The sequence below is a fragment of the Canis lupus genome, chromosome 7 (assembly GCF_048164855.1).
Source record: "Canis lupus baileyi chromosome 7, mCanLup2.hap1, whole genome shotgun sequence".
Taxonomy (NCBI): Eukaryota; Metazoa; Chordata; class Mammalia; order Carnivora; family Canidae; genus Canis; species Canis lupus.
Genome location: NC_132844.1, coordinates 7,363,658 through 7,422,613, shown reverse-complemented (window position 1 = coordinate 7,422,613; position 58,956 = coordinate 7,363,658). Strand labels below are relative to the sequence as shown.

At 37.7% G+C, this 58,956-nt stretch overlaps 1 protein-coding gene across 1 annotated transcript; it reads right to left on the bottom strand.

The window, feature by feature from the left end:
* Positions 1-576: 576 nt before the first annotated feature.
* On the bottom strand, positions 577-35,619 carry OSTM1 (osteoclastogenesis associated transmembrane protein 1). The gene is made up of 6 exons (XM_072831867.1): positions 35,157-35,619; positions 29,733-29,847; positions 17,492-17,589; positions 8,669-8,836; positions 6,232-6,397; positions 577-2,642 (listed from the first exon to the last, which is right to left on the bottom strand). Exons 1-6 carry the CDS (start codon positions 35,535-35,537, stop codon positions 2,587-2,589), a joined length of 984 nt encoding a protein of 327 aa, XP_072687968.1. The 5' UTR covers positions 35,538-35,619; the 3' UTR covers positions 577-2,586.
* Positions 35,620-58,956: the final 23,337 nt, after the last annotated feature.

Genomic DNA, 58,956 nt, shown 5'->3' with positions numbered 1-58,956 from the left:
AAAAAAAGTAAATAATCCAAAAGTACATTTTTATTTGCGACAAAATCATTAGGTGGTACTTTTAAAGTAGGCATTTGAACTCAATGCCTGAAAAACTGAAATGTGATGTTCAATTACATCTGAATGTTGTTGTTTTTTCAAAAAAAGATTTATTTATTCATGAGAGACACGCAGAAAGAGAGAGGCAGAGACACAGGCAGAGGGAGAAGCAGGCTCCTCGCAGGGAGCCCTATGTGGGACCAATCCCAGATCCCAGGATCACGCCCTGAGCCAAAGGCAGATGCTCAACCACTGAGCCACCCAGGCATCCTGACATCTGAAGTTTTAAATACATATTTAAAACTCAAATATGGCTTGGGATGCTTGGGTGGTTCAGTCAGTTAAGTATCCGATTCCTGATCTGGGCTCAGGTCATGGTCTTGGGGTTGTGAGATTGTGCCTTGCACTGGGCTCCACACTGAGCATGGAGCCTGCTTAGAATTCTCTTCCTCCCTCTCCCTCTCCTTCTCCCCCTCCCCACCCCACTTGCTCTCTCTCTCTCCAAACAAAACAAAAAAAGCAAATATGGCACTGCAATTTCCTTAAATTACTTTCTTTATTTCAAAGTGTCAAAAAGCTGAAGATGATCTTATGCATACACATATACTATACTATGTGTCTCAGAATTTAAAACTATGCAAAGAATTTTTCAATATGACTAAAAAATGAAGTATTTACACACTTTAGTGTAATGCTTACTACTTATTTTTGAAATCTATTGCTGATGCTACTTCTAAAGAGCAATGACCCGACCAGAAAAATAGTAGAGGTGTTTTTTTTCTTTTCTAAAGTGCTTATTAGCAACCATATCCAAAAGCAATGGTTTTTAGAAATATGTAACATTGAAAGGTGATCAGAGAGTCATTACTTACAGATTCAGATATGCCATTTTGTAACTCTGCATATGTAAACTGCTTTTATCTGCATTAATGAAAGATTGCTTTCAATGGCCCTCAACTATATGCTTCAAATCAAGATAGTGCCATTAGTATCAGCAGCATGAGCAGTGACACTAGAATAAACCCCAGCACATTTTAAATGGATCACAGCAGACTAGAAAAACTGTAACAGCCTTTGGATATGTTACAAATCCAAAGATGAGCCTTCTTGTTTGTTCTGCATATACAGTAAACATTAAAAAAAATTAAAAACACATTCTTGTCTCTTTATAGAGCGTTTCATAGTATACAAAGGGATTAAAATTCTTGTACTATTTAACCTCTCATTTCTATATAGAGCAGGCTTCACATTCTCAACATTTAAAACAAAGCCTATTTCCACCAAGAAAGAAGGAATTAACAAATGAAATACCTACTAAAAACCTGAGGAAAAAAGCTGTGACCAATTCTGAAATGACGCTTTTCTTTAAAAAAAAAAAAAAAAAAAGGTTGATATAAACATTCCAAAATAGAATTTGCTTTCTGATAGTGAAATACCTGACTTCATTTCCATCATATCATGTTTATCTGATCTAAATAATTTAGAAAAAAATAAGCATCTTAACCTAACTGCTTTATGTATCATTCTCTCATTTTAACTCATGCCTTCAACATGAATCATTCAACAGTCTTACAGTGAGTGAGCATCCCCTCAGGTCTCTCCCTATCTATTTTCTGAACCTCAAGTTATTTGCACCCTTCCTATCTCTCCCCTCCAAAAATCTCCACATAACCCAAGAGAATCTTCATTGAAAAAATCACAACTTAAATATATTGTGATAACACTACGTTTGATTTACAATAGTAATAAATTACAAATTGCCAAATAACTTAATGTAATTCACAATGCAAATCCCTGGTAGAAAAAGAATCCATCTTGCCCTGAATATAATACAGCAGTCCAGTGATTTCAAATTACTTATAAAATAAAAGCAAAATAAGGTGCAAAATACTATTTGTAAAAGTTAAGTAAGAAACCAGTTTCCATAAATCTTTCTACAAAGACAAATGTAATGTGCCTTCCTGCTTCTAAAAATTGTTAGGGAGTTTATAATTAGTGGTTTCAAAAATGACATTAAGTAAACTAGGGATTGAATTACATATTATTTGTAATGTATGACATATTAAATACATATGTAACAATAATACTGCAATGGTGAGTAATTTAAATTAATCTTTGGACCTGCTACTTTTTGGCAAGTATATTTCTTTTCCCAAAGTCTTTGCTATAACTGATTAATTTTCAAATGTTAGTTTTCAAAAACTTTGCTACTTATATACTATGTTAATAAGGAGATACCAGAAGTCTCAAATAGTAGAACTATGCTACAAAATAAAATGAAGATTGTTCTTGCATCTTTTGTTATTGTAACAAATACATTTTAACATAGACAACATTGCTAGGCCTGGAAATTTAAAATACCTAAACTCTTAAAAAAAGGGATGGAAAAGGAAAGAAAAATGGAAAATTCTTATTTAAAAATAAATCTGAAGTCCTTGCATTTCTGAGGAAGTTGACTTGTCGAATCAGTTAATCTTCTTTTGAACCAAGCTGTATCTTCCAGCATCCATCCATGGCATATGATGTTAATTCTCTATTTTCTAGATTTCAGTTTGAATTTTCCTGAATGTTTGCAAAGCTGGTACTGGACTTGAGACGTTTGGCTAGAAAAATAAAAAATATTATATTTTAATTTAAATTCTCTAAACATAATTCGTTATTTTTATGTAAACTATAGTATTCATCTATTAATTCCATGTTTGAATAGATTCAATAGATTCAATCTTCTAAGAATTAAAAGCTAAGCCTGTTTTTTTTCTATCAACCTCAAAAAATATAACTTTGCTTGAAGCTGCACATGATTTTGTTAGAAGCGGTACCAAATAAAACAGATATAATTTATTTCATCTTGAACATCATAATCTCAAATATGTAATGTAGGTAAGAGTACTCTACTTAGAAAATGGAAGTGCCATAAAGTACAATAATAAAATTATGTATTTAAAAGTCTAAGTTAGAGGGCAGCCCCGGTGACACAGCGGTGACACAGCGGTGACACAGCGGTTCAACGCCGCCTGCAGCCCGGGGCATGATCCTGGAGACGCTGGGTCAAGTCCCACGTCAGGCTCTCTGTATGATGCCTGCTTCTTCCTCTGCCTGTGTCTCTGCCATTCTCTCTCTCTCTCTCTCTCTCTCTCTCTGTCTCTATGAATAAATAAATAAAATCTTTAAAAAAAATAAAAGTCTAAGTTAGAAATCCAAATCTAGATTTCTCTTAAGATAATTCTGTAATATAAAAAAAAAAAAACTCAAAAAGAAGTTGAAAAAATTTAATGGCTAACAAAGAAAAGTGAGTTGTATTACACACATACACAGACACATAGACAAATATATATGGCTGTTAATAAAATATGTACAATCAATTTTGATTTTGATGCTAATGGGACTGAGTTATAGAGTTAATAAAGAAAATCATGCTATTTCGCTTGGTAATGTTGGTGCTTATAGTTAAACATGAATATTTCTCATATTCCAGAAACGAAAAACAAGTGTGTCATAGTAAAGGTATCTTATATTGGATAATCAGGAATCCCTTTACTTTAGAGGTTTTCAACATGAGAGCAGAGGTTGTGGTTTAGAAGGTCTGCAATGGCACCCAGGCATCTGCTTCTTTATTTTGCATTAAAGCTCGGCAGACAATTCTGATATGTGCTCAAGGATGGAAACAAATGGGGATTTTTGTTAAGTTTTGGGAATGTCAACTTAGAGCCTTTAATTTATATTCAGGTACATTATGAAGATCATACAAAGGAATTTCACAGGACCAGTATTTTAAGAAACATACTCTAGGAAATGCTACCATTAAATATAATGTTCTTTTACTCAATGAATATATATATTTTTAAGATTTTGTTTATTTATTCATGAGAGACACAGAGGCAGAGGCTGAGGGAGGAGCAGATTCCCTGCAGGAGTCTAATGCAGGACTCGATCCCAGGACACCAGCATCATGACCTGAGCCAAAGGCAGACACTCAACCATTGAGCCACCCAGGCATCCCACTCAATGAGTATTTTTGAGCACCTATGATAGGCCCAGTACTTTCTACATGTTGATGATAGAGTAATGACCAAGATAAACAAAATGTTTACCTTGTTCTGATTTCTCAACTCTACAGTTGAGTCAGGAGGAATAAATAAGGTAGAAAATAAATGAAAAAGTCAAAGAAATATCATTAAAGAAAGATAATGGATATAGGAGAATTAAAAGAAGGATGAATTCTTAGGATGGGGGTCATAAAAGGTATCTTTGAGTAAGTAATCTTTGGCCTACGACCTGGATGACAAGAAGCTAGTCAAGGAAGGTGGGGAGGGGCCAGTACAAGAGCTTTGGGGGTGGGCAGTATAAATGAGTCTGGGGGTGTTTGAGAGGAGCAGAAAGATGGCCAGGCTGCTTCCATACAGCAACATGAGCAAAGAGAGGAGTGGGTACAATGAGTTTAGAAAGATAGATGGGGGGCCAGGTCACACATAGCTTAGAAATAAGTTTCAATTTTATTCTAGATGCAACAGGAACACATGAAGGGTTTCAAGTGGGAGAAAAGCATAGTAAGATTTGTGTTTAAAAAGTTACTCTAGCTACTATACAGAGAATGGATTGTAGTGGGTCAGAAAAATGGAAGCAGGGATACCAGTTAAGGGACTCCTGCATTAGGGCGGACAGGAGATGGGGTGGCTTGCGGTAGGGTATTATCAGTGGAGGTAGAGAAATGATAATTTAAGATACATTTTTGGAAAAGTAGGGCTGTCAGTACTTGCTGATGGAGTGGGAAAAGGGTGGGGAAGAGAATATGGGAATGGGAAATAAAAGAAGAAATTAAAGATAACAAGGTTTGTGGCTTATACAAATGAATGGTAGTGATTTAGAAAACAAACAAAAACCCTGATCTGAAGCAGTAAATATCCTCCACAGAGTTAAATTACAAAGTAATTAAGATGCTGAACTCTAAAAGTACACCAAGTCCTGAAAAATAAAATTTCTCAATAGTAAGGTCCCTGCAATACATTGTTATTATTCTAAATAAGTGCTTTTAAGACCAGGTTATTTCCTATTTTACAGAACGCTAGCAATTTGTGAAAAGCTTTACTAAATACACTCATATTAAAGGCTCTTCCCTCTATTACCTAGCTTTTCAAGGTGACATTACAAATCCAGTTCAAACTGATCTGCAAGTAACCTTTTTTTTAGTTAGATATACTAGAAGTGAGGTTAAATAAACTATGAAGAAAGGCTAGCAAGAAATTTATAAGATGGGTGCTTGGGTGGCTCAGTCAGTTAAGCATCTGATTCTTGACTGCAGCTCCTGTCATGATCTCAGGGTTGTGGGATTGAGCCCCACTTCAGGCTCCGTGCTCAGCACCGAGTCTGCTTGAGATTCTCTCTTCCTCTCCCTCTCCTCCTCCCTTGTGTTCTCTCTTTCTTGAATGAATGAATGAAAGAAAGAAAGAAAGAAAGAAAGAAAGAAAGAAAGAAAGAAAGAAATTTATAAGGGAAAGAATTTTTATATCATAGGTTCCTAGACCAGGACTAATATTTAAGAGGAAAAAAACTTTTTTCTACAAAAGACATTCTCTATTTTAAAAATTAAAATTATTAAGGGATAAGCCCATATCTTCCTTCTGTTAATAAATAAGAAACCATGAGACTTAGAAGCCACTCTTCTTCAGCTTTATGAGATCTTCTAGTTAGTGCTTTTTCTGCTTGTCCTATTTGATGGGGAATATGTGTTGAGCACATGCTGTATGTCAAGTAATGACCTTGCAACTACGATTCCAAATTGTTCATGAACAAATTGTCTGTGTGTTCACTATAGTTTCTCCCTGCCTTTTTAGATGTCTTCTAGGTGGCTCTTCCATGGCTTCAATGGACCTAAGAGCTGTCTCCCTCTTCCTCCTATGGCCATTTCAGGTCCAAAAAACCTTTGTTGCTATTCTTCTGTTGTGGCCAACCTTATTCCAAGCTTCCTCAACAAAAACATCTGAAAGACACTATATGTTGACTTTTGATTATCTATAATTGTAAACTTCTTACACATTTCTTCCATTAGTAAGCATAACTGTAAAATTTGAAGCAAAGAGCTATTTTAGCCTAATACATTTTCAGTTTTCAGAATATACATCATTTCTAAAACAGGTTTAAGTTTTTAAAATACAGGTTTTAGCTAAAAAAATAAAGTTATAAAAAGGAACTTACGTAGAATGAGTTTACGTTTCTTTTGCTCCGAATGAAGAAAGCTACTAAGGTAGAAGACAACCGGTAGAAAGAGAATGAACACAGAAACAGCAATGACAGGCACTGTGTCACTGCATGGGACTGAACAATTGAAAGTTCGACTCCAAAGTTTTCGAGTAATGTTCATCTGGAACAATAACAAATAAAATTATTTTATTTCACATTTACTTTGTCTTCAATTTATACAATTATTTTATTAATATCATAACAGGCATCCAGAATTTAGACTAACTATATATCCCTTAAAAAATTTATTGATCGGGGCAGCCTGGGTGGCTCAGTGGTTTAGCACCACCTTCAGCCCAGGGCGTGATCCTGGACCTGGGATCGAGACCCACGTCAGGCTCCCTGCATGGAGCCTGCTTCTCCCTCTGCCCGTGTCTCTGCCTCTCTCTCTCTCCTCTGTGTATTCTCATGAATAAATAAATAAAATCTTTAAAAAAAATAATCTATTGATTGTTGAAGACAATTTCTTCTGCCAGGGAAATGAGCTGGTTCAAGGTTATTATATAAGCTTATATCCATATGGAAATTTCATATCCTAAATTCATAACACCATCCAGAGATTGCCAACTTTTCATAGATCTTAGAGAAGTTATATCAATAGGAATATGGTTAGACCATGCTTCATTTATTAAAAAAGACTGAAAAGGGTAACTCTGTGAGGTGACAGGTGTGTTAACTCGACTATAAGAACCCTTTCATAATGTGTGTATATTGAATTATCACATTGTACACTTTATTATCATTTTATTTGTCAACTATGCTTCAATAAAACTGGGTGGAGGAAAGGCTCATAAAAACAAAAAAAATTTTTTTTCATATGTTACATGTATAATCTCACAGTTTGTTGCAGTATTTTTAGAATAGAAATAAAAAATGTCAACTAAATACAGCTTCTCTTCAAGAGATGATATTGATGAAATGTTTAGTATCTTGTCTAAGATATTATGAAAGATTCATATGGGGACGCCTGGATGGCTCAGTGGTTGAGCATCTGCCTTCATCAAATCCCACATCCAGCTCCCTGCATGGAGGAGCCTGGTTCTCCCTCTGCCTGTGTCTCTACCTCTCTGTGTGTCTCTCATTAATAAATAAATAAAATTTAAAAAAAAGAAAGATTCATATGGCAAACAATTTTTCAAGTACATAATATCTAATGAGTCATGGAAACTTTATTATATAATATCTTATTTAGCAGTACACATTAAAAACAGATACATTTAGAGGCAGCAATACCTCATTTTCATTGAGCTCATGGTTTCTGTCAAACATGCTAAGTGACATAAGGAAACTATCAAATTTAATGTAGAAAAAGGTTCTTGCCTAAATTTTAAGATACAGTTTGCAAGTGGTGCTTTGTATGTTTACTGTAAGTTTTGCTTATTATAAGAAAGATGTTCTAAAACAGGTGGCCAGGTTGATTTCCTGTGTAATCCAACTTCTGTCAGAGAATCAATATTTTTTCTTTATCTTAAAAATTATGAAGTAGACAATTATTCTTCATTGAGAGCTTACTGGAAGCCAGGTACTAATCCAGACATTAGAGCAGTAAAAGCCCAAAATCCCCATAGTGCATCCATTTTAAGTTTGATGATAAGTCCTTTTCGCCATCTTGAATATTATTGATACACTATAGTTCACAGCTGCTATTCACATTCATCATTCTCAAGCATTAGGTTCATCAATTTTGACCATAAGCTTTCCATTTTGAACTAATAATTCCCACTTCTTTGATGCCTCAAAATTCAGGCATCCTAGTCCCATAAAAAGGCATGATTGCCATCTAGTGGTGCCCCATATGAAATCAGCCTATACAATGGAGGAAAAAGCTTGTTCATTGACCAATCAACACATATTACCAAAGGCTTACCATGTGCTAGGCACTGTTCTAAAATACTGAACAGTAAACAAAAAAGGACATGAGGTCCTTGTCCTCGTGGGGCTTATATTTTACTGAGGGGTGACAGACTATAAGTAAACAAATTAAAATTTTCAGATGATAATAGATATAAAGAATAAAAGCAACGGGATAAGAACAGTAATTAAGAAATGGCTTCAGAAACACATGATAGTAAACCAGAGACTTCTTTAATCAGCAACAAGTACACAAAAGACTGAAATGTAAACATGTAACACCTATGCCTCTGAAAATGACACCCATCATCAAACTTAAAAACCAAATGTAACAATTATCAACTCATTTATGAAGTACTTGATTTATATCCATTTTAGTTTGATAGATCAGGATATTCTAAAACTTTACTACTTATAACCAGTTATTTCTAGTTGAAGACAGCATATGCAGATCCAATATACCTCTAAAAAGGATAATGATACTAAAAGCACAATCAACAACACTGCCAAACACATATCATATCAGAAGTAAATTACTTACTGCATCTTCCACATCAATGCATAAGTGTGTTCCAGATTCAGCCTTATTCTCAAGTTCATTCATTTTTTGCATTTCATTGTACAAATTACTCAGAGTTTTGTATGCTTCACGACAGTTTTTGCAAACTTCTGAATAATTCTTTAACTGCAGAAGACTGTGAATGCTCCCCTAAAATGTCAAAGGCACATGTAATACACATAATAAATATTATATCTTTTTAACATAAGCTATTTGCCCTCCTAGAGGACAGGAAACAATATAGTACATTTAAAGTGCTGAGTGGTGATGTTATATAGCATAGTAAATCACTCTGAGCCTCCGTTTTATCATCTATAACATATTGCTACCACTACCTGTATTATAGGCCTCAAGGATTAGATACCTGGTATGAAAAGCACATAGCAAAATCTTTGGCACTTTCTAGTTGCCCTTAAATTTCGAAAACCAGGGGCACCCAGGTGGCAAAGTCAGTTAAGCATCTAACTCTTGGCTTTGGCTCAGGTCATGATCTCAGGGTCAAGGGATCGAGCCCCACAGCAGGATCCACATTCAGTGTACAGTCTGCTTGAGATTCTCTTTCTCTCTCTCCATCCAGCCTGTATTGTCTCTCTCTCTCTCTAAAATAAATAAAATCTTTAAAAAGAAAGAAAGAGGGGCAGCCCAGGTGGCTCAGCGGTTTGACGCTGCCTTCAGCCCAGGATGTGATCCTGGAGACCCGGGATCAAGTTCCACGTCAGGTTCCCTGCATGGAGCCTGCTTCTCCCTCTGCCTGTGTCTCTGCCTCTGTCTCTCATGAATAAATAAATAAAATCATAAATAAAAGGAAAGAAAGAAAGAAAGAAAGAAAGAAAGAAAGAAAGAAAGAAAGAAAGAAAGAGTAGGAAAGAAAAAGAAAAACTACTGCACTATCCACTGATAACAGAACAATATAGCTCAGATGCCTAAATACCAAAAATTTCCTAAATTATCTGGTCATTCATATGTCTATCCTATTTTCACAGAATAAATAAAATAGGCCCTTGCCTGGGCTGACTTTAACAGTGAAATCTGCCTTATTGAAACAGAAGGGACTTGGGGCACCTGGGTGGCTCAGTCGGTTAAGCATTTTCTTTTTGCTCAGGTCATGATCTCAGGGTCCTGGGATTGAACCCTGTTCTCTCCCTGCCTAGCAGAGAGCCTGCCTTTCCCCTCTCTCTGCTGCTCCCCCCTGTGTGTGTTCTTTCGCTGGCTCAAATAAATAAATAAAACTTTTATAAAAAAAAAAAAGAGAGAGACAGAAAGACAGAAGACTTTATTAACGGAGAAGGAAAAGACACTAAAACTACATCCCCACTCAATCCTCTTACCCTAAGGCTTGTAATCCAGACCTCTCTAGTCAACAAAAAGGGACAAAGAATTACATAACCTAAAATGAAGGTAATGGATATAAGATATTGTATTACTGAATCTCAATCTTTTCTACTTCCCGGACTGACACTTGCCTTTTTAAGGACAAGTCTGCTAACCAGTCAGTTCACATTCTTACTTTCTATTCCCCTTATTCTTTACCTTATAGCATAAAAAAATAATATTAACTGAATATTAGAATGAAAGAGGAAAGGAAAACTTAAAGGAATTAAACCGATGTACCCCCATCCCACAAACACACACACAATGCTACCCTCACCATCTGTTTGACAAAGAAACTAAGTCTCCTCAGTCCTGCCACAAGAAATAGCACATGGCCTGTTTTTCACAGAACAATTGTGCATTTAGCTAAATGTGTTCAATCAAAAATTGAGCACAGAACCTTGATGGGGGAATGTAATTTAGCCATTGATATGAAAATTTAAAATGCACATATCTTTTAACAGAGTAATATCAATTCTAGGAAAATACCAGACAGGTAAAGTCATACAAATATTCCAAGTTATTTGAAAAAAAAAAAAAAAAACATGTTTGTAACACTAAAATACTAAACCAAATAAAAATCTTCATCAATATAGGGACTGACTGAATAAATGGTGGCATAACCAAATGGTAAAAAGCTCTGCAGTGTTTAACAGGAATGAGGAATTAGGATTGTGGGAAGAGGATGACACAGCATGTGCCCTTGTGTCCTGACTTCTTTACTGAAGAGATTCAAGAAAAGAAAGATAAATCCAGGCACCTGAATAGCACCTAAATTATAAAGGTGTGACACACAACTCTCATCACAGGAAGGTTGTATACAAGCTACAACACGAGTCCCAGAGGAACCAACCAGAACGACAGTCTCTTGTGAACGTCTATCTTCTGTGCCCACCCGCTGTCCTCTAGAGATGCAATAGGCCAGAATAGTAGCCCTACCTTGCCTGCAGATCCATCCACAAAAAGCAGTCTTTTCAGAGCCACCAGGCAGCCCAGGTTTCCAAAGAAGCCATCTGCAAGCACTTACTACCCAAAATAGATCTGGTCTGGAATTTAAACCTACATCCTTGCTCAGTCACTAAGCTTGGAGCTACTGCCACAGCCAATGTCACCAATTTCATTGCTACCATCGAAAGATCTGGCTGCCATTTGGCTGCCTCCCTTTGACTTCAAACTTTCTAGCTGGGTTCTTCTTTCCCATTTGTCTCTTGGCTCTGGCTCTGGTGGAAGACCCTGAGGGCAGAGTATCCCCTGATGATAAATGAAACTACCTCCTGAAGCCATAAGGACCACCCTGAGCCTATGAGACCCCACCAGGGATGGACTCCACGACAATGGTCCATTTGACCTTCAAAGCCTGCCTGCAGGTACCCACACACTTTTGCCCCACATTTTCCTTATAAAAACCTAGTAGTTTTGGCACTTTGGAGACAGTCTTTGAGAGGCTAGTCTCCCATCTTCCCTGTGTTGGACTCATGTAAATTCCTTTCTTGTTTCACTGCCACTCATTTCTCTGCCTTTGGATTTTGTCAGCAGTGGCCAAACCTGGTCTGTTTGGGACCCTTGGAGCCAGGTGCTCTTGCACCCCTGTGTCCTGGGTACACCACTATCTCTTTAGCTGGCTCCCTTCCCCTCTCAAACACACACACATATACACACCCCACCTTTAAAGCACTGGATATTGGGATCCCTGGATGGCGCAGCGGTTTAGCGCCTGCCTTTGGCCCAGGGCGCGATCCTGGAGACTCGGGATCGAATCCCACATCAGGCTCCCGGTGCATGGAGCCTGCTTCTCCCTCTGCCTATGTCTCTGACTCTCTCTCTCTCTTTCTGTGTGACTATCATAAAAAAAAAAAAAAAAATTAAAGCACTGGATATCCCCAGGACTCAGTCTTTAGGGCCTCTTTATTACCAATTATAGCTTCATTCACTCATATCCGGTTTCACAGCTTTAAATATCATCTGTACCTGATCTGATGATTCTCAAGCTCACACTTCTCCCCTGAGCTCCAATTTCATTTAAAACACCATTTGACATCTCAACTTAATAGCTATTTCATATTAACTTGTTCAAAACAGAATTCTTAATCCCCAATACTTTGCAACCAGTCTTTCCTGTGGCTCCACCATCCTCCTCTCAGCTACTCAGAGCCTAAAGCCTAGGATAATCCTGGTTCTTCTCCTTCCTTCGCTGATCAGCCTTCACTACTCCCAGGAATTACCCAATCTATCAGCAAGTCCTGTTAGACAGACTTCCCAAACACATCCTTAACTGATCTACGTTTCTCCAACATTGCAGCCAGTACCCCAGTCCACACCATCTCTCTCCTGTGACAGCCTCTTAATTAGGTTCCTTCTTTCCATTCTTGCCTAGGTTCAACTGAGTTTCTCCACAGGGCAGCCAGTGCTATTTTAACATGCAATTCATATCACGCCACATTCCTGATTTAAATGGCTTCCCATTGTGTTAAAATTCAATCCGTATTTCTTCCTTTGTTCTGCAAAGCTCTACATGATTTGGCTTCTGCCTATCTCCCCATATCTCATTCACGTATGCCCACTGTGCTCCAGCCAAACAGGCCTCCTTCCTATTTTTTGCACATACCAACCTCACTCCCTTCCCCAAGGTCTTTATCCTTGCTTCTAAGGAAAATATTCTTCCTGTGGCTGATTCTATCTCAACCTTTAGATCATCTCAAAATTCTCCTATTCAGAGAGGTACTCCCTGCCCACTCAATCTAAAGTAGTATACTACACTCCTTTTCCAGGACTCATTACTCTTAAATTACCTTCTTTCTTTGTTATTAATCATACCCCTACTAGGACATAGTTTGTAAGAACAGAAATCTTACCCACCTTGTTTACTGCTCTATCCTCAGTGTCCTAGAACACTGCCTCCTGGCACATAATCAGTGCCCAATAAATATTTGTTGAATGAATAAGTGAGTACATAGGGTACGTAGGGCCTGCCTGAGGGGATTTTTGAAAACCAAGCTATAGAAACCAAACTCTATACGGACAGAGAGAGATTTCTTCCAGCCCTCCCAACCTGGTACAACCACCCTATTACATTGACCACCTAAGCATATAAGAAAGTAAGATGAGCCTAACAATGAACATAAAAAGAAAACAAAATATATAAGGAAAGAAAAGCAAATAAAATGATTCAAAGGGAAAACAGATTAGTAGACATCAGAGTAAATGCCCTAATGAAAAAGAATTCATTCAGTGAATAGGAGAGAGCTTTTAAAAATTAATTACAGCCAATGGTATGAAATAAATGTCCACAAGCCCATACTGATATAAATAAATAAATGTGGAAGAAGCGGCAAATCTTCATTATAGAAAGATTTCTAAATATTTAAGTAAATGCTCACCCCTCCAGGACTTAAAGCTTAATTTCCCCAGCCCCCATTCCTGTTACTTAGTAATTTACTTCCAAAGTATGGAATATGGAAAGAGGAAGCAAAAGGTAACTTTACATTAAAGATATGGGGCAAGTGCTACCCTGTCCAGGTGATCAGGATAACGTCATCAGGAATAAATCATGTTGACAGACTATATCTCTGACAGGATGTGATCAGAAAAGTACTTCACTTCTGTAGTGTTCTTCCCCAAAACCCACAGTCCCAGTGTAACCATAAGAGAAACTGGGGACAAACCCAAATTGAGGAACATTCTATAAAATATTTAACCAGTATTCCTCAAAATTATCAGTCATGAAAACAGGGAAAGACTGAGAAATTGTCAGAGTCTGCAGGAGGCTAAGTGTGGTATAATGGGAAATAGATATTTGGTCTTTCTCCCTGGATCCTGGAACATAGCTCCCAAAACCTTTGGAATACCCAGAGTGAAAGAGTGCCTCTGCATGCTAATGAGATGACTACTGGCCAGGGGTCCCTATATAGCTACAGGATGAAGGCTGGTCACCAGAAAGACCAAAGCACGATCAGGGGGTTGGAACTCTCAGCCCCACCTCTGACCTCTAAGGAGGAAAGAGGAGCTAAAGACTGAATTAGGCACCGTTAACCATGATTGCCTACATAATGAAACCTTCAGGGGTGCCTAGGTGGTTCAGCTGGGCAAGAGTCCGACTCTTGATCTCAGCTCAGGTCATGATTTCAGGATACGGAGATCAGGCCCCATGTTGGGCTCTGCCATCAGCACAGAGTCTGCTTGAGATTCTCACTCTCCCTCTGCCCCTCTCACTTGTGCTCTCCAAAATAAATAAATCTTCAAAAAAATATATTTTTAATAATTGATTATCACATCACAAAGATATCTCAATAAATTCCAAAATATAGGCAGGCTACATTTACTGGTCACAATTTCAATAAAACTTAAGATGTACAAATGCGGGATCCCTGGGTGGCGCGGCGGTTTGGCGCCTGCCTTTGGCCCAGGGCGCGATCCTGGAGACCCGGGATCGAGTCCCACGTCGGGCTCCCAGTGCATGGAGCCTGCTTCTCCCTCTGCCTGTGTCTCCGCCTCTCTCTCTCTGTGACTATCATAAATAAATAAAAATTAAAAAAAAAAAAGATGTACAAATGCAAATAAACAAAAAAATCATGTCACTGCTATTAAAAAATAATCTTCCAAAAAACTCTTAAGTCAAAGAACAAATCAGAATTAAAATTGGAAATTTAAAGACAAATGCAATGTATTCCCTTTATATCAGAATCTATTATTGGAAAGGCCAAAATTATAAACTTTACAATCTGAAAATTATTTTATTGTTGAGCAAGAAAAGCTGGAAATGTTAGGCATTCAGTTCAAAGAACTAGAAAAATGACAAAATGAACTGAAAGATCATAGGAGGAATTAATAAATGCCAAAGAATAAACAAACACATTAAGATTTTTAAAAAACCAGGAACTAGTGAGTAAAACCAAACACAAGTTTTTGAAAGATCAATAAAAACGAATGTACCTTTAACAAGCCTAAAGAAAACTCAAGGGAAGAAAGAACTCACAAAAAATAGCATTTGGAACAAGAAAGGGAATGTAGCTACATATATTATAGAAATCTTTAAGAAGTGACCAGTTACTTATTATCCTGGAATGGATCCTTAGACAGAAAAAGGACATTAGTGGAAAAAGTGGTAAAATCAGAATAAAGTTGGCATTTAGTTAATAGTTCTGTACCAATGTTGCTTTCTTAGTTTTGACAAATATACCATAGTAACATATATAGGTTAACATCTGGGGAAACGGGTCAGCATTATACAGGAATTCTCTGCATTACCTATGCAACTTTTCTGTAAATCTAAAATTATTCCAAAATAAAACATTTTAAAATAAAGTAAACAGTAAAAATCTGTAGTGGGGGCACCAAATGTGATAAAATACGTTGGAATAAACTTCAGAAATGTATAAAACCTATGCAAAATTTAAATAAATCAGTAAGACTGTGCTAGAGGACATTAAAAAAAAAAAAAAAAAAGAGAGAATAATGGTGGCTGCCAGGGGCTAAAGGAGGACATGGGGAATCACTGCTTAAGGGATACAGAGCTTTAGTTTGAAAAACTTCTAGAGATGGATGGTGGTTATTGCACAACAGTGTGAATATACTAATGCCACTGAACTGTACACCCAAAATGGTAGCATGGTAAACTTTATATTCTATTTTACCGCAATAAAAAGAGAATATACCATATTCCTAGATAGGAAAGTTCAGTATCATAAATATGTCAATTATTTCCAAATGATGAATCTAAAATGTAATGCACTTGTAATAAAATCTTAAAATGACTGAATTTTTTTTTTTACTTGGTTCTACAATTCATTTCATGAGGAAAAAAAGAATTGGAGCTATGCCTCATATCTTACATCAAAATAAATTTCAGATAGAGAAAAGATGTTTAAATGCAGAAAATAAAACCATAAAATTACTAAAAGAAATCACAGGAGAAATTTTTAAAAATAATTACAAAGTGGGAAAAACCTGACATGACACCAAGTCTGAAAGCTATCAAAAAATTTTTTGATAAATTTGATAATATAAAAATTAAAAATTTCCTCATAACGAAAAGAAAAGCACAATAAAAATAAACAACAAACTCGGAAAAATATTTGCAACTAATATCTCAGGAAAAATGTTAATTTCCCTAATAAAACATTCATCACAACACTTAAAAGAGTAAACAAAAGGCCTTGGTATACAAAGACTTAGTATACACTGCATACAATAATTACTATTTGGAGTTTTACAACACACATCAGTCCACTAAAGTTCTGAAGTCCTATAGTAAAGCATTTCCCAACCTTATTAGAAAACTAAACCTTTCTTTTTCTTTTTTTTTTTTTTTAATTTATTTCTTTATTCATGATAGACATAGAGAGAGAGAGAGGCAGAGACACAGGAGGAGGAAGCAGACTTCATGCCGGGAGCCCGACGCGGGACTCGATCCTGGGACTCCAGAATCGCACCCTGGGCCAAAGGCAGGCGCTAAACCGCTGAGCCACCCAGGGATCCCCAAACTAAACCTTTCTTATGGGCCATGTGTTAACACCTTGCAGAAGATATCTGGGGAACTGCTTATTTAACAGTTCTTATTATTTGCAGGGAAATTCATAATTCTGTGTCATCACATTGGTTACAGAGAAAATCACATGTATATTATACATGTTTACATCTATTTGTGGGGATTACTTACTTGTTAAGCAAGTTTCAAATCTAGGATTTTATCAGAGTTCCAATCTCACCCTTCATCACCACCATCAATACCAACAGGGTCAGAAGTAAAGAAAGCAAAAACCTATAAGGGTGGGTTTCCTTTCTTTCTTTCTTTCTTTTTATTTTTTTAGATTTTATTTTTTAAGTAATCTCTACACCCAACATAGGGCTTGAATTCACAACCCCGAGATCAAGAGTCACATGCTCTACAGACCCAGGCAGGCACCCCAAGGTGCATTTCTTAAAGGCTACCTTTTACATTATAATTCAATACTCAAGTTACCTCACTAAACAGTGCCTTTTATTTTATTAACAGTGCCTTTTAAAATAGGTAAAATGTTTAAGCAAATATTGAGGCAAAGAATAAGCTGCCTGTAGAATCATATACTGCATTACATAATATAATACCTTATTGCATAAACAAAGTCAAGGTAAGTTACTGTCAGATAGAAAAACATTGTGTTTTAATTAAACAATCACATGACTAAGTTACTGTGTTCATACCCAGTATCTCATTGGATCCTCACTACAAAATACTTGAAGGTAGGCAGGATAGATTTTACTGTTCCTACCTTACAAATAAGAAAAGTACAGTTTTGATGATTTTCCTAAAGGCAGAAATCCAGGTCCACTTACTGTTGTTCTACATTGTGTATATAGATAAACATCAACAATTAATGCTAAAAAATTAGTTGACTCATCTATTACTCATCTATGTACAATGCAGCATTTTAATTTCAAGTATCATATAAAAAATACCTGGAGGTTATGCTCAAAGCAGGTCAAGGTGTGATTAAATAGACTGAGGAAGTACAGTGTGCTATTTGATAATTCTTCACTTTTGTTTGTTAAACAATCTGTCAAAAAACAAAAATGTATATTAATATATCTCCAGCAACAATTATAAACTGTCACTTATCTCTCAAACTATCATCTTCTGTTTCGAACTATAGTAATTCTTTGTTCAAACAAGCATATGTGTTCCACGTAAGAGAATTTTTCAAATACATGAGCTTACTCCCTTTTAGTTTCTAAAAGATATATTTTTTGTATCATAACCATATTCAGAGAAATCTCAAAATAATCACATATTCTCTTCCCTTTATAAAAACATACATTAAATAAAATTTAAATTGATTGTTGATATGCTGCAAAGTCTTAGTCATGAACATCAGCTATCAAATGCTGACTTAAAAAGGGTATTATTCTCAGTGTTGTTTAGGCATCAGACTGTTTATCCTACATTAATTTAACCTAAATTCATATACTTTTTGATCATCTTTTGTGTCAAATTTAGTAGTTCTGTGTCTCTTCCACCTTCACTTCTATTGTAACTTGACAGGATCACCTTTTTCAATTTGTTCTTTCAAATCTATTGAGTTGTGGGACCAAAGAAACAAGCTGGTAAGAATTTTGCCTAAAATACTGATAAAGGGGCTTCAAGTAAAGTCTGGAAACAAAGAGAAGCATTTTACATGTTTTTTAAAAGCTAAAATAAATGATATTCCTCTGCAACTTGGTACTTTTGGTTAACATTAGCTCAAGTTCATTCCTCTTGCTTTCTATGTATCTAGGATATAGGTGCAAGTAGCTGGCTTCATATCCTGAAACTTGTGGTCAGCCATTTCAATCTCACTCTCCTGGAATCCTTGCTCTCTTTACATTCCACATACTCACAAACCCTGGATAATCTAACCCTGAATAATCTCCGTTCACTTTCTCTACTCCCAATTCTGCTTGTAGCATGCTATTATAGAAAATTCTAAGGTCATAATTAAGCAACTCAATTCCAATTCTAATCTCAGGGCCACAAAAAAATCCTTGTAGACACTTTACCAATTATTCCACAAGGGATGTTCCCAATATTTTCTATTCTCTAGTACCTACTCCACCCTACTCTTTCAACCGATGGCCATATATTATACCCACTTAGGGCCATCTAAAATGATCTCTCTCAACTGGAAGTGGAGAGACAGGACAGGAAGCTACTGCAATTATCCAGGAGAAAAGTGGCAATGCAAACAAAGAATTCAATGGATGAGAGATAGACCAATAGGTAACGAAAGAGACTTGAATACAGCCCCCTCAAAATATGCCTCTTTGGCATGTAGATTATTATTTTTTTAAGGTTTATTTATTTCTTTGAGAAAGAGAGCAAATGTGGGCTGGGGGTAGGGGGGACAAAGAGAGGAGGAGAAAGAGTCTCAAGTAGACTCCGCGCTGGACTCTGAGCCAATCTCACAGCCATGAGATCATGACTTGAGCCAAAATCAAAGAGTTGGCTGTTTAACTGACTAAACCACTCAGGTGCTCCTTGCATATTGGCCACTAGGAACCAGAAGCAGGAAAAAAGCTCTAAAAACAGGGAACACATTATATTTTAATAAATAAAATTTACATTTATAAAGGAAATTTCCATTTGCAAAGATGTCTTCTTCTCAGTGAAAGGAAGAAGAGGACTCTTTAACCAATGGAGAAGCTCTAACTTAAATGTGTATAACCAACTTGACTAAACAATCCTGGTTTAGCATACTTTTCCTAGTCACCTTCTGATAACTTGTCTCCTCCACCCAGAAGTCCCAAAGCCCTTTTCTTTTGATTAGCTTAAGATGATGTATAAACCCAAATTCTAACCATCCCTTTGGATTACTCCCATGTCACTCCTATCACTGGGTACTCTACAGTATCCACATGCGTCACACATGTTAATAAGCTTCTGTTTCTGGCCAGTCTAAGTTATAGAGTTCCAGCCAGAGAACCTAAAATGGGTAGAGGAAAGAGGTTTTTTCCTGTCCCCTATAGGAGACACTAGGCTATGAAACACCGTGAGAGATGCACATGCTCTAACTCTTATAATATCAAGAGGCAGGCACTATCATTATCGCCATTCCCTAAATAAGGAACACAGGCTTAGAGCAATTAAGGAAGTTGGCTATGGCCATAAAACTGGTACTGAAAACCTGAAGATCCTATTCGGTCTGATTCCTGAGCCTGCATTTGCAAACACTGAAATAAATAAAATATTCACATCTATATCCTTTTTAAGATTTTATTTTTAAGTAATCCCTACACCCAATGTGGGGCTCAAACTTACCACCCCAAGATCAAGAACCAGGTGCTCTTCACATCTGTATTCTAAACCATTACAGTTCAATTCTGAGAATCACCCAAATACATGACACCGCTCATCCTTCCACTACCTATAGATCTCTTACACTATGCAAGGATTCGGGCAGTTACTACCAACTGACTAGTATTTGTGGCTGAGATGAACTTTAAACCTGGTAAGGAGAGGAGCAACTAGCACATTAAAACTTCTCTGTGCACATTAAAAACAGACATCCTCTCTGGGTTAGATTAATTACAAAAAGGCACTCCTGCCCCCCCAGAAGCTGAACCAGAATTCAGTTCTATTCATCACCATCTGCGCTAGTGCAGGGTGGGTGTGCACCTGGTATGCATGGGGCTCTGCTGATGAACCTATTCCTAGAGTCTCCCTCCCTGAACTCCTATACTCTGCATTCTCCACATCTTTATCTTCTCAAGAATGTAAGTCCCATTCAGAGAAATAAAGTAATACACTGAAGATCATACATCAGGTTAGTAAGGCCCTGAAATACAAAATGCACTTCCAGACTTGCAATTAAATAGTCTCTTTATTGTATCACTTTTTCTTTTTGAAAATGTTGCTCTATCATCTTTCAAAAAGTTCATTCACTAAATTCTCTTTTTAAAAAAGATAAAACAAATGCCTCTTCTTTTTTTTTTTTTAAATAAATGCCTCTTAAGGCTGGTTTAATGTCACCACAAAGTAGCTTTGAATCCTTTTATGCATGAGGCAGTATATAATATATAAAAACAAACACAACTACAAATATGTAGAATATTAGAATATTAGCCTAAAAGATCGAACAGGTTTTCTGTTTTCATAGTTGATATTTTGCAGGGAGTAATGGGAATACAATTTCATCCATAGCAATTGCACATCTATGTTAATGAGCCATGTCACTGCAACTGACACACTATAGGGAATTAATGGGTGTGTGTGTCCCTCTACTGCCTATAAAAGCAGTATAAAGCACGTGAACATAAGAGAGCAGTGGCAATTTCTTCTATACACAGTATGTCATTGGAACGATTTCTTAAAAAAATGATTTCTTTATAAAAAAGTAGTTTATAGGATAATTATGGAAAATAAAAACAAATGAAAAAATAATTTATAAAGGAAGCTTCCTCTGAACAAAAGAACTTAATCTCTTCTACTTTACTGACAGCTATTTCTTTTCATTTAAAATAATTTGAAAATTAAACTAAAAGCTAATATAGACTGGTCATCTTGTTGAGTACCACATTAATGCAGTACCATCAAAATTTTTTCAATGATCATTAGACAGTGGTATTATGAAGCACAAAGGAGTTCATTTATACAATAGGATTTTAAATGTCTTCATTACTAAAGAGCCCTGACTTTCTGATTTAAAATAAAGGAACTCCCGGTAAAATTCCTCTTTTATACTTTTGCAGGAATTGGGAGCATAATATTATAAGCAGTAAGAAACTATATATTTTAGAAATTAGGAAGTTAAGGAATATTAGTAATAATAAAGCTTCCTATAAGCACTAAGTGAAGTGGTCATTATGAATTTTCCACATCTCAGATAATCAATGCAGTCTCATCAAGGACAGATTAGCATAGCTTCTTTCTCAGTGAGGGCTCAAGCATCAGCTCAAGAGGCATTTTTAAAGGTGTGGAGGATTCAAGTTAAGATACATAGACCTAAATTATCATGATGGAAATTATTAGCATCTTTAGATAAAGTATTTGGCATCCATTAGGAGTTTGTATAAAGATTTCTGCTGTTTTACAAAACCAGTTTTATAGAAAACAACAGAGACAATCACCAATTTCTGAGAAACAGGACAAGCTTCAGAAAATAGAGCATAAACTGTGAGAACTTTGTACCTGAAGAATATAATCAAGACTAATGAGTATGAAAACAAAGACACTTTAAATTATAACATACCAATAAGTGAGTTTAATGCTTACTAAATTACAATGTAGATAAAATGAGAAAGAGAGGTTCTGCTTAACCAAACTTTTGGTTAACCATGAAGTTTTATTATTGACTTTTAAGGAATTAAGACATAGTAAGCGAAGGGTGATAGAATATGCCTTTCTAAAAATATGCCTCTTTGCAGGGTGACAAAACATGAGACTCCTAACTCTGGGAAATGAACAAGGGATAGTGGAAGGGGAGGTGGGTGGGAGGATGGGGTGACTGAGGGGGGCACCTGACGGGATGAGCACTGGGTGTTACACTGTATGTTGGCAAATCGAACTCCAATAAAGAAATATACATATTAAAAATAATAATAATAAAAATAAAGTAAAATAAAATATGCCTCTTTGCCTTAAGAATTATTTTGAACTAGAGTTACCTGAAAAACAGCAAGCACAGAGAGCCTTCTGTGAATTGCCTTTATCTACCTAAAGAAAGATCTTCTAAAAGAAACTCAATTATAAATCCCTTACCTGGGAGTTTCATCAACTAGATAAGACTGACTCTTATCACACAGGAAAGGAGACCAATGGAATAGAATCGAAAGTCCAGGAATAAACCTCAGCATATAGAGTCAACTAAGAGCTGAATTCATAGAAAGAGAAGAATGGTGATTGCCAGGAGATGGAGGAAATGGGGAGATGTTAGTCAAAGGATACAAACCTCCAGTTTCAAGATGAGTAAGTTCTAGGAATCTAATGTACAGCATGGTGATTAGAGTTACCAGTACTGTCTTATATACTTACATACTCAAAAGTTGCTAACAGAGTAAATCTTAAACATTCTCCTCACAAAAAAAGAAATGCTAATTATGTAACACATTACCTAACACCATGGTAATCATTCTGTAATATATATCAAATCAATATAATCACTATACACCTTAAACTTATATAATGTTCTATGCCAATTATATTTCAATAAAGTTCAATAAAGAAAAAGCAAAGAACCAAAATATTTTATCATAAAACAATCCATGGTTTCATCAAAGCTTGTGACCCTAATTATTCAATTGTCAGATGCATGGGATAACTCAGAAGCATGTCAATAATAAGGCTGTCCCTATGTCAACAATATACTTTTGATAAGTTTTAAAATTCTGTACAGAAGAAATATTGATTTATTTCCTTTACTATTTAGCAGACAGTCTCCACAGAACGAGTTTCCATATTATTTGTAACGTGAATTGGGAGAGCTGAGCTGTTAACACTTCTTTTAAATCTCCATCAATTTCTAAAACCTTTTTTCCTACCAAGACTAATAAGACTAATAAAGACATAGGAATTCTAAAGATGAAAGAGATGGGAGTGGTATGTGGATGACACACTCTTTTTTTATTGGGTTTCTGGCCTTCCTTTCATCAACTAATAACTGCAGAGAGTAGATGTCAACCCACCACTAGAGCAAGAAAGGAAAGGTGGAGTAGTATTTTATATTCTCCAAATTGCAGTGTATTAATTTTAATAATATTCTTTTAAACAATATTTTAGCTTTTATATTTTTATGTTTGTAACAATCTTTTTAAAAAGAATTTATTTATTTATTTATTTATTTATTTATTTATTTATTTAATTTATTTATTTGAGGTGGGGCAGAGGGGGACAGAGAGGCAAGTAGACTTCATGCTGAGTGTGGAGCCCAACATGGGGCTCAATCTCACGACCCTGAGATCATTTCCTGAGTCGGGCACTCCACCAACTGAGCCACCCAGGTGCCTCCTTAATAGTCTTTAAAAAAAATTTTTTTATTTTTATATTTTAAATAATATTATTTTTAAAATGTAGCCTCTTAAATTCACTTAAAAAGATTTTTACCTATATAATTATAGTTTTGCATTTGCTAGTAGAGAAGATGAAAAAAACTGTCATTTTATATCAAAAGATACATTCTCATAAAATAGATCACATTTTGGTTTAACTCTTCATCAAAAACAAATATAAGTAGTTTTTGTTCATTCTTTGTCATTTTTTCCCTTCTTATTTTATCTTTTAGGTACTAGAATGAATGGATTCCATATTATTCACCATTAAAGATCCTTATTGCTGGCCTCAACCACCAGGGTGTATTTGCAAATTTAATAACTAGACCATCACAAAAAGATAATGTAAACAAATGGGTTAGTGGCTCAAGTTTAATAATTTCACACAAATTCTGAGAAAACTTTGTGTTTAAAACAAAAGGCAAATAATCCAGAAAATTTTTTTGAAAATTTGTATTGTGATTTTCATGTATATACTGTAAAGAAGAAAAAATAATTTTCCTTCTATTCTTCTAAATTCTCAGCTGGTACTCCTATAACAAAAGACAGATAACAGGAGAAAAACAGAAGTTTGTTAACTTGTATCTTTCATATACACATGGCAGACACACAGGAAAAATGAGTACTCAAAGAGATGGCTTAGAATTCAGGCATAAATGCCACCTTCAGCTAAAAACAAAGAAAGAAGAGTATGAGGAAGGCTGGTTATGAAGAAGTGACGAGGAGAAGCATGGTAAATGAATATAACTTTTGTTATGCAGATGTATGTCCCTGCCTTGTCCATTTTTAAGATTCTTTTGGGATTTAGAGTCATCTGTTTCTTGGTACAAAGAAAGAAATACTCTTACAAATGTAGATCTCCTTTAATATATACAAATTTCCCTTATAAAATGGTTACTTCTACTCCATCTTCAGAGTTTCTCCTGTGTCTGATGTTTATCAAATAATCAGCTCAATATCCTCATTCCAAAGAGGCATATTTTGGGGTGGCATATCCTGGTCTACTATAGTCATATTTTGGAGTAGTATTTTCTATTCTCCAAAATTTTAACAACCAGGCAAATTTCTGACCAGACACAATTCCTTTAAAATTATGACTATTGTCTTCCATTTATTAAGAGTAAACAACCCTTGTATTCTTCTACAAATTCCTAAAGGCCAATGATTTAGGGACACCTGGGTGGCTCAGCAGTTGACAGTCTGCCTTTGGCTTAGGGCATGATTCTGGGATCCAGGATCAAGTCCTGCATTGGGATCCCTGCGAGGAGCCTGCGAGGATCAAGCCTGCTGTGTCTCTGCCTCTCTCTCTCTGTCTCACATGAATAAATAAATAAAATCTTAAAAAAATAAATAAAAATAAAGGCCAATGATTTTTAAAACAATGGATAGGTAGGAAATAATTTTAAATGCACAACTAAATGGAAAACTTTATTATCATTCATTAAGAAAATAAGAGTAGGGGTGCCTGGGTGGTGCAGTCAGTTAAGCATTTGACTCAGTTTCGGCTCAGGTCATGATCTCAGGGCCTGAGATCGAGCTCCATGATCAACTCTATTCTCAGCTAGTAGTCTGCTTAAGATTCTCTCTCCCTCTCCCTTTGCACCGCCCCCCTTCAAATGAATAAATAAAACTTAAAAAAAAAAAAAAAGGAAAGGAACAAATAAAGATCCTATGAACTTAGTGTTTAATATATCTGGTTGCTAGAGATGAAATTTCATGAGAACCTAATGCCAGACCATTGCTGAACATTTACATTTCCCTAGAAAATGTGCAACTCCATTAAAAATAATTTTTTTCACATTATCTAGTTTTAATTTTATGTAGTATTAATTGTTCTTTAGAAAAAGAGAGTATTTTACATTTATATTTTTAGTAAAAGACTATGCTTTCCAGAATATCAAGTATGTATATAACATAAATGTTAAACCTTTGTGGGCTAATTAAAATGTATTTATATTTCTTACAATAGAGACTGTGCAATGAATTTGTCAAGTAGTACTTTAAAAAAACTAAATTAGGCATTAACTCATGAACACTATTCAGATGAACAATCTTAAAGCCTTTTGAATTTAGTTCTAGACTCGGGATTTATAGTTCACTTACACTCTCTGAACCCTCATTCTACCTCATAAGGCTTATTGTGAAGCTCAAATGAGACAAGGGTTCAAAATTGAGAAATATTATTTACTTCCACTGCTAACTTATTACTCACCTTCTTTAGCTCCTCATTTTTTCCTTCCTTCCAATTACTTTCCTCACTACTTTGTAAGAGAAGATTATGTTGCTCAAGTAAGAATGCTTTATTAACTTTTGGTAAAAAATTGGGACACCCAAGGGGTTCAGAGGTTGAGCAACTGTCTTCAGCTCAGGGCCTGATCCCAGGATCCTGGGATCAGGTTCTGCATTGGGCTTCCCATGGGGAGCCTGCTTGTCTCTCTGCCTGTGTCTCTACCTCTCTCTGTGTCTCTCATGAATAAATAAATTTAAAATCTTTTAAAAAATTTTTTGATAAAAAACTTAAAGTTACTTGAATAACTCCTTAAAATTTTCAGAAAATGTTCGTACCTTTATTAAATACAGTTAAAAAGAACATTATTAGAAGGGTTCCCTGGTACTTCTGATAGATATTATTCTATTTAAGATGATTATTTTAGAATGTCCAAGAGAAAACAGCTGAGGAATACAAATTTATAGAACTATTTTATTTCCATTTAAAATACAGAATATAAGTTATGATGAAATTTTAAAATATGAATGAAAAATAAATGGAAGATAATTTCTTTTAATGCATAATGCTAAAAAAGAAAATAGCCAATCTCTCTGACTATAACATATAAATACTCTAGATTTGGACATTCTATTAAATTTTATGTATTTTTGAATAGGTATTAAATGCATATGGCATAATATTTAAAGGGTAAAAAGTAAGTTGGATGAAAACTAAGTCCTCTTAGTTTTCTAATTCTTCAAAAGATGTCACACTTCTCTGCACCTTGCTTCTTTCACCTGACCACATATCTTGACCAAATTAATTTTAATTAGGAAGTAAGCATTTCATTTATTCTTCAAAAGATGTTCAATCAAGGAATATTTTTTAAAAGATTTTTTTATTTATTCATCACACACACACACACACACACACACACACACGCAGAGGCAGAGACACAGGCAGAGGGCAAAGTAGGCTCCATGTAGGGAGCCCGACTGAGACTCGATCCCGGGTCTCCAGGATCATGCCCTGGGCTGAAGGCAGCGCTAAACCACTGAGCCACGTGGGCTGCCCAAGGAATATTTTCAAGATAAGATGGCTCACAGAAAAACAAAGTTACCCTAAGAATTTATTCTAAAGAGTTTTATAACTACTATATTAAGTAAATATGCAGCAAAATGTTTTCTTTCTTTTATTAACTAACTGGAAAAGAAAGCTACTTTTGAGTTAGTGAAGTCTTTGTCAGAAAATATCTTTTAAAGATAAGATGCTTTAGGGCACCTGGGTGGCTCAGGAGGCTAAGCGTCTGTCTTTGGCTCAGGTTATGATCCCAGGGTCCTGGGATTGAGCCCCCACATTGGGACTTCTCCCTCTCTCTCTGCCTGTCCTTGCCCCTGTTCATGCTCTTTCTCCTGTCAAATAAATAAATAAAACCTTTAAAAAAAGGAAAGAAAAGATGCTTTACCTCTCAAGCATAAAAATTAAGTCACACCTCACACCAATCAAAAGAAGTGAACCTCAATATATATCCCATTTATTTTAATTAATTTTAAATTATAATTAACATATTTTTTCTATATCAATAGATTTAAGGGTTTAAGAATATTTGAAAATAGCTCTCCTGGGATGCCTGGGTGGCTCAGTGGTTAAGCACCTGCCTTCTGGCCCAGGCCATGATCCTGGAGTCCTGGGATCGAGTCCCACATCGGGCTCCCTGCATAGAGCCTGCTTCTTCCCTCTGTCTATGTCTCTGCCTCTCTCTCTCTGTGTCTCTCATAATAAATAAATAAAATCTTTAAAAATAAATAAATAAATAAATAAATAAATAAATAAATAAAAAATAACTAGCTAGCTAGCTCTCCTATATAGGTTAAGCAAACTGTTCAATCATATTTATACTGGAAACTTTTACACCAAAACGTAAAGCTTTTGTTTAAAAAAAAAAAAAAAAGTAACTGTCAGCCAAGCCTCTGTTCAAATTACCAAAAAATCTGAATTATTTATTTATTTTATAAAGATTTTATTTATTTATTCATTCATGTATTCATTCAGTCCCACATCGCAGGGAGCCCGATGTGGGACTCGAACCTGCGTCTCCAGGGTCACGCCCTGGGTTGAAGGTGGCGCTAAACCACTGAGCCACCGGGCTGCCCAAAAATCTGAATTAATAGAGACAAAATTAAAAGAATCAATATTCAATATACTATGATGTACTGCAAAGAAAAGAAACTTAGCAGGGGTCTTTCTGCCATTTAGTTTTTCTCGTATGATCTAAACAAAAAGACAAGACCTTAGAAAAGTTAAACTCATTAATGACTTACAAGCACATAGATTTTTTAATACTGAGGATTTCTCCTGTCCATACTCTATGTTTTCTTTGCCTCTTGCCTAAACTATCCTAATAACTTCCTCACTGCTCTCTGGATGAAATTCCAATGGGATTTCATTAAAAGAAAAAATGAAGGCTCTTTGTAGTTAAAATGAGTGAAATCTTCTAGTGAGCACTGCATGATGTATAGAATTGTTGAATCACTAAGTTGTACCCCTGAAACTAATAGAACATGTAGATCAACTATACTTCAATAATATTTTTTAATGAAATACAGAAAACAAAACAAAACAAAAAAGCTTGGAAAGTACTAGGTTAAATGTTAAACATTTTTTAACCTGTAGTACTTCTTACTGCCTTTAGTATTCCATGTGCATGGTAAATATTTAAAATACTACAGTATGCAACCAATTCTTAATAAAATGCCTTGATAAACTACTCTATCAGTCAAGGTCCTATTTCCCTTTTCCAATTTTACCTCCCACTGTGCTCCCAGACCCTGAAACACCTACTAGTCTTTTATTCCTCTGTGCCTCTGTCCATGATGCCTCCCTCTCTGCAGTATCCTTCCTCTCATCTCTATTTATTGAAATTACGCCTGGCCATCCATAAAGGTGTAGGATCAAAAAGTACCTCCTCCAGGAAATCATTTCTAATTCTCCCCAGTTTATTTTCTACTTCCCCCAAGGATTCTATGACTTTATTAAAACATTTATTTGTCTGTCTCAGGTTATCCTCCAGATGTAACTTTCTCCCTCACTAAATTATAAAGCAAGGAAAACAAGAACTGCCTAGTACACAGTTGGTGTTCAAAACACATATTGAAATAATGGTTTTAACTTTTCCAAAGAGTGCCTGAAAATGATCTCATTGTAGTATACAAATACATATAAACCTGCAAAACTGGTAGAATGGATGTTACCACCTCCCATCACCACCATTTGACAGATTATAAACATCATAATTATTATTATATTAAACAGTTAACATTTCAACATTAACTATGTGCCAGCTACTCAGCTAAGTTCTTTATACAATTTTTGCCATTTAATCCTAAAAACAAGCATATAAGGTAGGTTCCATTATTATCCCCAATTTATCCCCAAATCAGATAAGGAAACCGAAGGTCCAAGAGGCGAAGTTACAAGCCCAAGGTCTGACTGCTAGTGAGTCAGGGTTAGCAGTGGCAGAGCTTAGAATCAAGGCCAGATCTGTCTGACTGCAAAGTTCATCCTGCCAACTGCTACACTTTTCTGCCTTTCAATATTTGCCCAAGTAATTCCCACTAATAAACCATGATGCTAATTGTAGTTCATTTAAACTTAGTAATAGGGCAGCTCCAGTGGCCCAGTGGTTTAGCGCTGCCTTCAGCCCAGGGCGTGATCCTGGACACCTGGGATCGAGTCCCACATCGAGCTCCCTGTGTGGAGCCTGCTTCTCCCTTTGCCTGTGTCTCTGCCTCTCTCTCTCTCTCTCTCTCTGTCTCTCTCTCTCTTGTCTCTCATGAATAAATAAATCAAATTAAAATAAACAGTAATAAAAAGTATTATCTAGCTTCAAAGATTTCAAAATTCACTAAAATAAAATCTGACATCTATACTATTGAACCACAACTGCAACATGAAAATGAAAGAATTACTTACTTGCACAATTTGCCTTCTGCCACGTGGAATTAAAAAACTCAGACAGAATCACAACTATCTGCATTCTATCTGCCATTAAGAGACTTCTGGCACAACTATGACTCTCTGATGTATTCTGTAACAACAACAAAAACAGAAAAATACAATCTGAGTATTTTTAGGCTTCCTAAATAACTTTAGGGAAAAAAACCTTATAAGAATAACTAAAATATTAGAAGCATTTTTAAACATTTTTTGATGTGATCAAATAATGATGTCATTAATTACACCTGTAATAAAAGCAGCTAATATTTATTGATACCCGGCGCACTGGAAAGGGAAGAAAATCTTTGTGCTTCTTAAATACTTGTTCTATTGCACAATTTCAACCACTTAGGCCCAAATTGTGTGCATCATATTTCTTACTTTTTATACATAGGAAAAAATTCTGGAAAGCTTTCATTAAAATATAGCACTGGTTATCTCTGAATAATAAAGCTATGGTGATTTTCTTTTTTTCTTTTTTTTTTTTGCTTCTTTTACACTGTCTAGATTTTCCTACAATGAACATACACTATTTACATAATTTCTTTAATCTGGTGGGTAAATGATGACAAAATATTTAAGTTTCATCTTCCGGGAAATTTTTGGTTCAAAATCCTTTAAACCACAAGAAAGCGTGACACACCAATTTGTACCCAAATAGTTTGTACCCACATAGAATATGCTTTCCACAGATTATTTTAATAATGAAACTCACACTATGCAAAAAAATAAATCCAAGTTCCTCAGTTATTTGATCCTTACCTATATCTTTTTTCCCATCTGCCCCAAGCAAGAAATTAAGTCATGCTGACCCCTTCAGTGTTTCAAAGTTATTTAACTCCTACTACTTACTTACCAGGCACTATAAGACTCCTGGAGTTTTAAGGATACAGAAAGTGTAAGGAAAGGCCATAAACACTGGGACTTCAAGAACCCCCCACAGGTTAACCACTGAGTCTTGTCAATTCTACCTCCTACATATCTCTGAAATCTATCCATTTCTCCCCATCACAATGGTCCCTACGTAGCCTAACCACTAGTTCTCCTATCACAAGAGTCTCTTAATTCATCTCCCTACACCTACTCTTCCTCTATCCTTCCCATTCCATCCCCTCCACTTTTTCTCATGTAACCTAAATGGTTTTTTAAAGTATAAATCTGATCACATTCTTCTACAGAATTAAACCTCTCAATAACATCTCACTGTTTCAACATAAAAGTCTAAAACCCTTAACATACCCCATGAGGCCCACGTGATTGGGTACCTGCCTACTACTTCAGGCTAGGATCACTAGCTCATAGTACTTTGAGTACTCAAACACACCAGACTCACAATCTTCACACCTGCTCCTTCTTTACATGTATACCTTCTCGTCCCTGCCCCACAATCTCTCAGAATTTAGATATCAGCTTTAACCACTGACCACTCTACCTACCACTAGCCCTAGTCAAGATCAGCTCTCTTGTCATATGATTTGGTAGTAGTATCTGGGGTTTTTTACTTTGCAAGACTTAACTGAATTAAATAATTGCATTGTTAATATGCTTAATGTCCGCTTTCCCTAACAGACTATAAGCTCTGCTCATTTACAGCTATATCCCTAGTAACTACTATTAACTGTACATAATAGGTACTCAATAATTTTCTTGAATGAATGCAGAAGCAGCATTACTTTCTGATCACTAATAAAAGACAGATTATTGTTATTCTAGGTTCTGAGTCTCTCTATATATCCCTAAGATTTTATTTATCAGTCTATACTTAAAAAAAGTATGTTGAACAGTTCCAGATATATACTCCTAATCTCTAACACCTTCATTAAATATATATACATATCTTTGTAGATCTACACCTACCTATCTATATAAATTTTTAAGCCAACCAAGGAGAATGAGATACAGCTAAGCAATTCAGAGTTTGGGGGTGTGGTCAAGGCATCCTAGCAGCTTCTCTGAGGATGCTGAACAGCTCAGTGAAATCACGATCGGTCTATACTAAAAGATTGAAAGTGTGACTCTAAGGAAATCAGTCAGTTATACCACTCAAGTTTCACAAATCACTGTATTCTTTACTTTCTGATAATAAAACTATATGTGGTCCTTGTCTCAGTAACTCCAAGAGGAAGTGACAAGAAAATAGAATTCTCATCAGACAATCTGTTAAATGAATTAGCTTGCTATAGCCAGAGAAATAGCTTGCTAATTTCTACATTTGATTCTTTTTCTCCTTGCTATATTCCCTTCCTCTCCCAATCAATCCATGGACATGGATTTATCCTGAAGAGATGATAAAGGATATCTTATTCAAAATTCAGCTCATAGGTTTTTTTTGATTAGCCCCACCTTGCTCTGTTCTCCTTTAATTCAACAACTCCTTCCCCCTTTTGCTGTAAACTGCTATTGTACAAAACATAACATTCCCATTGATGATTTTTTTCCTTCTTTCTTTTTCTCAAAATAGGTTTATTTCCCCAACTACACTGATAGTTTGAAGCTTGGGCCTTATCCTCCTTTTCCTTTTGTATTGTTTTACTAGCCCAATATTTAAGAATAGCATGTGCTTGCTGATTAAACTGATTTAAAGGAAAGACTGAGCCTCCGTGAGTCAAAGAAAGTACACTACTCCCTAGAAATAACCTCCCCAACACACACACAAACAAATGATTCCTTCAAGGTCACTTCTAAGAAACTCAGAACACTTTTTTTCCATCCATTACACATGATGATTCAATTCCCAAGCCAATCCAAAAAACTCTATTAAATCCATGAAGTATCTCCTAACTGTAGAAATCATGCTTTTGAGCTAGCAAAGCTAGCTCTCCCTTCCTTCCTCCCTCCCTCTTTTATTAACCCCCTCACAGGACCTACCACCACATGACCTGAAAAGCACTAAAATCACCAAAAATGGAAGGCAGACATACCACTTCCTAGATTCTAGCTCCTTTCTCTACTGAAGAAAGGAAGCAAAAGAGGTCAAGGTCTAGGATGAACTGGAGTGGAAATCCAGATTGAGCAAAGGGTTTTTCTGGGTTTGTTTGTGTTTTTGTTTTTGTTTTTTTTTTAAAAACTCTTTACTTTCTTCCTTTCACACAAGGGTGAGGTGAGCCTGGTGCCCAGATCATTGGTAGAATCTGATAGGCACAAATGAAAGGAAGTTTCTGCCCCTACCCCCAACTCTCTTGGGCAGTGAGGAATTCATGTGGAAATTCAAACACAGACTGGGTGATGACTATAATACTAGAGTTTGGGGTAATCTTTTAACCTCTTCCTAATTCCACAGTATCTACACAAATGAGGAACGCATTTGCTCCCTCAAAGGATCCAAGCTTTGCCTCATGACTCAATCATCTTGGCCACAAAACAACTCACCTAATTGCTCAAAATCCAATACGATGTCATATCATACCCTGCTAATAGTGACAAGTCTTGGGTACTCTATTTTTAGATCATAAGACAGGTAGAGAGGGATATACATCCACTTTGCTATACCTAATAGAAATATGCCTGGAAAATATTGCAGATAAGCCTAAATTTATTTAACCTATGTTAAAATCAAATACAAATGGAGACCAGATTTGAACATTCCCTGATGAAATAAAACCAGTTTGGTCATACAAACAGAAGTTTAATTTAGCTTATTTTGCAAGACAAGTGAGGTTAACTTGACCTGGGTCACCTCTTGCTTATCCCTTTGAAAATCATACACCAGACTTCTATTATTCCCCAGAATTGAAATGAGGCAACTACTAACCAATTCTCTTTAAGAAAATTCTTATGAAAAATAAAAAGAAGGTTCCTATATTGTAACCAGCTCTGTGAAGAATTAACAGTCACAGTCCCATACTACATACACTGCTTTATAACAATGAATCTCTGAGCCTCATTCCATGTTTTGCTTTTAGTGCTCCCAGTTTACAAACTGTCTTTTTTCATGTGCACAATAAACTTCTACTAATTGCCACTTCGGTGATTCATCGACTTTAATTGTTTCTTTCCAAACTTGAAAACTAGCTCTTGGGACTCCTGGGTGGCTCAGCAGTTGAGCATCTGCCTTTGGCTCAGGGCACGATCCAGGATCGAGCCCCACATCAGGCTTCCTGCATGGAGCCTGCTTCTCCCTCTGCCTATGTCTCTTCCCTCTCCCTCTGTGTCTCTCATGAATAAATAAAATCTTTTAAAAAGTGTAATAGTATTGGTAAAACCAGAAAAAAAAAAAAACTAGCTCTTTACAGAAAGATCAACCACATCATTTATTTCACGCAAATAAGTTTCCTATCTATGTAAAAAAAAAATGGATTTAAGTAATAGCAGGCTGACAACGCAGGATGCAACTCTAAGTTCGTATTTTGTCAGATTGACTATGATGTATGAAATAATTCCAATCACATTTTCGTGAGACTACTGGTCCTCTCCATACAAGAGGAACTTTCCCTCCCTATGATCCCAACGTCATTCTTCGTGTTTTTTCCTTTACAAGGCCTATCGGGCCCACACCTCATGACTCCTACCAGCCCTGACACTCTTACCCTTTACTACTCTAGACCCTGTAAGTTTCTTATTAGCAGGAACATGAATTCTCTCCCTTCCTTCCTCCCTCCCTCTTTTATTAACCCCCTCACAGGACCTACCACCACATGACCCGAAAAGCACTAAAATCACCAAAAATGGAAGGCAGACATACCACTTCCTAAATTCTAGCTCCTGAGAACTACTACTCTGTGCTAGTCTTCTAAGAGCTCTTAGAGAGTCACTTGCCAGGACCATGCCAGCTACTAAGCACTGGACGTCTGGTTGACCGGCTGCAGACTTGTCTCCATCACCAAGATAAACTCTCACATGTTATCTCTTTTGATCCTTGTAACAGTCACACCGGGCGGGCAGTTGTTTTTCTCCATTTTGCAGAGAGGAGGAAACGAAGATTACAAGATAAATTAATCCAAGACCAAGCTGCTGTGAAGTGGCGCCTCTGATGTTATCTGGCCACAATGCTCCAGCCTCCTAATCACTACTACACTCTCCCCACCCCCCTCCTCCCCCCCCCCCCCACCGCCCCAGCTCTTTGGGGTTTCAGGAAAGGGTCCTTCCTGGGAACATCAGGCAGGGATGGGAAGAAGCTGTGTCGGGGTGGGGTGAGGAGGGTAAAGGAGGGAAAGGAAAGGTGGGGTGAAGGGTGCAGGACCCCCGAGAAAAACAGCCCTATCGACCTGCAAACAGCAGCCACGAGGGCAAAACTCCAAACTCCGAGGCCTGTAAGGCCATCCGCTCTGACGGTGCACAGTCCCAGGCCAACCCCTTTTCCTTACAAACGGGGAAACTGAGGCTCCCGCAGTAAAAGCATCACTGCGTCCTCCTCCCCCGACCCACCACGCCCCGGAGGTCCCGGGGTGCTCCTCTACCCACCCCCACGGCTCGGCTGATGTTGTCCATCTTGCCGGCGACCTGCTGGAAGAGGGGGTAGCAGGTCTGACACAGGCGCACCGGCCGCGCGCTGCGCACCAGGCATCCGGTCAGCTCCGCGCTGCTGCGGGCGAAGTCCAGTAAGAGCTCCCGACACTCGGGATCCAGATCCGGCAGGCCGGGGGGCAGTGACAGCGGCCCCAGCCTTCCGCCCTGCAGCAGGCTCAGGGACAAGTCCTCCACCTCCAGCAGCCGCTGCTCCGACAGGAGGTCGTGGAGGACCCTGTGCGGGCTGCCCGCCAAGGCGAGCGCGCCCGACCACAGCAGCAGCAGCAGCAGCAGCAGCAACGACCTCCGCCGCGCCGCTGTGGCGTCCGGACCCATCGCGGGGTTCGCGCCCCCCCGCCCCCCGCGCCGCCGCCTCCCCGGCCCCCAGCCGGTGCCGCCGACCGCCGCCGCTTCCGGCTTCCTCGGACGCAGGCCGCGAGCCGGGTCACGAGGCGCGCGTCATGGCCCCGCCCCCTGCGCGCGGCGCCCCTCCCCATTGGCTGCCGAGGGGGCGGCGCGCGTGCGGAAGCGCGCACGCGGGGGCGGGGGCGGGGGCGGGGTCGCGCTCCCTGCCGGCTCCGAGCGCCCGGCGGGAGGGGCGGCGGGAGTAGGGCGACCGCCGCGTCTGACAACTGAATCTCGGGGACCTGGGCCCGCCGTGGGGGCTCCCTGCGTTCTAGAAGCCCGAGGACTCCCTTCGCACCGCAGACGGCCTCCGCCGTGGGAATCACGAGTGAGTTCCCAGAGAAAGCCCTGCTGGCAGGTGCCTTGGCAGCTTCGGCTTGCTGATTCCTTTGCCTAGTTCCCTCCTCCATCCCGTTGGGGAAGAGTAATAACATCTGTTGATTATTTGGGATCGTAGAGCCTAGTGGCTTCCGAGCTTTTTTTTTTTTTTTTTTTTCTTTTAACTTGAAACTGTCAACGCCAGCGATAACGGGAAAATTCCGTATGTGCATTTTCTTTTTTTTTTTTTTTTTTAAGGATTTTTATTTATTTATTCATGGGAGACACAGAGAGAGGCAGAGACCCAGGCAGAGGGAGAAGCAGGCTCCGTGCAGGGAGCCCGACGCGGGACTCGATCCCAGGACCCCGGGGTCACGCCCCGGGCTGCAGGCAGGTGCTCAACAGCTGCGCCACCCGGGCTGCCCCACCCCCACCCCCCATATGTGCATTTTCTAACACGGTAGCCCACTGGCCACGTGGGACCGTTGAGCGGTTGTAACGTAGCTCCTGCGACCGAGGGACTTCAGTTTTCATTGTGCTTCAAGGTAAATAGTCCCACGTGGGGCGTGGTGCTGGGCTGGACAGCGCAGGTCTAGGCTCTCTCCCCGCGTCGCGTGGTCCCCCGGCGGCCAACGTCCAGGCTCACCTGGGACTGAAGGGCTTCTCGAGGTGCAGCGCAAACCTGCATCCAGGCCAAAAACCCCTGCAAGGTGCAAGGTGCAAGGTACGGGGCAAACCGCAGAACTGCAGACTCCCCATTTCTGACACGATGGCCGAGGACGCTCTCTAGCAGGCGCCTGATCCCATTGCCCGGGCTGTAGGATGAGAGCTAATGACCCGCAAAGTGGTTTTCTGGCAAGTATCTGGCGGAACAACTTTGGTCGGAAAAAAAAAAAAAAAAAAAAAAATTCCTGGCTGTTTTGTGTCGTCCCGCTTTTTATTTTTGCCTTCTAAACTGCAGAGCTGCTGTACAAACTCCCATGCAGTTCACGGTGCTAATTTAGGTTTCCGAGGGCCCTTAAAGTTACTTTCTACCCTGTGTTTGGTTATTGTTTTTGCAATTCCTAAATTTGCTTGGGATGGCTACATTTTGTTTCATTTTCCTTACCAAGAGTCTAACTTAGTAGGAAACCTGGCTTCTACAGCAGTAAATGTATTTCCAGGGAAGAAGAAACAAGTTGTCTTAATTTTCTCCAATGTTACCCTGTAACTTTTAGGTCTTCCTATGTATTAGAATTATCCTTCTTAGAAGTTCTTTCAGACATCATAATGGGTACATTGCTTAAACTCCGTGAGAAGTAGCGCAGTCGGCAACGTAACAAATGCACATATTCTGACCTAATAAGTCCTCTTCTAGGAATTTATTTTAAACATATACTAACCTTGTATAGACATGATTATTATTTTTTTAAAGATTTATTTATTCATGAGACACAGGGAGAAAGACACAGAGAGGCGAGACACAGGCAGAGGGAAAAGCAGGCTCCATGCAGGGAGCCCAAGGTGGGACTTGATCCCAGGACCTGGATCATTCCCCGGGCTGAAGGCAGGCACTAAACCACTGAGCCACAGCCACCCAGGCTGCCCTAGACATGATTATTAATTGCATTGTTGTTTGTAAGAGTAATAGAATAGGTGGAAGAGAATGTTAAAGAAATCATGGCCCTTTCTCCCTTCCCTTCCTGGAACAGAGTGTCAAAGCACAGGTGAGAAAAGGAGAACGCGGAGGGTAGAGGGAAAGCATCAGCCTGATGGAGGGTTGGATCGTGAGTAGGGTAAGAAGACTTTCCATTCAGGGCAGGGGACAGCACTGAGTGGGAGTTTGCTTACATTCAGAAAGATTGATCAAATAAGAAAATAAATTAAGGATAATGGGGATCCAGTTTCTCACTCTCAGAGGAGGGAGTTACAAATATGAAAACGGAAAAGTCGGGGTGCCTGGGTGGCTCAGTCGGTTAACCATCTGACTCTTCATTTTGGCTCAGGTCATGATCTCAGGGTTATGAAATTGAACCCCATTTTGGGCTCTGTGCTGGCTGTGGAGCCTGCTTGATTCTCCCTCCCTCCCTCTCCTTTTGCCCCTCTCCCCCTAAAAAAAGAAAAAGAAAATGGAGAAAAGTAGAATGAACTCTGTAGTATTGGATTAGAATTAGCAATATCAGTGACTAGAAATATGTATAGATATAGAAATAAATATAGATATAAAGGTATATGTGTGTATATTTTATATATGTAAAGGTATATGTGTGTATATTTTATATATATTATATATATTTTGTATATATACATATATACATATATATGTGCACACATGCACACATGTGTGTGTGTATGTGTGGGTGTTTTTCCCTAGCTTTGTCCACTAAGAAGGCCTGGGAGCAGAGGCACCCCACTAATAATAAGGAGTACATATAAGACCCAAATGGTGGCTTCTAAATATTATTATCCACTAAAGGGAACAAGAATCCTTGAAGAAATAGCTGATTCTACCAGTAGGGCAGAAAAAGCACAAGTTTAGCTTGGGTCATCTTATGCCAGAAAGCAAGAAAATGCTCAAAGAATTAATGGAGACAGGTCAACATACAGAAGCCAGTTTGAATAGGCTCCCAATGGCCAAATCTGGGACAATTTGAGCATCAAAATAATGATGGTTAACATGTCATAATCCACTGAATAAAACAGGAAACCATGAGCCTATGTTGATATGTTTCATGAGACATAAGCTATTGACACATTTTCAAAGTCACCCTCCCCAAATACTTATTAATTACAAATGGAAAAAATGAGCAAATTTACAGTGGAGAAATCTGTCAGGCTCCACATTAATCAAATGGTCAACATGAGTATCATCACAATAAGATAAAGAGAAATTGTATGCCACCCGATAGAATGCAGTTAGAAGATCAAAGCATCACTTCTGTTATATTCCTGCCAAAGGCGTATAATATGCTAATATGAGAAAGCATATTATACTTTCAAGTATAATACAAGTAAAATTAAATTCATTCTAAAAAAATAGCCTGTAATCTTCAAAAATGTTTGGCTATAAGAGTCAGGGAAAAACTGAGGAACTGAACCTGACAGAAAGGACATTATGGGGATGACTAGTGAAATTTGAATAGGGTCTGAGAATTAGATGGTAGTAATATATAAGGTTGATTTCCTGATTTTTATAATTACATTATGGTCATGTAAGCAAATACTTTTATTTGTAGGAAATATATAGAAAAGCACTCAAGGGTGATAGCATATCAAGTCAGCAACTTACTTTCACGCGGTTCTCGAAAAAATGATTTGTACTATGCTTACAACTTTTTTATAAGCTTTAAATCATTTCAAACTCTAAAAAGTATATTGTAAAGGCAATTAGGGTACAGCAATACAGTAGAATTCTATGCACTTGAAATCTTATGTACTGATGTGGAACAATTGCCAAAATAAATGAAAAAAAGGTGTCAGAAGAAAAGAATTTTTAATGCTCATGCATGGATATGCACAGTTTCCAGAAGGTTACACAAAAGCTGGTCACTTCGGTAGAAGAGGACTTGAGGAATGCGGGAACAAAGCTAGGAGAGAGACTATTCATTGTAAACTTTCATACTTACAAAATGTTCCATGGGAGTATACTTCTTACTGAAATAAATTAATAAAAACTACAAGAATTCAACTTGTCAGCCATCAGTGGGCTCAGGGCATTTATGAATCCCACAAAACTTTGCAGAATTTGGTATGTATGTATGTATATTTTTCTGAGAAGAAAGTCATAAATTTAAGCATATTTTTATAGGGGTCTATAATCCAAAAGATTAACAACCATTAATTTAAAATAAACCTCAGGGATGCCTGGGTGGCTCAGTGGTTGAGCATCTCCCTTTGGCTTGGGGCGTGATCCCAGAGTCCCATGATCAAGTCTCACATTGGGCTTCCTGCATTGGGGCCTGCTTCTTCCTCTGCCTGTGTCTCTGCCTCTGTGTGTGTGTGTGTGTCTCATAAATAAATAAAATCTTTTAAAAAATAAAAATAAAAGAATAATAATAAAATAAACCTCAGTAAAATTTCTTCCTTCAAGTTTGAGTTACATTAAATTTGCTTTTTATCTCAGCTGTCTTAGAATATGTGGCACAAACAACTAAAGCAAAACAAAAAGCCGTAATTCATTGTGGTAGGTACTACAATAAACAAAGATGACTGGAACACTATTGTGCTCTCAGAGAATAGGATATAAAAATCAAATGTGTACAATAAAATTAAATATTAAAGGAGATAATGTGGAAGTGTTTTAGAAGCATTAAAGATAGAACCAATTTAGGGGTGTGGAAAAGAATCAGACATGTCTCCAAAGAGGACGTGATTTTTGAGTGGTGTCTTATAGAATGAATAGGAATTTACCCAGAGGCAGCTGCAAGACTTGTCTTAAAGTTGCATCAGTATGGCAAACACTATTTTGTGGGGTTTTTTTTTTTTTTTCATGCATTTGAGAGAGAGAGTGAGGGAGCATGGGGAGAGTCAGAAGGAGAGGAAGAGAATCTCAAGCAGACTCCTGCTGAGCCCAGAGCCCTGCTCCATCTCACAACCCTGAGAACATGACCTGAGCCAAAACCTAGAGTCAGACACTCAACCAGCAGGGCCACCCAGGAGCCCCACACTATTTTGTTTTCTTAGGGTTAATGGTGGAAATTATGAGGATGGTGATGAAGCCAATTTGTCCACCTACTTTTCATGCTAAAAAACTTAAGTTTTATCCCATAGGAAATGGGAAATCTCTTGAAGACTTAAGCAGGACAATAATAGAATCAGATGGGCATTTAAAAATGGAACTCTCACAGCAGTGTAGAAAATTTTTTTGCAGTACCGAGACTAAAGCATAATTAAAGGAAAAGATGGTAAAGGCCTAAAGGAGGCTAAGGTGGGAGTGAGAGAGAAGAGGAATTAGATTGAAGAGCTATTTATGATACAAAAGGAACAAGAATTGATGACTATATAGTTCTGGAATGTGAACCAGAGATGACTCCATGGTCACAAATTTGGGTATCTGGGTGAATGGTAGTACCATGGACAGAAATAGAGAATAAAGGAAGTGTAGGGTACATTTGGACTGTGATAGAAACAGTGAGTTCAACTGGAATTTTTAGTTTAGGTGCTTTTGATAGAGACACCCAGGGAGCATTTTAAATTACATATCTGGTATATGGTAAGTGGCCTGGGCTAGAGACTCAGAGTTGGAAATTCCTGAGGTTTATGTGATAGTTGAGTCCATGAAGGTAAAGGAGTCACCCAAGACTGAGACACTAGGATTAATTAATGCTTGTTAAAGACTACATTCATGAATGATATACACAGTAGCTACAAAATTTAAGAATAAGATCAAGGAAAGGTCTTATCTTGACTATAAACCTAATAACCAAAGTAATGCCACTGCCTAAATTCAGGTCCTTTGCATCTTACATTATGGCAACGGCAAAGGGCAGAGATCAAAGGAAAAATATATAAGAAATCCAGAGAAGAGGAAGAGAATTTGACCTGTAGTGCTACTCCAAATTCCTCCAGTAAACTAAAAACATGAATCAATTTTCACGGAAAATTGTCAAGAAAATTTACCTATGTCAAATTACTGTGTTTTGTATACCTGAAACTAATATAACATCGTATCCCAATTATACTTCAAAAAAAGAAAAAAGAAAAGGCAATATTATATGCCAATTAAACATTTTTTTAATTTACCCCAAATTTGGAAGTAAAGCAAAAGAGAGTCAGTATGCTGAAACATTGTTCAGCAGGTCCAAACAAGGATTATTTAATTTTCAAGTCTAGGAGAATAAACGTATGTTTGGCTCTTTACTATTTAGAGCTCAGACACTATGAAGTTATATGTTAATGTATAGATTTCTCTCCCCTAGAAAAGATAACCCTGCAAGTTATAGTTTGATTACCCTGAAGATCATTAAGTTTTGTATCTAACCTAGCAATCTAATCCTAATATTATTTTCTTTTTTTCAGTGTCAATATCCAGTTTGAGAGACATTAATTAATAAGTATTTGATGCATTTTATTTTATATTTGTATAAGAGTCATATTTTTGACTATTTGGAAATTACACTTTAATAGTTATTTCCTTTAGAACGTGCGGAATGGGAGAAAGTAAGGCTGTAAGCCAAGAAGATAATCAAAGATGATCAGACAAGGCCCAGAGACCAAGTCTCCCTGCTAACACCTTTTCTCTGCTATGATCTATTCTCATCATTACAAGCAAAGTGATCCTTTCAAAACCTGGATTGGGTCATGTCGCTCTTTAGGCTCCAACTCTACTAGTAGCTACACATCTTACTCAAAGTTAAAGGCAAAGTCTTTACTATGTCCTAGAAGGATCTACATGGTCTATCATCTACCACTCCTACCAGCCTGCCCTTCCTCCCTAACCTGCTATATTTTTCTCCCTAGCTCTTACTACCATATTTAATCCTATACAGTTGTTTCTTTTCCTGACTCCTGCCACTGGAATTTAAGCTCCTTGAGAGCAAAAACTGACAGTTTTGTCTACTGCTCTATCTCTAGTACTTAGAACAATGCTTGGTACTTAATACGTGCTCCATAAGTATTTATTGAAAGATGGTTTCATTTAGAGGGGTGTGGAATATAAAAAGTTGGAGTCTTTAAAAGAAAGTGAAATAAGTGATTTTTTTATTTTTAAATTTTTTTTAAATAAGTGTTTTATATAGTGAAAAAGTGGGCATATTAGGTAAGGGTAATAAGACTGCCAGGCATTATTGAGTCCCTGTTTGAGATTTGTGGTCACAATTTTAAGGTGTGGCCAGTCAGCCTAATGATATGTTCTCTTTGGCAATAATCAGTTGTTCAGGTAAAAGTATAGAACAGCATAAAAGTCAAGCTTAAAATTGTTGGGACATTGCCGAGGCCAGTATGATGAAAGGAGAGAGCACCATACCACCTTGTATGTCTCCTCACCGGACCCAGTTTCCCATGCCTTTCCACCTTCTCATGTCATTCTTTTAGAACCATTGGGACTCACATTGTATCATCTATAATCTCCCATTTCCTCAACATCTTCTCGAAATAGTCCCTTAACCGTCTTTGCCCTAACAAAACCTGGCTATCCCTTGATGACCTCACTTCCTCTATGCTTTGTGACCTGTAAAGATTTCATGGAACTTCTTCAAAAGGAACCCTAAACTGAGGAACCCTAAGCTGAGATCACGCACCTTTCCAATTCCCAAGCAGAGTGACTTACTTTGATCTATTTTACACATTAGAGTTCGACATGAGATTTTTTAAAAATTCCACTAGGGGAAGAATAATTTGGAAACTACTGTTTCATTACATTTTTGCCATGGGCCACTATCTGCTATGTCTCTGCAATCATCCCATTTCCGAGATTATCCTGATTCTGTTCCACCATCAGGTATTGGCTTATGAGGTGAGATAACATGGCTTTCTAGTTAGACCTCTAAGATAAGCCACGTTTGAATCTGTTGTAGAGACATCATGCATCACTTAAGATTCTAGACACTGAGGCTCTGTGCTATAACAAAATGGGACTTTTGGGTTGTCTCCCTTGGAAGGGGGTGAGGGGAATGAGTGTATTTTGCCCACAGGAAGGAGAGTCAGTCAAATATTTAGATGAACTGTAGTAGTCATGAATCATTCACTAACCATTTCCAGTTTTTCTCCTGTGCACTAAGTGGATTGTACTTTGCTGTACCTTTGTTAGCCACTTAATTTGGCTAGTGAAAGGTGGCCAAAAATGACAGGTTGAAGCTTTAGAAATCAGTGTATGATTCACCAGATATCCCCTCCTCCCCCAGTTCCTCTCACCTTTCTAGACGATGGAAGTTCTGTCAGCCTGTATGAGAAAGCACGGAACAGAACCTCTAGTTGACCTGTGATGGACATGCAACTTGAGAAAGAAATAAACCTTTGTTTTTTTTGTTTTGGGGGTCTTTTAAAAGATTTACGTATTTATTTATTTTAGAGAGAGAGCATGAGCAGGGGAAAGAGTAGAGGGGGAGGGAGAGAGAGAATCTCAACCAGACTCCACGCTGATTTTGGAGCCCACCGTGGGGCTTGATCCCACGACCCTGAAATCATGACCTGAGCCAAAATCAAGAATCGAAGGCTTAACTGACTGAGCTACCCAGGCACCCAAAATCTTTGTTTTTATAAGCTATTAAGATTTAGGGGTTGTTTGTTACCACAGCAAAACCTAGTCACATGTTTGTTTGCTGATTTTCTCCCCACTATTTTCTCTAATTCTCTCTTTGGATCTCCTTTTGTATGTTAGTCCTTATTTTGAAGATAGTGCTGAACTTTCTTCAATATCCATTCTCTCCTTCCTTTTTTCCCCCTCTGCTTCCTTCCTCCCTCTGAGGAGGGAGGGGTCCTCCCTCCTTAGCAAAGCATATGACCACGTAGGCAAGACTACATTCCAGCGTTCCTTACAGCTAGATGTGAACAGAAGTATTACATGTACCTTATGAGTCATATATTTAAGTTTGTGGCTCTTCTTAACCTCCCTCCTGCTAGTTAGAAAGTGTTAACTGAAACAGCAGCCCTGGATACAGGGATGAATATGGATGTAACATATTTAGCACAACAGAGCCAATTGGTCATAATGTAGAGCCATCTGCCTATCTTAGGCCACAGAGGAAAAAAAAAAAGAAAAAGAAAACTTCTGTGCATTTAAACCACTGTATTTTGGAATCTCTTTGTTATACCAACTTAACCGTTTTCCTAATACGGTCCCCCTAAACTGTTACTTTAGTTTTCTCATCTTCTGTGTCCTATTTTTCCATCTCTTTGTCTTTTTACTTTACTTTCTGGAGATTTCATTAACTTTGTTCTCTAGTGCTTCTATTAAGTTTTTCATTTCTACCATACTTTTAATTTCATTTCTATCATACTTTTAATTTCTAACTTTTATAGATGCTATATCTTTTTAAAAAAGTTTTCTTCTTCCTCATAACCTATTTCCTCCAAGTTTTTTTCTCATTTTTCCTTGACTACATGGTGAACATTGGCTCCCTGCTCATAGTCAGCAGAAAGGCACTACAAAGCTAAATGGACGCTCATGGATAGAGGTATTTGACTGTAGGCATCACTGTAGGCCAGTGGTTCTTAATTGAGGGCCTTATCTATTCCCCTTCCCTAAGGACACTGACAATGTCTGGGGACATATTTGGTTGTCACAACTGGGGGAGCAGTGCAACTGGTATCTACTGGGGCAGAGAGGAATGCTGCTAAAAATCTTTCAATGCACAGAATGGTCACCTAAAACAAAGAATTGAAAACATAGTATTTTAGATCTTTTCACTTGGGCGGGTCATAACCTCCAGAGAAGACTTTGCCAATATGCTATCTGGCAGCCAGCATTCTGAGATCCTGGCAGTAGAAAAAGACTGCATTCAGTTAGTAAAAGTTTATTTAATCCCTCTATTCTCAGTAAAACACCCCTGCCCTCATATATGCATGCCTCTTGGTCCAGACTCCTTCTGTTTCACTTTCCAGAGTCTAGAAAACTTTGGGAGTATTCTTCTGGGTGAGACAGAGTTGTAGGAAGCTTATTTGTAAACAGTCTTTCAGACTTTTAGCTCCTCCTTACCTACATTTTCAAAGGTACTTCAGGTCCTGTATTTCCCAGGTTATTTGAGAGTTCTATAACATATTTCACTTGCTTTTTTTCTACTGTAGGCTTAGGATTCAACTTTTCTGGTTCTGCTAAGTCAGTTGTGACTAGTCCATTTGCTTTCCAGCTTCCAGTATTCTTCCAGTTTTCTCCCCTTCTGTTCTCTGTGTCTTTGTGAGTCCTTTAGAAAATCCTTTTACTGTCATTTTGGTGGGATTTCAGGAAAGAACAGATCTAATCACGCATTCAACTTGCTACCTTAGGTAGCAGGTTCCTCTGTTTTACCTCACTCTTTATTAATTAGAATGTATCTCTTATGCCCCCCACCCCCACCCATTAGATGATAACCTCATGGGGAATGTGAACTCTATCCTGTTTATATTTGTATACTCAAGTACCTGGCCTTAGTAGGTACTCAATACATTTGTTACACTGAGTTTATGTAATGCAAATATACATCTGCTTTAAATACTTTTTCCATTGATACATCAGGAGAAATTTATATTTTTATTTTCCAAGTTCTCTAATATGCAGAAAAATACAATAATAAGTTAATTCTTAATGCCTATAAACTTTGCATGCCTGACTAAAATGACCTGAGCACATGGAACATGTAAATCATATTGTTCGTTCATTACACTTTGCAAAGAGTCTCACCTACTCAGTCTGGTGGCCAGTCTCATTTCCAAATCTTGCACCACAGAGTATTTTATGACATCTGCATTAGAGAATATTTTTAAAACATAAAGTTTAATCACATTTACCTGACAGATTATCTGGTTACAAATGTATACTTCTCTTAGATGAATTTTACACTGAGTTTATGTAATGCAAATATACATCTGCTTTAAATACTTTTTCCATTGATACATCAGGAGAAATTTATATTTTTATTTTCCAAGTTCTCTAATATGCAGAAAAATACAATAATAAGTTAATTCTTAATGCCTATAAACTTTGCATGCCTGACTAAAATGACCTGAGCACATGGAACATGTAAATCATATTGTTCGTTCATTACACTTTGCAAAGAGTCTCACCTACTCAGTCTGGTGGCCAGTCTCATTTCCAAATCTTGCACCACAGAGTATTTTATGACATCTGCATTAGAGAATATTTTTAAAACATAAAGTTTAATCACATTTACCTGACAGATTATCTGGTTACAAATGTATACTTCTCTTAGATGAATTTTATTAGAACTTCAAATACCTTATATACGGTGCTGTTTCTTCCATAGTCAGAATTCATAGGTCCAGGAATCCAGGGGTAGAAATAGGAGTGGTAGCACTCACTATTACCCCTAGTAATCCAGTAGCAAAGTTTTTGGTTCCTGTTCCCATAGCCTTATGTTCCGCTGGCCTAGAGGTCTTTGTTCTAAAGGGAGGAATGCTTCTACTGGACCATACAACAATGATTCCACTGAACTGGAAGTTAAGACTGCTGCCTGGCCACTTTGGGTTCCTCATGTGTCTGAATCAACAGGCAAAGAAAGGAGTTACTATGCTGGCTAGGGTGATTGATTCTGATTACCAAGGGGAAATTGGACTACTCATCCACCATAGAAGGAAAAAAAGAGTATGTCTGAAATACAGGGGATCCCTTAGTATTACTGTGCCCTGTGAGAAAGACCAATGGAAAACTACAACAACGCAATCCAGACAGAACTACTAATGGCTTATACACTTCAGGAATGAAGATTTGGGTCATCCCACCAGGTAAAGAATCATGACCAGCTGAGGTGCTTGCTGAAGACCAAGGGAATTCAGAATGGGTAGTGGAAGAAGTTAGTTATAAATACCAGAGATAACCATGTGACTAGTTATAGAAATGAAGATTGTAATTGTCATGAGCATTTCTCCTTATTTTGTTATGCATGTATGTGTGTGTATATCACAAATATCTTTGTTTTCTTCATTCTTATTTCCTTATCATATAATGTAAGATATATTGTTTACATCATAATATTTAAGTATTGTTAATTTTACATTGTAGAATTTGGATTATGGGATATCAAGAAGAGTAAACATCACTCAACAATATGAACTCCCCTTCTGAGGAAAGAGTTAGTATATTTTTGGTTATATGTAGGATAGTTGTATCATGTTAGGTAGAATTATGACCTTGCTATTGTCATTATTTAGAGATTAAATTTGGTTTAAGGAGTTGCATATATGGGGATCCCTGGGTGGCTCAGAGGTTTGGCGCCTGCCGTCAGCCTGGGGCATGATCCTGGAGTCCTGGGATCGAGTCCCATGGCGGGCTCCCTGCATGGGGCCTGCTTTTCCCTCTGCCTGTGTCTCTGCCTCTCTCTCTGTGTGTCTCTCATGAAAAAATAAATAAAATGTTTTTTAAAAAAAGGAGTTGCATATATGGATTTCAAATTCACGTGGCTGGACTTCTGATGGTCAATTTTATATATCAACCTGACTGGGTTACAGGTGCCCAACATTTGGTCAACAGTATGCTGAGTTTGTCTGTAAGGGTGTTTCTGGATAAGCTAACATTTGTATGTGTACACTGAATAAAGCAGGTTACCCTCCCTAACGTGGGTAAGCCTCATTCAATCAGCTGAAGACCTAAATGGAACAAAAAGACTGAGTAAGAGGGAATGCCTCCTGCCTGACTGCTTTGAGCTAGGACATTGATTTTTTTCTCCTACCTTCAGACTTGAATTGAAACATCAGCTCTTCTTGGGTATTGAGTTGGCCAGCTTTGGACTAGAACTTAAACTCATGGCTCTCCTATTTCTCAGGCCATCAGAATCAGAATATAACTACACATCAGCTCTCTTAGGTCTCCAGCTTGCTAACTGCAGCCTCCATAATCATGTTAGGCAATTCCTTATAATCGTTCAGTCTTTCCTCTCTCTCTCTAGCCAGCTAGCTAACTAGTTTTCTCTGTCTCTCTGTATATATATATTGGTTCTGTTCTCTTGAGAACCCTAACACACATACATAATTATAAATAGAAAAGTAATTGTACTTTTTAAAATATCCTGTTAATTATTCAATGCTTATTAATAACCATATATGAATTTTGTGTATCTCTTATTAGTTTAAAATGTGTTTTGTTTTTTGTTGTTTGTTATCCATTTAATTTGTTGGGATATATAGATTATTAAAGAAATGAACAGGATAGGAAACAAAGGCTAAAATGGACTATTGGGACTTCATAAAGATAAACTTTTGCACAGCAAAGGAAACAGTCAACAAAACCAAAAGGTAACCTACAGAATGAGAGAAAATATTTGCAAATGATGTATCACATAAAGGGCTAGTATCCAAAATCTATATAGAACTTATCAGGCTATGGGACGCTTGGGTAGCTCAGCAGTTGATCCCGGAGTTCCGGGATCAAGTCCCACATTGGGCTTCCTGCATGGAGCCTGCTTCTCCCTCTGCCTGTGTCTCTGCCTCTCTCTCTGTGTGTCTCTAATGAATAAATAAATAAAATCTTTAAAAAAAAAAAAAAAGAAGAACTTATCAGACTTAACACCCAAAGAACAAATAATCCAATCAAGAAATAGGCACAGGACATGAACAGACATTTCTCCAAAGAAGACATACAAATGACCAAAGACACATGAAAAAATGATCAATATCACTTGGCATCAGGGAAATACAAGTCAAAACCACAATGAAATAATACTTCACACCAGTCAAAATGGCTAAAATTTACAAGACAGGAAATGGCAGATATTGGTGAGGATGCAGAGAAAGGGGAAACCTCTTGCGATGTTGGTAGGAATGCAAACTGATGCAGCCACTCTGGAAAACAGTATGGAGGTTCCTCAAAAAATGAAAATAGAGCTACCCTACAATCCACCAATTGCACTACTGGGTATTTACCTCAAAGATACAAATATAGTGACCCTAAATGGGTACCTGCATCCCAATGTTTATAGCAGCAAAGTCCACGATAGCCAAACTGTGGAAAGAGCCCAGATGAGTAGATAAAGAGGATATGGTATATGTGTGTGTGTATATATATATATATATACACACACATATACCATATACACACATACAATGGACTACTACTCAGCCATCAAAAAAATTGAAATCTTGCTATTTGCAACAACATGGATGGAACTAGAAAGTATTATGCTAAGCAAAATAAGTCGATCAGTGAAAGACGACTAGCATATGATTTCATTCATGTGTGAAATTTAAGAAACAAAATAGAGGATCATAGGGGAAGAGAGAAAAAACAAGATGAAATCAGAGAGGGGGACAAACCATAAGAGACTCTTAATCACAGGAAATAAACTGAGGGTTGCTGGAGGGGAAGGAGTTGGGGGGGATGGGGTAACTGGGTGATGAACATTAAGGAGGGCATGTGATGCAACGAGCACTGAGTATAAGACTTAACAAATCATTTTTTTAAATAATAAATTTATTTTTTATTGGTAAATGGGTAGGAAGTATCAGAAAGGGAGACAGAACATGAAGACTCCTAACTGGGAAATGAACTAGGGGTGGTGAAAGGAGAGGAGGGCGGGGGGTGGGGGTGCATGGGTGACGGGCACTGAAGGGGGCACTTGATGGGATGAGCACTGGGTGTTATTCTGTATGTTGACAAATTGAACACCAATAAAAATAAATTTATTATTTAAAAAAAAAGAAAAAGACTTAACAAATCAGGGGATCCCTGGGTGGCTCAGTGGTTTAGCGCCACCTTCAGCCCAGGGTGTGATCCTGGAGATCCGGGATCGAGTTCCACATCAGGTTCCTGCATGGAGCCTGCTTCTCCCTCTGCCTGTGTCTCAGCCTCTCTCTCTCTCTGTCTCTCATGAATAAATAAAATCTTTAAAAAAAAAAAAGACTAATCACTGCCCTCTACCTCTGAAACCAATAATATATATGTTAATTGAATTAAAATAAAAATTTTTTTAAAATGAACAAGATGCTATAGAAATAGTACGCCTTTTTTTAAAAAGAGTTTATTTGAGAGAGAGCAAGCAAGAGAGGGGGAGGGGGCACAGGGAGATTGAGAAGCAGGCTCTCCACTGAGCAGGGAGCTGGACTTGGGCTGGATCCCAGGACCTTGAGATCATGACCTGAGCCAAGGCAGTCGGTTAAATGACTAAGCCTACCCAGCACCCCTATGTGCCTTTTTTAATGTCAAATTTTAAGTATTCTTTGTAAGTAAATCACAATCATTGTGTACATGACAACAAAAGCAGAAGGAAGAAAATGTTACAAAGAAGGTAAAGGGTATGAATGTCCATGTCTCAGGAAGGCCTGTTCTCCAGTACACTTACAGCAACATTTTAGAGCAAGTACTACTTGTTAACATCCTTCTACTGTGCTTCTTGAAGACCTGGACAATGTCAGATTGTTTGCTTTGTTTCTTTTGTGACCTATTTTATTTTTCTTCCAATTTTAATTTGGTCCAACTGCTTCATTCAAATAAAGTCATTTTATCTCTCCTGTTCTGATTAATATTTTAATTATCCAGTTTTTACCAGCTGTGTCCACCCCAGCTTTTTATGAAGAATGGAGAGCTATGCTTTCTGTATTTGAATAATGAAACTATGGACAGGGTCACTCTTTTCTTCCCCAAGTTAGAAAAAGAAATTACCCACAAAAGAGACTTCTGCTGCTCTAGGTATCACAGGGGAGATAATTGCCTATCTATTCTATTTTATTAGTGTCTTAGACATTTTAAAGACTGTGATAGCTATTTGAACTAATTACTTAAGGGATGCTTGGCTGGCTCAGTTGGTAGAGCATGCAACTCTTAATCTTACAGTTGTGAATTCAAGCCCCATGTTGGGTGTAAAAAAAAAAAAAAAAAGATTGTGTGATGATAAAATGAGTTAAAAAAATAATTACTTGATTTTATAGAAAAGAAATATATATGTGAATATATTTACATACACATACATTTATATGTGCATGTAAATCTTGGACTTCTCTGAACTCATTTTGACTTTTCTGGGGTACCTTGATTGTATTCCTAGATCTTTAGGGACTGGATTCTTTGTGCATTCAAAAATAAGTACTGGCTGATGTGATAGAGGCAATGTGACTGTAGGACTAAGCAGTAGGCTTCTATCAAGACAGTCTATCTCTTGGATTACTTTGGTTTCAAGAAACAGAAACCAAATGAACTTAAGCAAAAAGTAGAAAATATAAGGATGAAACCAAGGCCATGTCTCAGGATGGAACTGTATGCGTGAGACACTTTCTTTGCTCCACTTTATATATCTCTTTAACTACCCAGTCTTCATGGTAGAAAATATGGCTGCACAAACCATTTTATATCTCCTGCATTAAAGATTTCAACTTAAACCACATCTCTTATTCCCAATTCCAAATTTCTCAAGGCTGAGTCTCTACCCAGCCCAAACTGTATTTAACATGAAAGTTAGGGGACATAATTTATAACCATGGCTGCTCAGGAGTCTATCCTGTGACCATGTAGAAAAGGGAGAAAGAGAGAAGTTTGTAGAGAAGGGAGGCTAGCTGTCAAACTTAATAGGTACCCATTGCAAGATCCTTCACTTCATTCCTAATGACCCATTGCAAGATCCTTCACTTCACTCCTAATGAAAAAGTGCTATTAAAGAGTAGCTTACTGGAGTCCATGCTGAGGAAAAAGAAGTGGATGATCTTCAAGGTAGATTGAGTGAAAGGAGAAATTTTGAGGCAACTGGGGTTTGGGTGACTCCCCTTAATTCATACTGAAAGTATGGTTTCTTAAAAATACAGTTCATGGGGATCCCTGGGTGGCTCAGCGGTTTTAGTGCCTGCCTTCGGCCCAGGGTGTGATCCTGGAGACCTGGGATCGAGTCCCATGTCAGGTTCCCTGCATGGAGCCAGCTTCTCTCACTGCCTGTGTTTCTGCCTCTCTCTCTCTCTCTCTCTCTCTCTCTCGTGAATAAATACAATCTTAAAAAAAAATACAGCTCATTATTTGAACCATTCTCACACAAAGAGATTTAACTGACTGTGGCAAATTTATTACTAGATTTTGAGCCATCTTCAAATTCAAATATATGTTAATTATCCGGGTCAGCTTTGCAGAGATTCAATTATCACAAGTGCTTGAAATGACCAGAATGGACAAGTAGTGACTCAGTTGTTTCCATCCTGTAAGCCAATGGGTTCCAGCCTGAGATCCTGAGACATCTAAGAGTACACAGAAATAATTAAAGATCCATAAACTCTTTCCAAATTTCATAAAGTCTTTATTTTAAATATTTTATTTGAGAGAGAGAGCACCAGAGAGCACAGATAGAAAGGGAGAAGTAGACTCCCTGCTGAGAAGCGAGCCTGATGCGGAACTTGATCCCAGGACCCTGAGACCATGACCTGAGTGGAAGGCAAATGCTTAACCAACTGAGCCACCCAGGCTCCCCAAATTTCATAAACACTTAAAGAAATAATATATTTACCTGACACATCAAAAATCTGACACCTAAAAAACATCAAACTTTCCTGTTTTAGAATATAATTATATCGAGGCAAGCAGTAAACCTATTCTATGCTAATCTTAAGCTCTGGAGATAAACACACACAAACGTAAATTGGTTCATTAAATAGATTCTGGGCAAATGAATTATATCCTGGGAAAAATGTGACTTTAATAAATTCATATGTGACTCTTATTATTCTGTTTAAAGACCATAGGAAGAGAAATTTAAAATTCAAGATTACTGGGCACCTGGGTGGCTCAGTCACTTGAGTGTCTGCCTTTAGCTCAGGTCATGATCTCAGGGTCCTGGTATCGAGCTCAGTGTGGGCTCCCTGCTCAGTGGGGAGTTTGCTTCTCCTCCTCCCTCTGCTCCCCCACCCACCCCATTTGTATTCTGTCACTCTAATTAATAAATCTTTGGAAAAAATTTCAAGATTACCAAACACAACTTTCCTGGAAATATATAAACATGAGTTAACTAGGCATCTCTCTAAAATAATAAGGTCTAAAATAATGACTTCTGGAAAACCCTCCTTCTTTCCTCTTAAAATATATTAGAATATCACCCAGCCCATTATTAGAAGATATATTCATTAGAATAATATAATGCCTTAATGACAGAACTCTGTGAGTGATAAGTTGTTTCCCAAAATGTTCTGCCTTTAGAGCATGAATTTTGGATCCTGTGAATGTCAAGATCTTGGATGTTTAGGGTTTTCTGCAAGTCCTCATCTCCATAATGATCACAAGTGCTTGGTTATTTTCTGCTTCATTCCATGATTAGGCCCTCTGGACCCAGATGGAAAGAACGAGATAGATAGGTTTCTAAAATACATATTCTCTACATGTAGTCCAAGTTGTCAGAAATATTTCACACCCTAAGCAGTTGTGCTTGAAATCCTTTTTGCAGCAAAGCCAGCCCTCTTCCTACAGCCGGGATACATTTGTAAGATCATTTTGAGCAACCTTGAAGACTTCCTTCACTTCACCAAGGCTCAAACCTCTGCACTGTTCCTATTCCATTCTGCCTTTTAGAAAAATATTTACAGTAGACCCTTGAACAACACAGGTTTAAACTGTGCAGGTCCAGTTACACATGGATATTTTTCGATAAATACAATACTATAAATGTATCTCCTCTTAATGATTGTCTTAATATTTTATCTTTCTCTAGATTTATTATGATAATACAATATGTAGTACCTATACAAAATATGTATTAATCAACTGCTTGTGTTATCAATAAGGCTTCCAGTCAACAGTAGGCTATTAATAATAAGTTTGGGGGGATTCAAAAGTTATACACCAATTTTCCACTGCACAAGGATCAGCCCTTGCTGTGTATAACCTCCACATTGTTCAAGGGTCAACTGTCATCCCAACTCAAATAAGAAAGCCCATAATTGGAGTTCGATCTTTTTTTTTTCTTTTTTAAGATTTTCTTCATTCATGAGATAGAGGCAGAGACATAGGCAGAGGGAGAAACAGGCTCCCCACAGGAAGCTCAATGTGGGACTCAATCCCGGGGCTCTGGGATCATGCCAAGTCGAAGGCAGACGCTTTAACCGCTGAGCCACCCAGGCATCCTGCAATTTCATCTTTAAATGTACCTTCTACTTCAGTCTTGGAAATGATATATCTAAGTTTGATTTAAAAAATAATAATAATGATATTAGAAGCAGTAATGACACAAATTCTGATAGAAAGTATTAGGTTTTTTTTTCAATTTATTTATTTATGATAGTCACAGAGAGAGAGAGAGGGGGGCAGAGACACAGGCAGAGGGAGAAGCAGGCTCCATGCATCGGGATCCGGATATGGGATTCGATCCCAGGTCTCCAGGATCGCGCCCTGGGCCAAAGGCAGGCACCAAACCGCTGCGCCACCCAGGGATCCCAAGTATTAGTTTTTTAAATCATTGTTTTAAATACAAAGCTACACAGAAACAGACCCATACATACAGAGAACAAACTAATGATCACCAGAGGGAGAGGTGGGGGATGTGCAAAATAGATGAAAGGGAGTGGAAGATACAGGCTTCCAGTTATGGATTGACTAAGTCACAGGATTAAAAGGTACAGCACAGAGAATATAATCAATGATATTGTAATAGCATTTTAAGGTGACAGATGGGAGCTACACTTGTGGCGAGCACAGCATAAGGTATGGACCTGCTGAATCATTATGTGATACACCTGAAACTAATGTGACATTGTATATCAACTATACTTCAATAATAAATAAATATAAAGCTACATATTTATTCAAAATTGATTCATGTTTTGTGATGGACTAATCACTTCTCAAGTGTGCTGCTTTGTAAGGTTATGAAAAAGGAAGAGTAGATGGGACATGCATTAATGAGTGTAAGGTTTTTTTTTTTTGTTTTTTTTTTTAATGAGTGTAAGGTTTGCTCACCCTTAAATACTTGTACAGGATGTTCTTTGTAAAGCAAATGTAGTGAAAATTCCCCCTTTTCTTCTTTGAAGCATCTGTGACTCTTTCTTCTTTAGATAAAATGAACTTTTTTGGTGAACACATGGCAAGGGAGAGGTTCAATGTAACAAGCAATCATGTTATTTTAAAGAGCTCCATCTCTAAATTTACATGCAGCAGTTTTTTACGGAGGGTGGGTTGCAACATGTGAGCAATTTAAATGTAACATCTCGTTTACAGGTTCAGAGTAGCTTTCAATTCCCTGTATTTGTATGCTTTCTTTTTCCCCCCAAAGATTCATTTTTATTTATTTTTAGGGAAGGGGGAGGGGCAAAGGGAAAGAGAGAGACAGAGTCCTAAGCAGACCCCTGCTGAGCACGGGCTTGATCCCATGACCCTGAGATTATGACCTGAGCAGAAACTAAGAGTCCACCCTCAACTAACTGTGACACCTGGGTGCCCCTCCTGGTATGCTTCTAATTAAATATTAATTGTACCATTCATTATGAAATGTAAGAAACACTGATTTACTAGATTTTACGTAAGAGAAAGTCAAGATGCCTGGCTTGGCTGGCTGGTTAATCCAAAGAGAAGGAATAGCCACATCAGGCTCCTTGCATGGAGCCTGCTTCTCCATCTGCCTGTGTCTCTGCCTCTCTCTCTCTCTCTGTGTCTCTTATGAATAAATAAATAAAATAAAATAAAAAAGACAAAGAGAAGGAATAAAATGTGGAATTGAGCCTTAAAATCAAAGCCTAAAATTTGAGGTTGCATAATTATTAAATTATCTCAAGTAATATTTTTTAACCTACCCAAATGATTTAAATATATGGTTAGTTATAGTAGAAGTGAGAAGGTAGCAAATGTCATAAAAAATGATACATCCAATATATAAGTTGCTACTTTATCATATGACAATTTTTAAATATATCTTCATGAAATAAACATTTTTAAAGTTGATTTATCTTAAAGTCAAAAGAAGAAAGGACCAAAAAAATGTAAGTAGCCCATGGTACTTTCAGGATTTTTGTCTGAATTGTAGGATAATTGTTACAGTTGTCTCATTACTCCTCTTTGATATGTGCTTGGGTAAATTTGTGTTTTCAACTTAGTGTGACATAATTTTCAAAGACAAATCAGTTCCCTTTCAACTTTTCATTCTTCTTGTCCATAGACTCGTCATTCTTAAAATCTGGTGCTTTTGAATTTAGAATTTAAATGACCTCACTTTTAACTAGTTCTATGGAGAATAAATGAAACAATAACTTAAAGAGTTGATCAAGAAAGCCTCTAACAACTGTGTGAAACTGAAAACAAATGGTGCATTTTTCCTGTCTAGAGGGCTAGAAGATATCAGACCTAGGTTTCTCTTAGTCTGGGATTGAGAATTTATTCTCTTTTTTGAAAAATAAAATATGGAAAATCATATATGTTAATATACCAAATAAATATATCCATGTTCCCACCACCCAGATTTTAACAGTTATTAACATTTTGTCATGCTTTTTGAAAGTCATTTCTATAAAAGTATGTTTTAAATTCCTGTATTTTTCCTCTATTCCGATTCCCTCCCACTCCCTTCCCAATCCAGACTATAACCCTCATAATGTGATTTATTAGTATCTATTGCTGCAAAACAAATTACCCCAAAACTTAATGGTTTAAAACATTTATTTTGTTATAGTTTCCATGGATCAGGAATTCTTGTGCTTTACCTGGACCCTCTGGCCCAGGACCTCACAAGTTGCAATCAAGGTGTTACCTGGGGCTGCAGGTTCAACTAGGGCAGCATTCACTTCCAAGTTCACTCAGTGGTTGTGGGCAGGCTTCAGTTCCTTGAGGATTATCAGACCGAGAGCTTCAGTTCCTTCCTTGCTCTTAGTTAAAGGCTGCCCTCAGTTCCTTGGCACATGGACCTTTCCATAGAGCAGCTCACAACATGCAACTTGTTTCATAGGAGCTAGAAGAGCCAGAGCCAATAAGAGAAAAGTCAGTTTTTATTTTTTTTATTTTTTATTTTTTTTTTAAAGTCAGTTTTTAAATACGTAATCTTGAAAGTAATGCCATAACTTCTATTCATTATAAGCAAATCACTAAGCCCTGGTCAAACTCAAGGGGAGGAGATTATAGAAAGGCATGGAGAACAGGAAGCAGGATTCATTGGGGATCAACTTATGGGTTGGCTACCAAAGTGTGTGTCTTTCTAGCTAATTATTTTATACTTTTCTGTGAATATCTATAAATGAACTCTTTATAAACAAATAAAAATGTGCAATGTTTCATATGCTTTCAATTTATAAAAATGATTTCATAATGTATATATTGTGCATCTTGCTTTTTTTTCTCTCAATATTTTTGACATCAGTTCATGGTTGGTGTATTTAGATTCTAGTTAGTTCCTTTTAACCACTATTCAGTACTCAATCTACGGATTACCACACTTAAAATTCTACAATATACTTCCAAATTGTTTTCCTAAAAGATTATACCTGTTTATACTTATGCCAGTAGTTTAAGAGGTACCTTTTCCCAACTTGCATATCAACCTTTTAATTGGTGATACATGATATCTCATTGTTGTTTTTTCATAATTACCTAGGAGGTTGAGCATCTTTTCATATGTTGGTGAATCATTTGGGTTTCCTAATCCCTTCAGTTTCTGTTCATACTGTAGCCATTTTTTTTAAGATTTTATTTATTTACTTGAGAGGGATCCCTGGGTGGCGCAGCGGTTTAGCGCCTGCCTTTGGCCCAGGGCACGATCCTGGAGACCTGGGATCGAGTCCCACATCGGGCTCCCAGTGCATGGAGCCTGCTTCTCCCTCTGCCTGTGTCTCTGCCTCTCTCTCTCTCTCTCTCTCTCTCTCTCTATCATAAATAAATAAAAATTTTAAAAAATTAAAAAAAAAAGATTTTATTTATTTACTTGAGAGAGAGTACAAGCAAAGGGAGGGGCAGAGGTAGATGGAGAAGCAAACGCACTGCTGAGCAGGGGACCTAATGTGGGGATCAATTCCAGAGTCCTAGGACCATGACCTGAGCCAAAGGCAGACACCCAACCAGCTGAGCCACCCAGGTGCTCCTGTAGCCATCTTTCTATTGAGTTGCTTGTGCATTTCATTACACTTTGATTATATGGCTTTTGTCATACAAAAAACTTATGTAGTCAAATGTCAGTTCTTTGCCTTTATGATTTGTACTTTTTGTGTCTATTTTAAGAAACCTAAGGGTACCTGGGTGGCTCGGTTGTTTAAGTAGCCAACTCTTGATTTAGACTCAGGTCATGATCTCAGGGTTGTGAGACTGAGCCTGGATCTGGGCTTTGGACTCTGGGCTCCAAGCTCTGTACTGAGTGTGGAGCCTGCTTAAGATTGTCTTTCTCCATCTGCACCTCCCTACTCTCCCTCTCTAAAAAAAAAAAAAAAGAGAGAGAGAGAGAGAGAGAGAGAGAGAGAACATTTAAAAAGGACACACTTTCTGTAACCCAAGATCCTAAAGATATTCCTTGTATTTTCTTCAAATGGTTTAAAGTTT

Excerpts from the sequence above, each read along its gene's own strand:
- OSTM1 (XM_072831867.1), bottom strand. The coding sequence starts at position 35,537 with ATGGGTCCGGACGCCACAGCGGCGCGGCGGAGGTCGTTGCTGCTGCTG. Across the intron at positions 8,837-17,491 it reads GCTTTGAGCATAACCTCCAG|GGGAGCATTCACAGTCTTCT; the intron begins GTATTTTTTATA and ends TTGACATTTTAG. Across the intron at positions 6,398-8,668 it reads GCATTGATGTGGAAGATGCA|ATGAACATTACTCGAAAACT; the intron begins GTAAGTAATTTA and ends TTATTGTTCCAG.